Source organism: Platalea leucorodia, assembly GCF_965183815.1.
Source record: "Platalea leucorodia genome assembly, chromosome: 3".
In the NCBI taxonomy this organism is placed as follows: Eukaryota; Metazoa; Chordata; class Aves; order Pelecaniformes; family Threskiornithidae; genus Platalea; species Platalea leucorodia.
In genome coordinates this window covers 118,074,362-118,146,450 of record NC_138825.1, presented here as the reverse complement: position 1 = coordinate 118,146,450, position 72,089 = coordinate 118,074,362, and the positions used below count along the sequence as shown (strand labels likewise).

General features: G+C 38.7%; 1 protein-coding gene across 1 annotated transcript; it reads left to right on the top strand.

The window, feature by feature from the left end:
- Window positions 1–12,990: 12,990 nt before the first annotated feature.
- Window positions 12,991–49,018, top strand: APOB (apolipoprotein B; the record flags this gene model as incomplete). Its single annotated transcript, XM_082305567.1, has 29 exons — window positions 12,991–13,048; window positions 14,793–14,831; window positions 17,487–17,602; window positions 18,471–18,616; window positions 19,660–19,813; window positions 19,998–20,153; window positions 21,143–21,267; window positions 21,455–21,540; window positions 22,307–22,526; window positions 23,550–23,777; window positions 23,966–24,083; window positions 24,206–24,352; window positions 25,426–25,637; window positions 25,989–26,226; window positions 26,773–26,949; window positions 27,251–27,442; window positions 28,191–28,358; window positions 29,560–29,771; window positions 30,319–30,501; window positions 30,729–30,850; window positions 31,480–31,690; window positions 32,970–33,145; window positions 33,280–33,467; window positions 33,733–33,878; window positions 35,287–35,663; window positions 36,596–44,176; window positions 44,984–45,098; window positions 45,904–46,087; window positions 47,192–49,018. 29 exons carry the CDS (start codon window positions 12,991–12,993, stop codon window positions 49,016–49,018), a joined length of 13,902 nt encoding a protein of 4,633 aa, XP_082161693.1.
- Window positions 49,019–72,089: the final 23,071 nt, after the last annotated feature.

Genomic DNA, 72,089 nt, shown 5'->3' with positions numbered 1-72,089 from the left:
CTGTAGTAAGGAGTGTCTTAATTTCTCTTCATGACAGTTACTATCTGCATTTCTGGGCATCTTTAGGTGTGTGAATATTTGAGCAGCCTGTTCACTCTCCTAACTTCTCTGTTCCGTCCCAATTTAAACACCACGTTTCCACATTTCCTCAGACTTTTTTCCCCTTGTATTGTATTTTTTAAAATACATAGCTTCACTCAGGTCCCCATCCAAAGACAATATACATTCTAGCTTTCTGGACCTACTCTCTTGTAACCATCATCATCTTCTCTCTCTGGACCCTAACTTTAAAGAAACAGGGAAAAATTCCCATCCGAAGTAGTCTGTGGTCTATTTGACTGCTGACCATTTGGTGTTTGAGTCTAATCCTACTTCTGTGCTGTGGCTGAGTTAGGTGTCCATCAGCAGTGATTAAAGGCAGAAAGCTTCCAGGACAGACTCAGCTAAGAGCTGAGATGGAAATGTTAAGCCCATGTGTAATTTCATTTCAGAATAATTTTTTACCGAAGTGTAAAGTCATGGGAAAATTTCAAACACTTTCCCAACATAAATCTCAGATAACTGAAATTCAACATTAAGCTTGATATTAATCGCATGAAACTGAATAATAAAAATGTTAACGTCTGAATTTCTAAGCACAACTGCCATTTCAAAGAATTGGACAAGGTTTACATTCTCAGCTTTACCTGTTTCAAACTCTACCATCCATCACCAAGGAACCTGATTCTACACTCTACATTCTTCCTTAATCTACATTCTATACTCTTACTTGGGTGCATTGGGAACTATTTCACTTAAGATACAGGAAAAAAAAAGTCTGTCGATGTAGGTCTGTTGAGAGCAAATTTTATGTGAGAACATAATTGAATCTTTGAAATTTATTTTCTAGCCCCTCTAGAATCATGCCTTATGAATTAGTATTCAGACTAAATGATCGATTCTTGTAGAATATAAAGTAGACATACAGAAACAGCTACACTGTTTCCCCAGCAACGTCAGGTGATTCACAGAGAAATGCTAGAAGCTATCAGGAGGAGTTATAAAATTACCTTCATCTGAAGGAAAATTCTTAGCTCACATGCTTAAGCATGAAAATTTAGATGATTTCAAAACTATGTTGTCTGTGACGTAGGTGTCTGCAGGTAATCTAAATGTCTAAGTTTCCGTTACAGTCAGTGGAGATCTACATGTTTAATCACATGCCTAATCATGGATGTCTTGTGCTATTTGAGATTCTTTATGTTACTGAAGTAATTGCAGTTATGATACAGTATCTGCAAGAGGTTCTTACCCTTTTGGCAAATACATAAATTACATCCTTTCTGTATCGTTGTATTATTGTATCTGCCTGTTTCAGTCTCTTTTGTTTGTATTTAGGTCACCAGCTCAGTCAAGGAAAGAAGTATTCTTTTTTGTCTTTGTAAAACACTACTGTGATAAGGTCCCCGTCCAGCTAGAATAGGACGTCCAGGAGATAAGCTAAACCAAGAGGTACATAAATGTAAAAAACTTAAAACAGAGGTCTCCAAAGCTACCTGTGGATCGTGTTTAATACTTGTTTTTATTTAGTTGGGTTAAGTTTTACATTCAGATTTATTGCCAACTTTCAAATTCACTGAAATCAAGATTAAATAGACTTGGGCATCTAGTATCATTTTTTACTCAGTGGTTTATCTTCTCTGACCTTCAGTTGCTAACTGAGAAGGGTGCAAATCTCCTGTAAGATCCGTGTCTTATCTCCAGCCACCATACAGATGTCCTTGATACCCAAAGAGTTGAAAATAAAATTGGATGGCTATCTTTCAGGAACTGTTTCCACAAGCACCCCTCAAATGTCTTCTTGTACTGCAAGAACAGGAGACTCTCAGTGCTTTTCATCTTTCTCTGTATTTGTAATTAGTTTGTGTGCCTTTATCTTATCTCTTCTTATCTCCTCTTCAAAGCAAACAATTACAGTCTCTTCAGTCTCTCTCAGATTGGAATATTTTCAATGGCTCTGACCTGCCTGTATCTGATCCTTCTCAGTTTCCACTATAGGTTTTTTGAACTGGAACCACAGGAACTGAGTAATAGCTGTTTGCTTCTATTATTATTATTGTTACTGTTGAGAACGTACCATTGTTTGCATTACTATAATACTGTTGCAATATTTTGACACTGTTCTCCATTCCCTTCCTTCGTTGTTACTGCTTTGCTTTTTTGCCCACCTCTACACATTGACTACAGTTCTGAATTGCTGACATCTATGTGTACATTCTCTGCCCACCAAATCCTTGCCATTACAGTGGAATACATCTTCTCTAAACTTACCATCTGAACACTGTAGGCCTGAAGTCTACATTAGACTAGGAAGCAGTGCACAGGCATTGAATCCTGAGCTTAGGAAATGGACAGAGGGTTATTTCAGGAAGCCACATAGTAAAGCACTCTGAGGTTATGCATGGTTTAATGCAACAGAAGTGGCCATTTTAAGGAGCTGAAGTAGTGTAAGAATCTGCTAGGTTGTTCTTGCAGAGGAATTCTTCATGGGATAGTGGATTACAAGGGCTTAGGCAACAGGAAGATAAAGAGAAGATTTCAGCAGTCTAACACCAAAGCAAGACTTAGCAAAATGCTAACTATGAGGAGGAAGAAGTAAAGGTAACATTGGGATAGTGAGGGGTATAGGTGATGTGCTGAAACAGAGAAAATAATAGGAAGAAGAAATTAAAGAATAACACTAGAAAATAAAATTCTTTAAGTGCAGTTGTGGCAATGAAAAATCAAACAGAGATACCGGATACAAGGGGAAAGATGGTGAAAGGTTAAGGAATAGAAAGGCAAATGGTGGAGCAGTCAGCAGAGAAGTAGCTGCTGAGAGCATCAAATAAGAATAGAGAGGCAGCTTCAGACTTGAGCGAAATCCTCATATCAGGTAGATAGAGTAACATAACTCCATCATTGTCAACCAGTTCATTCCTGCAGATAAAGTGACTCTTAGTGTTGTTACATTTCTCTAAGAAACTTGTCCTTTTTCATTAAACTATGTCATAATTGACATGTTGATATGTTGGGTTTTTACGCCAAAAAGTGTAATTCAGAAATCTTCATTCTTGACAACTAAATAAATATTTAGATGTTTTATTTAACTTGATTAAGGATGTTTTCAAAGAACTTAAAAAAAATAACTTCTGGAAGTTTTCCTTCTGTTACTAAATAACATTTGAACTAAATAACATCTGAACAACAGGATGTTCCCTTTTCTTTTCTGAGCCCCAGCTGCTATTGGAAGATGAACTTTAACCTATTTTTGCAGTTTATACCTTATCTTAGTGTTAAATGAGGTTTGGTTTCATTTGAGTGAACAGCATAATGAATCACTACGTTGTTGATAGCAGAGACAATTGGACAGTCATACACGAACATAAAACAAAATGCTCCATCTTCACTGAACCCTTTATGTAAAGGAGTTTTAGCTTAAGTGGCAACTGTTTGCAACCCATTATTATCCAGAGACACGTTTTTCAAAGATGACATGGATTGATTTTCAAACCCTCAGACCCCAAAACAGAAGCTGTGTACAGAAGGAATTCAATGCCCAATGTGAGAATCTGACCACATAATTTGATACTTAAAATTGGAATCATGATACGTGTCACTCTAGGCCCTGGGACATCATCAAATGTGGAGGCAATGCCAATAAGGGGTAGCGTGCTTATTTCTAACACCATTCATTCTGACTGTATAGTGGAGTTAACAAAAATAACATGATTTTACTAATAAAAACGTACTAATATTGGAAATAAGTTTTAACCAAAACTTCAGATTGGGAAACCCCTTGATTTTGGCAGAAATCCATATTAATCAATACATGGAAGTGTGTATCTATAGACAAGTGAGGAAATAACCATACCACATGCAAGATGTTCGCAGTAGAACTCCTATTTACTGTATGAAATAATAGGGACAAGTTAGTATTCTGAATACACTTCTCTCATGCTGATTTATATTCCATCAAGGTCATATTCCATCAAAACTGAATTTCAGTTGCAAACATATAACTCTTACTAATGTGGATTTTAGGAGACACATTTCCTCTTCCGCAATACAATAACAAAAAAAAGTCTCATCCTAGTTAGAAGAGTGCTACTTTTTTCTTTTTTAATCCAAACTGATAACATCCATATACCCAGTGCAAGCTGCTGAATTAATTCTGCTGAGAACAATTAATTTATTTTTTATTATGGCCACGTGCAGGGGTGGATTTAAGTATACATACTTCACTGACCCACCACACACCCACAACAGAAAGTATAGATGCAAAAATAGCCTTCCCCCTTTCCTGCCTTCCTCCCTCCCTCCTTCCTTCCTTCTTTCCTTGTTTTCTTCCTCCATCCTTACCTCATTTTTTCTCTCTTTCCCTCCCATTTGCTTATTAATACTGTATTTTTACCATTATCTATTAGTGGCTTATCAAGTACAGAGGTATCTAGTATTGAAAAGTTGCATTCTTAACTGAATGAAAGAAGTGAAAGAGCACTCAGAAAGAAAGAAGAGCTCATAGATAAGCTTGAATTACGCTATAGGGATAGAAAGTCCTTAAAAAGATAATACAGTAGAACTGAAATAAGGTGACTTCAAACAGGGGTTTCTGGAATAAAAGTAATATGTGAAGAGGATAATATTTGTCACTGCAATTTTTGCTGGACAGAAAAGGAATAATAAGAATTAACGAAGAACAGGAAACAGGATACTTACCAGTAAACTGAAAAATGCATGAAGTACAGACAAATGCTTTACTTAAAAAAAAATACATTAAAAATGTTTAACATTTGACAGCACGTTTTAGATGAGTTGTACTTGCGAAGAGAAATTATGTAGTATTTTTCGGCACCACAACGTTGCCTCAAATAAGTAAGGATATAAGTATTTAATGGAATAATTAAACATAACCGTCTTTAAAAAATGAATTTGATTCCTGTCAGTTGTATGTTAATCTAGGCTGCTATATTGAGTTTAGAAAGGAACCCAGACAGAGGGTAAAAAGACCTTTCTTCTCAGAGGACTTTTCTAAAAATCAAGAATTTTGGTTATCAATCACCAGCAGAATTGTGCTGTTTAATCAGCAAAATACTCAGGCGTATGAGTAAGCTGTATTATTTCAATAATGCAATGCAAAGCCTCTTCAGGGATAAAAGGCAGGTTTTCTTCTCAAATCTCTGTGACTCTTGGCCTGTCCTAGAATTTAAAATCACAACCACTACAATAATGTTTCTAATTTTGAAAACATTTTTACCCTGGGAAGGAAACTGAACCCACTGCTCATTAAGGCTATGTTTATGAAGGTGACCAGAAAGTGAAAAGCCTTTGATGTCAGTACCAATAAGCTGAACTACATGTCCCCTTCCTTTCTAAGTTTTCAGACCCTCAGGTCTAACAGGTGCAGTTCATCATCCAGTCATTAAATTTATAACCTGGTCCATATATCGATTCAAGTTCAGTCCCCGCCTGACAGCCATATCTGCTATCACGCTTGTGGCTTCATACGTTTCATTATCATTTCTGGTAATGTCATGCAAAAAGTACTGACTCATTTGTTTTTTTCTTCCTTGCATAACATCAGCACCTTAGTAAAATGAAAAAAAAAAAATCTCTTTCTCCTCCTCAGATGAGACATTAGGTAAACCTAACTATTTCCTTAACTATCATCATGTGTGGGATTAGTTCACAGAGCCTTCCTTGTGGCCTTCGAGCAGCTAGTGTGTCACAGGGGACATCTTCTGCAGTATTAATTATCTAACATTAGGAGAAAGCTAGTAGTGAGGGCTTCCTATGCTCTGTAAGGCAAGTTAGTCCGTTCATGGTTCTATTCCCTGTTGCTAATGTGAAGACAAAATTTTTTTCCCTAAGGAGAACAGTACTGGAAAAGGCTCATGAATGATCTAGTAAAATTCCATGTAATATTGTGTAGAAATTTGTGTTGCGCAATACCAATCAGTTAAAACTATCAAACTGATGGATCAGCTCAGACACTGAGTGAAGGCAACCTGTCAGACTCTTTGACTTTGAGTGATTATTGAACAGCTCTCAAAAGCAGAAAGAAAAATTAACTGCTCAGAGTGGTGGAAAAATGAGCTCCCAAAACAACTGGAAAAGATTTAAACATTACTCCTCAGTGTATTTGTGAGCAGCAGAAGCCAGCAAAAAGGAAAACAGCAAGGCAGTAGTTCTATAAATGATAATTCTTACATTCAAAGCTTCCATTTAATTGCAGTGCAGAAGGCTAAGTAACTGTAGTGTGTCTATTTGAGGAACATGGTATTCTGTAGAAAATTAACATGTAACAGATAAATATTTGAAAAGAAAGAACAAAAAAAGGAATGAAACTGTTTCTATGTTGATGAACTCAACTTGTAAGTCTGGAAAACAAATTGAGTCTCTGAGAAGTGGCCAGATGCAGAGATGAGGAAAAGCATCATAGAAAGCACAGTGGTGGTGTGAATTAATTTTGGGAAAGCATTTGGAATTTTGCAGGCAGAGATGGCATCCTGTGTACATGGAAGCCTGTGGAGACAGCATGAGCTCTGGCAGTATGAAGATGATGGAGGGTTGAAACCATGGGAGACATGAAGCAAAAAGGTGCACAGGTTTTCAAGTTGGAGTTCTCAAAAACCATGGTTCACTGAACCACTTATGTCATGACACTCCACTGGAATACGATATTTTGGCAGGGCTGGCAATATTGGAACATTACAGCCTGGACAAAAAGGATGAAAAAAATGCCACTGTTTCAATGGAAGTTACTAGAACAGCAGCATGTAATTTTTCTACAGGAAATCCCTGGATTGTCATTGTGAAAGTAAATGGATTATTTCTTAAGTCTTACCGTTTTCACAGATGCACTGAACATCTGTACCAGAAACAGTGTTATTAGTACTAAAAGAGACAGTAGAAGATCAGTCTTCCACTGGTGAGCATAGAAGGGAGCATTTGAATGGAAAGTACGGATAAATAAGAAAGTGGAAGAAAAGAAAAAAACATGGAAAAAATGCTGTTTTAGAAATACATTGAGCACTTCACCATGTCACCTTGTTGGTGAGGGAGAATAATGTAGAGGTTTGCAACATCTTTGTAGGAATCTCTCGGCAGAATTCAAAACTGAATTTAGAGATCCCAACCTACCACAGTTCAAAAGTACATTTCTTTGCCTAGAGACAAAGCAAAATGAAGGAACTGGGAAAGTTTAATACTTTGAAAGCAGAGTGTGAATAAAAGGTTCAACAGAATCAGTACATTTTCTTGTTAGTGCAAAAAGAAGACAGACCATTTGCCCAGGAATATACTCAAAAGAACTAAATAAATATGTAAAAAGGAAACATTTTCCACTACCTACAAGCAGAGAAATTCTGGAGGAGATGGCTTATGCCAAATATTTTTCTACTCTTGATGCCTCAGCAGGCTTCTGGCAGCGATTCTTAGACAAACAGAGTGTATGTTTATGCACCTCCAACACCTCCTTTGGGAGACACAGTTTCCTCCAATTGCCATTGGGTTATAGTTAGCACCATAGGTGTTTCGCCAGAAAATACAACCATTTTTCTCTGATGAGGGACATGCTAAGACCTAAACAGATGACACTGTGATCTGGGAAACACAGTAGAAGACTAAGACCAATGTTTCCAAGGAGCTCCCAAAGAACCAGACGTTCTGGGCCTTGACCTGAATGAGTAATAACAAAAAAAATGTGAACACCATGTAGTGAGTATATTTCTTAGAAAAGAAGAAAGAAGGAAGAAAAAGGGGAGAAAGGAAGGCAAAAGGAAGGAAGGAAGGAAAGAAGAAAGTAAAAGAGAAGGGAGAGAGGAATGGAAGGGAAGATACACAAGGATTCTTTGGAATATAAGCAACTTAGTACCAAGCGTAATTGCTTCCATAAACTGTCTGTATTGTTGTCTTGCAAAAGTCATTGAGTGAAAATGAGATGCAAAACATAATAAAGTATCTAAATGAGTTAATTGAAGAGGGCCTTAACCTAAGACAATGCAACAACAAGCACAAGATAAAATTTCTGGTAGATGTGTCCAGTGAAGATGTCACCATGTCCTTCTCTTAACAGTACTGTCGAAACATTTGAACAGTCTCCAGTGATAGAAAAAGGAAATGTCAGTATCATCAAGCAGAATAAAAGACCATGGTCTATAATATATAATGTATAATATACAATATAATATATACATAATAAGATATATAATAACTATAGAATATATAAAGGTTAATGGATTTTCTGTATTTATATAAGTATTAGCAAAGCCATTGTTGGCATTGCCAAAACAGGCATAGCAAAACCAGTTCCTTACTGGAAAAGACAAGTGTAGCAAGGAGGGGGTTCGGTTTTAGATGAGTGATTCAATGAAGCTTCCTCTGTGCAGCTGTGGAAAGAAACATAGTGAAGTGAAGTCTGAAGACAAAATTTGAGAAAATAAATTGTTCTTTCTAGAATGAAATCTAGACTCTGAATGTCAGGAGAACACCTACAACTAAGACTTTGCAAAAAATAAAGTGTTAATGCACAGTATGGCTAAGAAATAAATTCAAAGCCCAAATCCTATCAGTTTAAGAGGCTCAGTTAAAGTTTGAGTGTTAGATGGGTCTTCTGTTTAATGGTATTCATATGACAATCCCTAAACACAACAAGAAATATTACAAAGATGCACACATTTATACTGAAAAGAAAGGGATCACTGAATGTACCTCTACAGTACTGTGGAGGCCATCAAGACATGCCATATGTACCATAAATACCGGACACCATAGCACGTGTTATGGAATAGGAGCAATTAAAAATTCTTCTCCCTGCTGACTCCCAGCTATGCGCTGGCATTAATTTACTGTGCTCAGTTTCCTTAGCTTTTCTGGATTCTACAGGTGACTGTGACCATCAAATCTATTTTCATTATAGGTGATATACTCATGCGTATGATGTACCATGGCTTACGAGTGACAGTTTAAGCAGCTTGAAAGTAAGCAATACCTGTACTCAGTCCTGAGCCCTGGTCCCTGCTACATGTATTATGTTTGCATTTAATCCCCATGTGCAATACATACATAGCTGAAGCTAGGACTTTGTACTCCCAGATAAATATTCCAACATGCATAGGAGTTGTTTTATTATTTACTTGTTCAATTTTCTGGCTCTACATACTTCAAATCGTGGCTACATAGTAGTCCAGGTTCATCAGAAAGGCTGCTCCCAGCCAGAATTACATGTAGCCTTATACATAGGACACTCAGATGTAGGATCAAACCCTCTCTCATGATGGCAAAGCAGGAAACCTGGTCATCCACTTTTCAAGAAAGTGCTCTACTTCCAATGGAAATGCAGCTGTTCCAGTCATTTAGAGTACAGTAATGCACCCCAATGCATAACTTCTTCATGTAGGTGCAAGGAGGCAGTAGGCTGTTAAAACTGCAGCTAGACTGCAGTCCATGAAGGACAGAATATCAAATGATCATGCCTTCATCGTTCGATTGGACTCCACAGTATAAGGCCCAGAGCATCCTGATCTAGTAAGATCTATTTTGAGTGTGGGGCTGGACTAGATAACTTTTAGAGGTCCCTTCCAAACCAAGTTTATTCTATGATTGCTAAGGCTTCCACATTATGTCAGAGATTTTCTATATCCGTAACACCCATGCACAGATTATCTCTCCATACAAAATTACTTCAGCATATCAGAAGTATTGTCATACTTCCTATATTTCATAAGACCATTGATTCAGTCCGTACACAGTGTGTCTGATGAATGCATGAAGTACTGGCCTTTGTGAACACCCAGTCTGTGCATGTACGTGTGACAACTTCAGTTTATTAGTCGTTCTTTACATATATGAACTGCACTTAGGCTGTGTTCTACAAAGAATCTGTGCGTGTTCTATGTTTTTCATTTTTAGGTAGTACCGACGTATGAACATGAAGAATATCCTAAACCAATGGCAAGATTTTTAGGAAAGACATAACTGGCAAAATTCATGAAATGTATGACAGCTCCAGCCAGCTTATTTCATCAGCGTTAATAAATGCCCTGCATTTCCTCAATAAACCATGAAACTTCATTTCAGTAATTGTTAGTTACCAGATTCTGATGACATTTTTATCTCTTTTAGGGAATTTTCCCCTTACTAGGTTCTCCTAAGAAAAAAACAGTTCCTTTCTAAATATAACAGTTCCTTTCTAAATATAATTTCATCATTGTTTTTTAATAATTTTTAATATTGCTATTTACGTTTTTTGAAGGGAATGGTGAACAAACTTAATGGTCTCTGGCAGTACCCAGTGCTTCAACAATGGTACCTTACCATGGTGAGCACCAAGGCCCAAACTGTCCCTATTTCTGAGTAATGTGGACTAAAGGAAAAAAAAATTCTTAAGGGAAAAGAAACATGGAACACAGCACTCGCCTCAGATGGCTTGATCCAAAGAGAGTTGGAGAACTTCCATTTAGGTGTTTGGTTTTTAGATCAGGACCAAATCTGTGCAGATTAGAGATATACAGCATATACCAAAGATTGGAGCTACTTCCAGTGTAGAACATCAGGGAGTGAAGTTTGATGTTTCTGTCGTCCTTTCTCTTTTCAAATCTGCACCAATGCCCTCTGCCTGTCTTTGTCATATAGAGTGCAAAAGATGCAAAGATGTAAGACCTGTGATGCAGTCTCAGAATGATTCCATCCCAGAATTCTGGGTCTCAGAATGATTCCATCTCCAAAGTCTTCATTTCACATCCAAGAGATGCACTCATAGGAGAGTGGGACTTAGCCAAAAGTAATTGAGAAACACAAAGAATGAAATGAGATAATACAGTTTAAAACAGATTGGTCTGGAAGATAAACTGTGTTCTGATGTCAAAGCCTACAATTTCACAGAAATAGCTGAAACAAGAACTTTGTCTAACTCCATCTGAATTTTGACTTCTTCCAATGAGCTGAAAGCATAGGGATTCCTTGATGATTGAATAGATAAAAGTGGTGTATGGCATTTTGTGGCACCTGTTGTGAAAAAAATGCTGTCCCTTGACTAGGTAATACAGCAATATAAACCTGTCACAGTAGAGTGGTGCACCCTGCATGCTTATGGACTGAGTCATAACTTCTGGAATCTGTTTATGTCCATATAACGTCATATTAATACAATCAGTCAGCCTCAGCTTGAGCCCAAATAACCCCCTGAAGGCAGTGGGGAGACACAGGCAAAATAGGGAAATAGCTAACAAATCTCTGAATGCTGGGCACTGCAGAGCTTTATTTATCTGCAGTGCTAAAGTGAACAAATAAATAGATTTTAAGTAGCGGTCAAAACCTCTAGGTGTTTGAATGGAGAAAGGGATCAAATGCTATGGGCAAAATTATGATATTTTTGTACAGTCTCTTTGGTAGAATCATACTGCGAAGTAAAATCATTGTTAGATATCATGACACATACTGAGGCAGCTGTGGACACAAAAAAGTAAACAAAAACCTATGTTACTTTTTGGAAGTAAAAAATAATAATCTTCAATTGGTCGTTTTATTGTATCTGTGATTGGTATTAGCTAAGGACAGAAACTGAAATGGAAAAATCTAAGAAATGCCTTCTTTGTGATGCCTCCAATACTGATGAATCCACAAACGAAATTTCTGCAAGAAATCTCTCTGAAATGGCATGCTCTTGTTAATGTCATCAGACAAAATCCTAATTACAAGGAATATGTCTCCCTTATGGGAAAGTATGCCCCATCGTACATCAATGCTTACCATTTGTTTGAACTGATGTTAGGAGTTACAGGATCATAGTGCATCCTGGGAAATGTAACCCAACTATGAAGTTCAAGAGAGAAAGGGTATGAAGAAATAAGAGACTTTAAAGATAACTACCGTGATGCATGGTAACATGGTAACATTTCAAGGGAAAAGAAATTACCGCTTAGCCAAGCCAAAATTTGATTTTTGATTCAACAAGCTAAGAGGAAATATTTTGATTTGGGAATGTCAAAACATTTCCATTTGATCAGATATATGAAAATTAAATTTACTGAACAAAATGTTCTTAACTATTTCCATAGTCAATTTTTTTACTGCAGTTAGCTTTGATAGATATGAGAAGAGACAGAAGTCAAACTACTAGAATTTCTCATGGTATAAAACCAGTCTTTTTTACCAATATACATATTCATAAAAAGGTTTTTTGTTTGTATTTTAATCAGGTTTATCTTCTTCATAGGTATATCTTCTTCATTCAGATAACTTTTATGATCTTATTTTCATATTTTTGCTATTATTAGCAAACCAAAGAAATTGAATCTAAAATAAGGAAGCAAAAGAATTATATAGAGCTTACTTTCAACATGAACATGACCTGATTTACCAGAATATTGCAAGTAAATATAGAATTATTTTTAGAAAAGTATGTAACAAATTTTGGTACAACAAAGGAAAAAACTCTTGAACTTTCATTCTCCTGCCTGTAAAGGGAAGATGTCTAAATTGCACAATACTCTCATTTTCTCAAGTACTCATACCCTTAAGCCTCTCAGCATCTATACTGAAAGCATGCTGCAGTAATCATTTCTTCCAGCTATAATTTATGCATTGTAATTGTTCCTACGTAGACATGGGAAATTTATTTTAATACATTGTTAGAGTTTGTAGCTGAGGGATTTTGCTTTTAAAACTCTGTTAAAGAAAAAAAACAATGAACTCCAGTACATGCTCAGTCTTCTGCCTTCAGGGACTCCCAGCAACCAAAGCAGAGCATTGTCTGGAGCACAGGGAGGATCTGGGACTCTCACCTTTGGACCTTTGGCAATTTGCTCTGAGCTTTCTAAACCGTTTGCCTCAGCTGCTTGCTACAGACTATATAAATGGAGGTCCAAGTCAGAAGGTTCATTCTCCCTCTGAGGCGGTAGGGAAGAGGTGAAGAGGGGAGGGAAGGAAAAACAAGAAAAGAAAGAGCAGCGAGAGGCTTCAGGGCTCACCATGGGCCCTGTGCAGCTCTTGCTGCTCTTGCTGCTGCTCAGCAGTGGTGTTCTCACACGTAAGTACTGCCTTTTATGTTAGCGCTTTTTGCTGCTTTATTTATGAAACTGTTAAAATAACAATAATGCAAAAATCAAGAGGACAGTGGCTTATAGAGTTAGAGACGGTAACTGTGGCAAAGATATCATCTCTTCCTTTTGTAGGACTGGGCAATCATAAGAGGATCCCAACGCAGAAAAAGTCACAATGTCTCCTGGTGTCTTTTGATCAGATTTAATGTATTTTGCAACTTGTAAGGAATTCACATAACTTATTTTGGCTTAATTGTTTTTCTGTAATGCTGTCCTTTCAAACCTCCATGGAGATACTGTAGCTTGGAGATACCATACAGACTTATCCCAGCTGTTGCTAACCTGTTTTGCGGCAGATGTGGAGATGGAGACCAATAAAACAAAATGTATTTGACAGGCAATACTGACATTTGAAATACGATTTTTGTTAAAGGGACATAGTCATCAGTAGTAGTAGTAAAAGAAGTAGGCCAGTAGAGTTGTTTTTCCTAAGATCAGAAAAGACAGCCTAGATCAATATGGTGCTGTGGATTGTGAGCTATCCTTGCTTCCCAAGAAGTGGCTTTTTAGAATATGACACTGTAGTGTTACTTAAGATTTCAGGAATGTTAAGGAGGAAAGTGAGTCTGGGGCCAATTATGCAGGTCTGGTTTTATATGCAGATTGAATTCATCATAAATACACCTTTGTTGAACTAATATTTTGTCATTGACTGATGTTATACAATTTTAAAGGATGCACTTGTTTCTAATGGTTATTAATAACATTATTACTTTTACTATTGTAATATTAATAATAGTATTACTGTTGCTATTGGTGTTACTGTAACTAATGTTACACTCTATTTCTATAGAGTAGTCAACCTTACAATTCCCAGAATGAAAACTTGGAAAGTGTGCAGAGAATATTGTGAAAAGTGCTAGCATTCAGGTGTGATATCCCAAAGAATGACATAGCATCAAATGAATGCAGCAAATTTACTAGTTTTTATTTTATTTTATTTTATTTTATTTTATTTTATTTTATGGTTTCATTTGGTTTGGTTTGTTTTTTTTTTTTTTGTTTTAATTAAATAGAGTCATATGGGACATACCTAAGACAGATTGGAGCCAATGATTCTTCTTAACTTGAATAGACTTCCAATCAGCGTTCTTTTCCTCCAGTGAATGAACTCTCAATATTCAGAAAAGATTTGATAGCAGGCAATTGTAGTATTAATCATCAAAGTTGTCCTTTTTTAAATGTACAAAAAGCAAAATATAGCCATTCTTCCATTATGCAGTATTTTTGTGTGCTCAAATAGACTAAAATTTTAAAGTAAACTGTGTTATATGGTACATTTCATCTGTCCACCTCTACATTTTGTGCCCATCATTTATAAACTTTGTTTCACATAACATAAGGCTTTTAAAAATACTTGTTAACCTAGAAGCTGATCCTTCTCAGTTTAAATCAAAATAATTTAATTCAGTGACTGAAAGATCCCATTCTGTGGTCTTAGTTCACAATATCAAGGCAACTACTGTAAGTCCCTTTAGATTTGACTCTGTACTGTCCATGTTAATAGTAGCTTTGTTATTTACATAGTGTGCCAAACAACATTGAAAGTTGGTATGAATTAAAAAGGTCTTAAAATGAAAATGTAGTATTTCCATTTATATTTCCGTAGCCCTTGTTTTATAGCTTTAAACTGCTTTTCCAGCTTTTAATTCTCATTTTTATTTTTTACAGAAGAAGAAACGCCTGAAAGTGGAAATCCAGGATGTTCAAGTAATTGATTTCTTGCATCTGCTTTTGTTATCTTATGTCACTATATTAACCAAATACATCTTTCAAAGCTTGACTTTTCCTATTCCATAAATATCTTCCTCTGAAATAACTGAAACAAAAGTGATGGCAATATGCCGAAATCTTTATTGCCATTTAATTTAGGTATTTAATTATCTGTAAGGCTTGACGCAAAGAATTTCAAAAGTTTCCTAAGATCAGGGAAGCTGAGAATGAGTTTTTAAACTTTTAAAAAGCTCCCATTAAGAAACTACTTTCCGTTGTTTTGTTGATTTCTTAATTGTCAGGTGCAAATTCCTTAATCTAGAAACCCCTGTTTATCAGATGTGAAGCTTTAGCAGTGAGCTTATGTACATTACACTTTACCATGGGCTGAATCTTACTTCTCATTTACCCTTCATAGTAGCTGCTAAACCCACAGAATTGCACTTGGATATCTAACTAAATACAGGTAGAATAAATCATCAACTCTGTCAGCAAGGACAGCAATTTCTTTAAACAAGTCAAGACTCAGGAAATGCTGACTTTATGCCCTATCTTTATAATGAACTCTGACTGGCCCTGACTGCTTGGTTAGATACATAATGTTCCACCATAGGGTCAAAGTACTGAATAAGTTGTTTTGTTCTTTGTCGCTTTGGATCTTCTTTTTTTTTTTTTTTTTTTTCCCGTGTTGGACGCTTTAGCACCATCTCCAGGCAATTGGGTTTATTTCAGCTGCCTGAATCAACTCGAAGACTTCTGGGCTTCATTGCCAATTTCTTGTGTATTTTTGATACAATAAATTATTTGGTATTTGCATTTCTAATCTTATCATTTCCCTATTCCTTTTCCATTTACTTCTGTTTATAAGCAGGAAATTAAGCAATAATTAGCCTTTGGGCTTTAGCATAGTAGATACTGGTGTTGCGAAAATTTCTGAGAATGTACAGTTAGGCAATGTTATAGTCCAGGATAGCGAAAAGTAACAGGGATAGTGTTGATTTTTTTTTATAGCAGCTAATTTTAAGGTTAATTAGATAATTCAGTTTTCAAATGTTTGTAAGATGCTGATTACTGTATGATTCTGTTTAGCAATTACATGAAAGTATTCTCAGTTAAAACACTATTAAAGTATGTAAAGCTTATAAAAGTGGTAGTCCAAGGAGAAAATATGAGATTTACACTATGATTCTGTTCTCCTCTCTAAGTATGCAATTCTGTGATATAAAGAGCAAGATAATATTGCCGTTTGCCTCTGACATGACAAATATTTTATAAAAGAGGAGGAGTAAGCTACATTCATGGCAGATATAGGCAGGCAAAATCACAGAGATTTGATGGCGGGCATGTGGGTTTACACTGAGATGACTTTACTTTTTTTTTTTTTTTTTCCTATGAAAGTAGATCAGGATTCTAATATGTTCAAACAGTCACAAATAACCAGAGGAGCAATTTAGGAATTTAATTTTCCCTCAGTGTCACAACAGCATCACAATCCCAGTGAGCTGCTCAGTCTAAATAGAGGGAACAGTAATTTCTGGTTCAGATAGACCTAAACTGCTCTAACACAGTCACTTAAAATGCCTGATCATCATGTGTTTGGTTTAAAATGATGCCTGCAGTTATAATGGGAGTGAATTTTAATTGAGGACATTGTTTGGCCTACATTATGCGTTCCAGACACCAAAAGAAGATCTTATATCTCTGTATTTGACACTGAGACAAAATATTTTTTTCTTTATGTCTCTATTACCAGGTTCATTCCTGCTTGTAGGGTTTAAAATTACAGATGAATTGCCTCTGAAAGCAACAGGCATAGATTAAACACAGGTGGCATTCATCCCTTTGAGGAAACCCATTAGGTTTTGGGGCTTCCTTTGACAAAAGAACAAACACCTCTGCAAAGACTTCCTGCTGCCTTATTCTTACTCATAACTTTTAGCGCTTTTGCCTTGTTCTGGATGCTCTTCTTATAACTAAAGTTTATCTATGTCCATTAAAAAGAATCTAGTAAAATTTGCTGATCTAATAAGTGAATTAGAGCAGATCATGTTTTCAGGAGAGTCTGGGGCAGAAAGATACTCTGTAGATTTAGGTGCAATTCTATTGAGGAATGCTAGTTTTGGTGTTCTGTCTCGTTCTATGTTTATTTGCTTTCAGTCTCAGTCATGTGACTTTGATAAAGCAGCTCCTTGCATTTGAATTATGATGGAAAAATCTGAGCTGAAATGAATCATTTTATTACCATTTTGAAAACTACCATTTAATTGGTTTAATTTAGAAGCAATAGGGTCATTTATAAAACAGTTCCACATCTTAAGTTTTCTCCCATTTTTGTCATTAACTTTAATGGAGCATGAATTGAAGTCCAGATGGGGTCATATTGTCAGATGTCATCAGACAGAGCAGTGGACCTCAAAACTTATGTTTCCCCCACAAGTTTTGTCTTATGCTTCAGAAAGTATCCAGCTGACATGAAGGCATTACTTCTTTGTCTGAAAGCTATTCTGTAAAAGGAAATAGTGGGAGGGTCCTCATGCTTCCTTTATATGTGGAATTCATTTTGGTTACACAACACTAAGCATGTATTGTAAGGACCTACATATGCATATCCTACCCAAGTCGTAAAAAACACTCTTGTTTTCCCAATTGCAGAAGATGCAACCAGATTTAAACACCTCAGAAAATATGTTTACTTATATGAAGCAGAAACATCAAATGGGATCACGGGAACAGCAGATTCTCGAAGCGGTTCAAAGATCACTTGCAAGGTAGGGAAAGAGGAGTAAATACAAGCAATTGGGAGTGTATACTGAATAACATGGGAGCTGGCAGCTGAGGAGCATCCTTCAATGTTTTTCCAAACAAGATCATTCTTTTGAAAGGCCCATGTTGAGAGTCATGAAGACTAATCCCTCCCTGTTCTAGACAGAAGGCACTGAGGATGGCTGAAGTTCTTCATACCACTGTGCCAGCGCATTTCAATCCTGATCTAGCTGTACTTTTACACAAGAAAGGGAGAAGACCTGGTAGTTCAGTTTTCCTTAGCTCCCAGGCTAAGTCTACCAATGTCCATCAAACAATTCTAGAAGTTGAACTAAAACAGCTCATTGATGCCATGAAGACCACTGGATAGCCTGTTAATGGTAACAGTCAAGCCAGGATCAGGGCTGTAGGTGTAAAAGGTCCTGTAGGCCATTAAACTAACCAATGTCCCTCCATCTTGCCCAAAATTTTCTCATCATGGAGTTTTTTTCTGAAATGGAGTAACTGGGTAAAATATTTTTTATTTAACACACACTGTTCTGACAGAGTCTAAACATTGATCAGTGTAATGACTCAAGTTTTCATACAGTTCTTCTAGTACTATGAATTTTCAGAACCTAAGTTGCTTGTTTACTGTTCATATAGTATACTCCATGCCATCAGCCAAGTAAATAATACCTGCTTTCATGTCTTCTCCCACAAGTTACCTTAAGCTATTTAGAGTACTTCGGAATCTTTCCCAACAGCTGCTAGCAGGGTGATTCTGACACTTTACATAACCCAAGAAATACCATATTTTCAAAACTGTAACTGGATAATCCTGGAAACATGATAATGAAAAAAAGGATAAACACATCATATTTGTGTTTTCAGGTTGAACTGGAGGTACCACAGCTGTGCCACTTCATCCTGAGGACAATGCATTGCTCCCTGAGGGAGACATTTGGTGTTGACACCGAGGGAAGGGCCATGCTGAAAAAGTCAAAGAACTCTGAGGACTTTGCAAATGCCATGTCCAAGTAAGCAATATCAATTATCATCAGTACTTGTAGACTTAACATGGAACAGGCTGAAATGTTACAGTCCACCCTGACTGTGTTTTTCCAGGCATAGAACATATTCCATGATAACATGGTAGATTTATAAGCTGGTTCCACAGCAAAACTCTCCCTGATATAATTTTGGGCTAACTTGGCACAGTTCTCAATTGCTAGTAGGGAAGGTTTTTTTCAATCCAGAATTTTCACCTGGAATGTTTTTGTCATTTATATCATCTACATCAGGAAACTTGTTGGGTAGTCTCCTAAAAGATTATTGCAAGTGGAATGTTCCTTCTTGTAAGCAAATTCTCAAATGGCTGTGTGCAGCTATTTTAAGATGATTTTCCTTTGCTGACATGGTACAAAGACTGTGCAACAGAAAGGCATTTGAGACTGAAGTCCAGATTTCCTATCACAATCTTTAATGACCTGTGCAACTTATCTTTTCCTTACTTATCTGCTTTTGTAACTTATTGCTACTACTCCCTCTGCCCGACTAGTCTTTAGTGCTTGTCAGTGCATGTTTTACTCATGCACCTTCATGCTTGTTTCAATGTCTCAGTACCCACTCCATCTTGTTTCACAAGCCATAGGTCTCAAAACAACTTGAGACAGTGCTAAACTATGTTTTTCAGAAAAAAATCAAGGTTTTATTTAAAGACTGCAACTGGTAGAGAATCCTTCCCATCATTTTGTGCCCTATTGCAGTAGTTAATAATTACCTCATTCTAAAAATTTACTTATCTCCTCTCTGAATTTGTGCAATTCCAACTTTCAGCCATTGCTCTTGATATTTGCTTGCCCTTAGATGACGTAGTCTGGTGATACCAGAATGTCCTTGGTTAGAATTTTGCTGCTTTAATAGTAATACTCTCTAATAGTAACAACAGTGAATAAAAAATAATGATAGACCAAGATAAACCTGATACTTATAGCTATAGCCCAGCAGTTTATTGATAATATGTTCTTCACTGGGTGGCTTTAATATGATTTCGTACTAATGTTGGGGTTTTTTGGGGCAGGCACGAGCTCAAATTCAGCATTCAGGATGGAACAAAAGTCAAACTGTATCCAGAGAAGGATGAACCTCTGAATGTACTGAATCTCAAGAGAGGGATCATCTCAGCGCTACTTGTGCCAACAGAAACAGTAGAAAACATAAAAACAATTTCAATGGTAGGTGTTTTGAAAGCATTCACTTTATTTCCTTAACAAATGGAAGAAACCTCACCTAGTAGAGTTACTCCTGAACATCATTTTCAAAAGACCTGGAAATTCAGATGAGAAAGAGTGCCTTTCAGCTAGATCAGAAAATGTCTGACAGCATGAACAAAGACACTGATTTCTTTCTTCTTTCCAGGATACTGTATATGGAAAGTGTGACAGTGAAGTTGAATTCAAATCTAGAAAAGGAAATGTTGCAGAAGATATTTCAATTAACAGGGACCTGAAAGCCTGTGACAACTTCAGTCCCATCAGAGATTATGTCAGCCCTATTGCCATTGTAAAGGGACTAGTAAGTATACCATTAAAAATTATATGATATAACATTCTTCACTACGTCACTTAAAATGAAAAACAACTACTACAACTAAATTTTGTATTTATCTTCTAAAAGCTTAAATAGGTTTTCTGCACCCTTGCATGAGATCAGACTGTGGTTTTGTTGGCAGTCAGTAGAGAAAAACAGATGCAGAGAAAGAGTGTAATTACCTTCTTTCATGTTCTTCTCATTATTTTTTAACGGAGAGCTTTTCATAGATGGAGTTAGTGCTATTGATTACATGATAATCTATCAGATCATATAAAAATTTTTAGTTTTGTGGGTCAAAATTTTCAACATTCCAATTTCACATAAAACATGTAGTCCACCAAAGCCCTGATGTGTATATGATGTGCAGGAGGAGAGGGCGGTAAATGCCCCGAAGTAAATGGTTTGACATGCTGTTAATCCACAATGATCAAATGCAGTTGCTTGTATGAATATTGGCAGATTTCTTCCTGGTACCATGGCGTCTGTGCTTTTGAGTGTTTTCCCTAAAAAAAAAAAAAATTAGGATTTCATATCATGCTAAAAACATATTTTATAATTTCTGCCACTTCTACAGTTTATTGTAGAAAACTTTAAAATTTGTATAATAAGAGTGAAATTAAAAAGAGCATCAGCTGTTACGAGGGGCCTGAACTACTCTAAAACTTACAGACTGGTTTCTATGAAGGAGTCCTTTGTTGTAGGCAGCAGGGGATCAATCGTGAAGTAACTACTAAGCTAAACACCTCAATAAGGCCTTAGGGAAAATTTCAGTGGGATTTTTGCCTGTGAAGAGGCTTAAGACTAAAGATTGATACTGGCACAATTTTGTCTTTGTGTGAGAATGATTCCAGTTATGCACCTTTTTTCCAATATGCTGTAGATGTTAATATTACAGTAAAACTGTGACACCCTTTAAAACTATGTTTGTTTCCTATACTATTCAGTAAAATGACTGCCAAACTATTTTACAGAACATCCCATTATCTACCCTTCTAAGGAGCACTCAATTCTGTCATTACAATATTGATGCAAAGAAAAGACATATAAGAGATGCAGTCTGCAGTGAAAAACACCTGTTTCTGCCTTCCTCATACAAGTAGGTTGCTCACTATTTATCATTACCCTTTATTTATAAATATTCATTTTAAATGGTGATATATCACATTCTGCCCTGACTTCATCCCCAAATATGCATTTTGTTCTCAAGAAGGCAGGAGGCATGACAAAACCCCTCAAAGGTACTTAGACCCAACTAAAGCACTGAATTTTTCTTTGTTTGCTAGAAATCGCTATGGTGTGATGACGGAAGTCAACCAAACTCTGAAGCTCGAAGATACCCCAAAGATCAATAACAGAAATTTTGATGGAGGTATAGCTGCAATTCTCAATAATATCAATACAGGGACAAAATATAAATACAGGTTAAATACAGGGACATTTTTTTTTTAACTGTGAATTAATGAAAGATGCAGTTGAGGGGACCAAAACAGTTCATAATTTTTAATGAAATTTGATCAATTTAGTCAGGAAAAAGGTTGGGGTATAAAATGGGAAAACCTGAAAAGTTTGAAAACACTGTAATTTTAAATAATCTTTGTATTTTCATTTTATTTTTGAAATTATTCTTTATAACTAAAATTGAATAATTTGCTTGGAAAGTAATGTTAATCTTATTGGAAACTAGTTTAATAGACCCTTTTTAGCTAACCATAATTTCTTATGCAACTTTTAGCTTCAGCTGCCAAATGTAAACTGTCCATGATTACTATATATTTGGTTGTAAAACACACTTTTTTGACATGCAGTTGTTATTCCTAGTCATAACATATTTCTCCTAAGATTTATTTATTAAAAGTTGAAAAAACAAACTATGCTAATATAAAAGGTGTTAAGGAATCATCTTCATGAAAATTTAAAAGAATTTATGCAAATAGGTATTATTCAACTTTGGGGAGAATTACATTTAAATTCCACTCCATTATTTTTAGAAACTATTCAGCTGTTAAACTTCAACAGTTATCACATAAAATTATATATAGAGAGAGTTTATATTTATACTGAATGTATGACAGAAGATAAGAATGAACATAGCTCCTCGATAAAGACATAAAGAATGCAATTTTTTTAATTACTAGATGAACTAGAAGAGAAGGGACTTGCACTGGAAAGTACAGATGCCAAATTTCCCAGGCAGGGCGATGCTGTTCTGAAAATCCTTCAGGAACTGCAGAAACTTACAGCCTCCCAGCAGAACCAGCAGAGAGCAAGACTCTTTTATAAATTTGTTTCTGGACTTAGAAGTTTACATAACACCACTCTTGGCTCTCTTGTACCAAAGATGATGGAAACTTCAAGGTATGTTACAACAGTTCATTGTGCAAGTACACCACACGTCAATGCCATAGCAAATCCATTCTAAAGTTGATTATTTGCTGCAAGTGTTTTAAATTAGAGGTTAATTAGATGTAAAGAATGTCTTTCAGAAAGATAAGTATCATCAGATTTATCTAGAGAGAGAAATAAGGAAGAGAGAGTAAAACCTGTGGGTTTCACTTTTTTCCTATCAGAAATGCTCAGTTGTTAAATGGAACTTGAACATTAAATATATGAGAACAGTATAAGAATTCAAATAGATCTGAAAGCTCTAGCCTTCTATGAAGAATTAATATTGTTTTGATCATTTCCCCATCAAATCTTCCAAACTTATTGGAGAAGCTGAACTATAAATTAGAATATAACACAGCCCAGTACAGGTTTTTTCTTCCCAACACCATCTCAAGCATGTATGCCAGATGCAATCCTGTGGGTATGCTATTATAGCCAAATATCTTTCATGCAGTTTTGCTCAAGGACAATGACTGTAATTCCAAAATCCCAAGTCTGACTTATAGCAAAGAATACGGTTTTGAAAGTGAGATTTTTGGAGTCATGGAAGGGCACAATTCTTTGGTCTGACCCTGCCCTCCACTCCCCACCCTTACTCTTCTGTCCTAGCTGGACTTAAGTCAATTTACACATACCTTATGTCCTCAGTCTGTAGAGGGACTAGAGCCTCAGTCTGGTTCAATATATTATATTATAACACTTAAAGTTGTGGGAAAGTCTGTTGTGGAGAATAAAAAAGATATGTCTGTGTAATGATAGTATTGTTAACACTTTCTTGTTCATAGCTAATCATGTTATTAGTATAACTTGTAAAACTAGGAAGCTTCTTTTTGATAAGCAATTTTGTGATTTGCTTCCGGTCGTGCATAAACATATGTCATTCATATTAAAACACCTTAATAAACCTGTCAAATGTTTATTTCAAACATGCAACATGCAGCAATAACTGCAAACAGGGAATTAATTAATCGAAGTCATCTCTTTTCCTTTCAGTGCCATCACTGTTCAGGCCCTGACACAGTGCGGGACTCCAGAGTGCTATGGTGCAGTCCTTCAAATGCTGAGAACTGGAAACGTGAATCCACTTGTGGTAGACCTGGTCACATACACCCTGGGACTATTGCCTTCTCCAACTCCAAAAAGAATACGGGAAATTCTTAACATGGCCCAGTATCAGCCAAGTAGAGCTTCTTTTTATGGCTTGAGTCATTCTGTTACTAAGTAAGTAATGATAGCATGTAACTGTATAAAATAACCTCAAGAAAACATTACAATGTTTAGAGTAAACCCTAAGAGTAGTCACTTTTTGAGGATTTTTTGTTATTCTCATGAATTTGCTCTGTGGGAATAAAAAATAAATAGTCATTTCTCATTTTCTCCTTTTGTTTCTAATGTGTTTATTTCTTTAGGTTCTACAATGAGAAGATGATTGTGACAGAGGAAATAACAGATGTTGCAGACTTCATGGTATCACTGCTTGGCACTGATTGTTCTGGAGAAGATGAACTCACATACCTCACACTTCGGGTATTTTTATTTCCTTCTTTCCTGATGCAGGCTATTATTTTAAATTGTAGTGCATATATTACTTTGCTTCTCTTGATGGAGAAAAAATGTTTATCGTCTTTCTGTGTTTTCATTACTGACAGGCTATTGGAAACATGGGTGCAGTAATGGAGAAAGCTAAACCCAACCTGAAATCTTTTCTTAAGACATGTATCAGAAATGAAGCTGCATCACTTTCAGTTCAGAAAGCAGCCATCCAGGCATTCAGGAAAATGACTATTACTGAAGAGGTAAATTGGGTCACAAGAACTAACATACAGTCTTCAGTTCACCTTGACTGTTCACAGAAGTTGTTGAATATGCAAAAACATTCCCATTATTTCATAGTTTTGCTATCTCCCTTTTAGCTGTCTCCAGCTTTGTTAGAACTCCTTTAGTTAGTTTAGTTACCACATACATGTCTGAGAAGTTATGCAGACTTCTGACTTAGTGGGTGTTTCTCCTTTGAGATACAGTTGCTTTGTATAGATAGTCTCAGTTTAAATGGGAAGTTTGGATCTGTTCCTGTTAGAATGTCTTAAACGGAGTTCTACGTATTTAAAGGTGGTTTTAACTAATTAATTCTCCAGATTTAAATGGATTTAACTAGTTAAAAATCAGGTCCCTATCTAATACTGGCATTTTGTTGTCCTTGTTATTAATAGTACTTGTTAGATTTATGTTTACATTACAGTGACATTAAAGCACCTCCTACAGAATGGGTGTCATACAGAGCACTTCAGCTTAGTATAGTGAAATAGTTTCAATGTCAACAAGTTTCTACTCTTAAGATACATGCTCTTGTTTCCAGACAAGGCTTAACGAGTCTGGGAGCCTGGAAACACCTGGAGCTCACATCCTCAGATTCAGTTTAATTTAAAGCATTTAATTTTTTTTATTACTATTTATTTTCAAACTATGTTTTTAATTTTCCTGCAGCAGAAGATTTTTATCACCTTCTTTTCCTAAATTGAATGATCTTTTTTCCAAAATTTGAGAATTTGTCTGCAGACCAGAACACTTCTGATTCCCAACAGTCAAAACTCAGTATTCTAAACAAAAAAGTAACCTGCCAGATATAGGATAAGAAAATCAGTTTTAATAAAACCATAATTTCTATGACATTTTCTATCAAAAGAAACTTTATCAAAATAGCTTCAATGAAATATTTTTGGTCAGTCATAGAAATCAGGTATAGAAATAGTTATGCAGGCCTGAAAAAATTGCATCCTGGAAATTACTTGACCCTATATATTCCCAAAAGAGTTTAGCAATATCATCTACTAGCCAGCTCATCAGTGCAAACCTTTCTCTATTTATATAGGACCGTTCAGCACTTCTGAAAGCATTTCAAGAAGGGGATGCACCTACAGACAAACGTCTAGCAGCCTATCTCATACTGATGAAAAATCCTTCCCCAAGTGATCTCACAAAGATTTTGAGAGTCCTCACAAAGGAAAAGAATGAGCAAGTGAAAAGTTTTATTGCCTCACACATTGCCAACATCCTAGACTCTGAAGAAGTAGGCATTGAAGAGTAAGTAAAGTTTAGTTATGTACTGGTCTCCTAGGAAGAGCAAAGTTCTGACCGTAATTGCAGTGGTAGTTATGTAGCAGTGCTTTTTTTGCTTGGTTTTTTGTTTGCTTGTTTGTTTTCCTTGAACAAGCACATTAGCTGAGTAAATCTATGTCTTTGTCAGAGCAGTGCCAGCTTACAGTCTTTCCCTTAAGTCTTATTTTTACTGTTAACATGCGCAGAGACGTAGCGATTTACAATCACCTTGGTTTTATGAATGTCTGCAAGTGACACAAGAAATCCCTCAACTAAGACTAAATGAGTTTTTGGAATTTATACTAATCATATTTGCATCGCTATCCTCTTTCCTAGTCTAAAAAGCCAAGTTGAAGAGGCTCTGAAAGGAAACCAGGTTCCAACAGCCCAAGATTTCAGAAAATTCTCACAAAATTATCAGATTTCCAAAAGAGTTTCTGTACCTGGAGTTGATCCCATCTCTGCCAAAGTAGAGGGAAATGTGGTGTTTGATCCAAACAGCTATGTTCCTAAAGAGACTATGCTAAAAACCACCCTGAATGTGTATGGATTTGGCCCAAGCGATATCTTTGAGGTACAAGAATTATCAAAAACTTTTGCTAGTATTCAGCTGTTTTCTTTCTCATTTCTGTTTTCTTATAACAACTTTCTCTGAATAATGTATTGTTTTTACGAGCTTTGGGAGAAATCTAAAGATCACTATGCTTACAAGGGGACTTTCATTTGATCTCAATGGGCTTTAGAGCAAGCCATCCGTTATGTGATGTCACTTGCCACTGACTGGATGGACGACCCTGTTGGAGTTATTAAAGGCCTCAGCTAGGGTAAAATGAACCCATCTGTAACAAATTGACTTCATGCTAATGAATCATTACTGGCACATGAAGTGCTCATAGTAGATTTTAAGTGAGATACAGCCTATGTGTAGGTTTTTTGTTGGACCTCACCACAAAGATAAAATTAATTGTAAGACCTAGTATTCCGTATCTTCCCCTAAGAATCATAGACTTGTAGGATACACTTTAAATGCATTGTTTGTTCCTCAGAAAGTCTGTTTGTTGTAAAGCTCCAAAGAAGTGGGGAAACTGTCTCAGTTATTGCATTGTCCTGTTCATTTCAGCTTGGCTTGGATGGAAAGGGGTTTGAACCAACACTGGAAGCTTTGTTTGGAGAGAAGGGACTTTTCCCAGACACTGCAAGCAAGGCCTTGTACTGGGTTGAGGGCAGAGTGCCAGAGCAGGTTTCCAAGGCGCTTTCTGACTATTTTGGTTACTCCCAGGATGGCAAGCAGGATCAGGTACAGCTTGAAAACATTCTCTGCACAGCACGGCATTCCTATCTTTATACAATAATTACAACGCTTCCCTCTTTATTGTATATGAGCCTTCTCCTCTTCTGGTAAGCTAAAATAGAAATCCTTAATGCTGTTTAACAATGGTGTTTTCTCTAATTGTATGTGGGAGGGGCCTTTGTCTGGAGTCAAATCTGTAAGAAGTGAATGTGCAGATTAGCTGACATTCACTAACTAACTGTTCTAGATATATGATCTTATAGATTTCTCATAAATCTGTTTTACTACTTTCTGACTGAATTTTCAGGATATCATGAAAGGAATAATGCTTAACCTTGAAAAACTGTTAAAAGAATTAGGCAACAAGGAAGCTCCTGAAGGAAAAGCATATCTGAGAATCCTGGGAGAAGAACTTGGGTACATGAAACTCAATGATTTCAAATTGCTGGGAAGCATGATTTTAAAGAGTGTTAAAACTCTTCAGACTATTCCCGAAATGGTATGTTTCTGATGCACCAACATTTATTATTAATTTGGGTTTTTTCTGCAAGTTGTTTTTAAGTTTTAGGTTATGTTTACCTATTATGTAAAGAATGGATATTTGATACCAGCATGAAAATAAAATTATTTAAAATAAAATATCCAGGTTTAGTCTGAAGAACTCTGAGAAACCCATGAAGACTCCTCAATAACCAAGAGGAGTCCTTGTGGAAGATGGGTGAGAGGAAGGAAAAAGGGAAGGTTCAGATCTTATTGTATGATTGAGCTATCTACTGGAACAATGCCCACAATCTTAGTGTTGGCCATTATGTTATACTACTAAATTTCTAATTATGAAAATGTGTATTAATATTAAGCAATAATTTGTCATGTTAAAAAGAAAAGAAAATGTAGTTCAGTTTAGGAATATTTGGTAGAACCCTTCTTTCATTGAAGTAAAAAAATGCTTTGCCATTGACGTTAGGGAAGCCAGAATGTTACATGTTATCTAAACCAATTCACCTTTGTATGTGCATGTCAAGGTAGATGATCTGTGTGTATCAAGGCAGGTGATAAAATCTAGTATTAGTTTAAAGCTGAGATTTTGATAAATAGTCTTTAGTACATTTTTTGAGGCAAGGAATCTGTAGAAATTAGATTCTGTACTCTATATAAAATTAATTTTTTGATTATACAGTTACAATCACGAAATGTATGTATTCCAAAGTGTAGATTTGTTAGTGTTCATTTCCTTGTTTGATTTATAGATTGCACAAGCCATCTCAAAAGGTGTTGACAGGGATTTATTTGTCCACTACATGTTCATGGACAATGAGTTTGAGCTCCCAACTGGAGCAGGTTTGCAACTGAAGTTTGCCTTGTCTGGAATAGCGACACCTGGGGCCAAAGTAGCTGTGAAGCTTCATCAAAAAAGCGTAAGTCTCAACAGCTGTCTATATTTTGTCTCCTCATGATAATCTACAATCTCATTTAGGCATAAAACTGTAACACCAGAAGAATTTTAAAGATTACAAAATACTCTTGAAATGAGAAAAACAACTTACTTATTAGATGTCTCCAGATAATTTGTGGATGACATTTACATTAAAGTAAGAAGTAATACATATAATAAATTAAGTATGAGACATAATAAAATTTATAAATTAAAAGTATTTTAATCACTCTTTCAAAAACAATCCTGTTAATCTCTGTTTATTTCTCTCTCCCTGCTCTCAAATGAGAACAGTACAAAAGCTACAGCATGTGAATTTGCTGTTCAAACCAAAGAGTTAATAAAAAATCTTGATGTGGCCAATTCAAAGTGAAAATTTTTATTTTCAGTTAAAAGAAATATTAAAAATTGAGTTAAATGAAACATTTTTTTATCAGAAAGGAAACATTTTAAAACTGTAACAATTAAAGAGCATGATAACACAAAATTAATTACCCAGTTAAAAAAAAAAAAATTAAAGATTTCTGTTCTTTTCATACAGTTTTAATAACTACTTTGCTCTAATTTAGTTAATATTTTATATAAATTTCTCAAGAGTTTCAGTTCATCTAAACTTTTAATTTTCCACCATATACACAATTTAAGTAAAAATAAAAAAAAGTAAGTCCTCAAATTTAGTGCCAGTTGCCTTTTAGTTACCTTTGGGATCTTTTCCAGAATTTTGCATTCTGTCACTTCTTTCTGTAATGGCCAAACCAAATCCTTGAAAATAAGCTGTTTTCTGTTTAGAGAAATTCAAATCTTGGATCCATTTCTTTTTTGTCAAATAATTTGCTCATTTTTTGTGAAAATTGCTATTTTTTTACAATGGAAAACTGGCTTTTGTCTTCAGATTTAAAAATACATGCAAGTAGTTCCAAGTACAAAATCTTTCTGAAGCATGAGTATTTTTACATTAAAGTAGGTAAGATTCCTTGGTGTTATCTTCTTGCTGTATTTGTTATATTACAGTTGCCACTTAGGTGGTCCCTCTCCTTATGTGACTTGGGAATCAAGTTTTTTGAATAACAAAATCAATTATATAAAACCTACTTCTAGATTATCAAGAATATTACATTTGTTTTATAAAACCAGTAAGAAGTGTATTGGGCAAATAAATACACCATTTTGTTTTTATTAAATAGATGCAAGCAGAACTCATTGCTAAACCTTCAGTAGCAATTGAGTTTGTAACACACCTGGGAATAAACATGCCTGAATTTGCTAGAAGTGGCGTGGAGATGAATTCTAATATATTCCATGAGTCTGGAATTGAAGCACATGTTAGTATGAAAGCTGGACAGCTGAAATTCAGCATTCCTGCTCCGAAGACTCCAACAAAGCTCCTCAGTATCAGGTAATGAGAACTGAATGAGAACTTTGAAGGCTATGTTCTTCCCTTCTCTTCTTGGTTTTTATTGTGATGGAATTGAGAGGCTAGGGCAGGCATGGAGAAATTATCAGTTCAGAAAAATCCCAGACATTGTAAAACTGAGATAACTACTTTTGTAAGAAAGATAAGCAAATAGCCCAGATAAGTGGTGACTGGGAGTCATAGCTTACAGATTCTTTAATTTGTCACTATTTTCTGAAATTTTCAACAAGACTCTTAGCATTTCTATTATTTTGTTTTCTTTCCCATAAAATTATTATAATAGCAATGCCTATTTTTAAATTGAATTTAAATGAACTACTTGCATTAATTTTAGAGAGGGTAAATGGCTCAATACACAGAATTATAATTGTCTATAATAATACTTATAATAATAAATGACTTAACCACCAAATGTTATTTCATTAAGCCCCTACCTTAATAAGTGATTTTTATTCAGAAAATAACGTTGTTAATAGGACAATGTCTGAACACCTGTCCTAGGAATAAATGGCTCACTTTTGTGTTCCAGCAATACGCTACATTTGGTGTCTCCAGCCAAAACTGAAGAGATTCCACCTCTGATTGAGAACCGAGAAACCTGGACTTCTTGCAAGCCTTTCATTGCTGGTCTAAATTTCTGCACCAAATTATTGTACTCTAATGCTAGTGCCACAGAGGCAGCTCCATATTATCCCTTGACTGGAGAATCCAGGTAAGTCATATCAGCTTTAACTATGTTTATTTTGTATCAACTAACCTTCCCTCTTAGGGCTTAGTGTCTACAGTACCGTCTCACACAAAGCTTACCTTTAAAAATCTTTAAAAACAGACTAGCAGGAGCAGCACAGAAAGACAGCTGTTGAGAACTGTATGATTTCTTCTGTCTGTGGTCATGGACAAAATAGTAATTTACAAGACATTTGTTTACTCCTCCTTTAGATTTGAAGTTGAAATAGTGTCCACAGGCGAAGTGCAGGAATATTCTGCAAGTGCAAACTATGACCTGCAGAGAGAGGGAAATGACCTGATAGACACCTTAAAATTTGCTGTCCAGGCAGAAGGTAAGAGTCTGAAAAAGCGATATGGTTTAGCTCAGTTTTGAACTGTGTCATTTAAGGGGAAAAAGATTTGTATGAATAAATCATAATGGAATTCTTTACAGTATAAAATAGAATACTATTTTCACACCCAAACAGGCCAACACTTTAACTTGCATTTCATTTCATGTATGCAATCCCAGTGCAAGATTTTCATGATCAGAGGCTGATTTTGTATCCCAAAAATGCTTCCCTATGATTTAAATAAAAGTGTCATGTTGATACATGGAAGCAAGGAAGAGAAGTTAATGGGTTCTATACAAACAACAGAAAAATACCATTTCTGATGAAATATGGAAGTAAAGCATACAAATTGAGAAGAACGGCATAAACAGCAAATTTTTCAAAGAGAGAATCTATGGGATGGCAAGTTTACGTAACAAAAGTAGTGACAGGATTAGTGGATCAGCCCACGGTGTGTTTAGAAGATGAGGAGAAAAAAGATGACCCAGTTTCTGATTCAGACACATCAAATGTTGCATTAGATCTTCAGGATGATATAATTTCCAGTTGATCCTTTTCTATTCCCCTTTTAAGAAAAGTCCAAACAGATTCCATAGTTGCGAATAACCAAAGTACCTTATATTTTCCAGGTGAAAAGCAGCATGAGGCCACATTGACCTTCAGGTACAACAGAGAAAGAAAGATTTTGACCAGTGATGTCCACATTCCCGATGTTGATGTTGACTTTGGTGCAAACTTCAGAATTACTGATGAATCCCTTCCTGGGAAGAAAGCATATACCTTTGTCTTAGACTTTAACAAGAAGAAGATTTCTGAAGTTACTCTTACTGGACAGATAAGGTAACTCAGAAAACCACGTAGACTTTTAAAGATATCTTTGAATAATATAGCTGAAGGTTTTATTGAAGGTAGAACATTTTGGGAAATTTTATCCCATTTTGGAGAAATTTCTTATAGAGAGAGACATAAACTTGTCATTCAAACCTTCTTTGAAAACCCTTGAAGTATTTAATTGTAATCCATCATGTATACATCAAATAAATACGTCTAATACACCAGCTGATCTTTCCTACTATATGTATATATATAATTTGTATTACAAGTTCCTTGAGCTAGTTCTTCCATATTTGCACACACATGACTACAATGACATTGTACTAGTGTTATTGCAGGTGTGATAATCCAAGGATATAAACAAGGCAAGGTTTGTTCAGAGAGGTATTATCTTTTACTAGATATGTTCAGCTCTAAAAAAAGTTATTACATCTCCCCATGAAGAAATCTAATGGCACTCAATAAGCAACAAAACCAAAAATAACTGAGAGCTTCCTGTAAAAATTCCCACGCTTCACGATGAGAATATTTCCGGGAACATCTACAGGGGAGCTAATAAAAATGTTCAGCCTGCCAGGGTTTCTAAAATTGTCTGCCTCACAAGCCCATAGTGAAATGAGCTGATCACATTCTTTAATAAACCTCAATCTTCCATGGAATTCTGTGATCTTGATGGTGCCCTGGGGAGTCTTTGTCTTTGCTGTTCATGCAGAATTGCCTCTGATATCAGTGGGAGCTTTGGACAGATGTCAGGGACCTCAATTCCCTTTCATTTGCACTAACATAATATTAGAAGTTTGCTCAAGTCAACAAAGTTACAGAGATATAAAATAAATGTGAATAAAGGAAAATGAAGCCCAGTGGCATAATATATTTTGTCAAGTGTTTTGTTTCTATGATGTGATTCATGGCCACAGCCATGAACCTCTTCCTTAGTAGAGAATTCAGCTTGAGTAAGGAGTTCAGAATTTGGTTCAGGTACAACTTTACCAAGATAGGTACATATTTCCCTCCATTTCAGTATTATGAAATTAATACAAAATTATTATTGTGTGTATCTGCACAGTAGCATTATAATAATTTAGCATAGATTTCCCAAAGTAACTGGCAGAAGCTGAAAACATTCATTGAATCGGAACAGAGTTTACAAGTTTGATTTAATCTATTTTTTTGTAACACCTGTTATGTTTTTACTATAGATTTAAATGCTGAAATTGCTCCTGAAACATAAGTGAAAAAGTAAAGTGAAATGTTTTATATTCACATTTACTTTTTGCTTTCACAGATATGCTGGAATGGAAGAGGCAATGTTAAGAGGCACCATTTCTATTCCTCGCCTGCAAACCGAACTCAGAACTGAAGCATTGGTTAATTACTCACCAACCAAAGGATACCTTCAGATGAGCTCAGCTGCAACAACTCATGGAAATTCAATTTCAGAAAGAATTCTTCTCAGATATGGTACAGGCAAAAACAGGATCCACGTGTACAACCAATAGATTTAAACATCGTGTTACATTAGTTTATAGTATATCCCTAAATAGAATAAGAATATTACTAATTTTACCCTTTTCTTTTAAATTCATTATTTTCAGATTCCGAGAAAGTTGAGCTAGAGTGGAATTCAGGTGCCAGTGCTGCTGTGAAAAAAATGTCTTCTGGCTTCCCAGTTGACTTTTCAGACTACCCAAAAACTTTAGAGAAGCATGCCAATGAACTGCTGGATCGGAAAGTGGCTCATACAGATATGACACTGCGACATATTGTGTCACAATTTATCGTGGTATGTTTCAACCTACAGCAGATATTACAGCTTGACCACATAGCCCTGGTGAATTCTTGCCACCCCCATGGACGCCAAAATGGGAACTACTTGTAAAAGCACTCATCAGATTGAATAAGATGTATATTTCTAACTTTGATCAAACCCGTCACTTTATCAGATGCCTAGGGCTCAGTATATGGATAGTTAAAATGTCTTTCAGATAACTTACTGGAAAGTCCTAAAACTTGTTCTTTAGTTTGAAAAACTTGTCTTCTCATTGCAGGCAACCAATACCTGGCTGCAAAAGGCATCAAAAGATGTCCCCTATGCCCAGACTCTGCAAGATAAACTAAGTGGACTGCAGGAACTGAACATTCAGAAAATTAACCTGCCTGTTATCACCATTCCTGAAGAACTTTTCCTGAAAAGGTAAGGAGAGAAATTAGGATAGTCACACAGGAAACTGAAAATAGATATTGGTTCATATTTGTGTGTTATTTTATTTTACTTTGTTTTCTAAACTAGCATGGAATTGCTGTAAACATTAGCATAAGACTGGAATCATAATAAACAACTTTAAAACCAGAGAGATGAAATTATATGGAGGAAATGATGCATGTCTTTAATACAGATTTGATTTTACAGCAGTCACTCCTGCAGTATATGAATATATCCTGAAGTATTGTGTTATATAGTAATGAGAACTGAACAAAATAATAATAATAATAATAATAATAATAATAATAATAATAATAATAGGAATTTATACTGCTCTGTGATGTTGCTTTTTTAACCATTTCATGTAAAGGAACAAATTTCAAAAATGTTTCCTTAATTTTCATCTTAGGATGTAGCTCTAAGTATAAATAAGATTTTGCAATATAAAAGACCAGTTAGGGAAACAAGAAAAGCATCTTTGCCAGCTTATTGTTCATGCACAAGTTAAAGCCGAGTTTCCTCCTGTTTTGCCTTTTCATAATGACACTTTTTCCCCACAAGCTTTTTAGCTGATGATCCATTTTTTCCAGTCCTAGCTCCTGGTCAAATGGTTAGATTTTTATTTAATTTTATTCAGAATAAAATAAATGCTGAATATTTGGATGAATCTTTTGAAATGCTTATCATCAGAAAGATAAATTCTTTATGATTTAGGTTCTTACAACTTCTAATGCTAATAAGACTTTTCATGCATTTCTATAAGAATATATCACTTTTTTTAAGAAGAATATAATCACCTCTTTCTGGTACTCAGCATGCCACATTGCACAAGTGCGGCAGTGTTTTTGGAGGATTTTTTTTTCCTATATGTCAGCTATTTTCATTCAAATTCCCTCATTTTGAGGATCATTTTCATGCCAATACATCTTTTCATTAATGTTCATAAAGCAGATTTGGATTCTCAGAGTAGAAAATCAAATGCAAGATTCTTAACACTTGTGTATTTAGCCCCTTGAATGATATTGTCCACCTGTGAGCTAAAGTTAGTTAAGCTCTGAACAAAGAATCAGGAACCTGTGAATTCTAATGCAAGGTCTTACAGAAAGAATGTGTTTCTGGACTACTTGACCTATGGGTCTCCCTGATTATGAAATAAGGAGAAAAAACATTGACAGAATTCACTGATATCGAAAGGACTTTCAGTAAATTCTGATAGATGAGTGATTAAAAAATCCTGATAATAATAGATGATCATTACATTTCTCTGTAAACCTAAAGTCAGGACATTGATATAAGCATGTAAGTAAGCTCGGTATCATGGGAATAGTAGGAATCCTTAAGATTTCTGTATATGCTTCATGAACTTACAGTTTCTAACAGAGTCACTTTTATTTTCTAGTGAAGGCCGGATCAGATACAGCTTAAATAAAAACAGTTTTCTAATTAATATCCCATTGCCATTTGGTGGAAGATCATCCCATGACATAAGGGTGCCACAGACTGTTAAAACACCTCCTCTGGTAATGGAGTCAATGGGAATAAGTGTGCCGTCTCAGGAATACAGAATCCCGACATTTACTGTTCCAGAATCCTATCCTCTTCGTGTGCCTCTCCTTGGCACTTTAGAGGTCTCTGCTAATGTGTACAGCAACTATTACAACTGGACGGCAGCATACACTTTGGCTAATAGCACCACAGAGAAAGCATCCAGCATAAGAACTACTTATACCACGAATGCTGATTCAGTTTTTGAGCTACTTTCCTACAGTGTGAAAGGTAAGAATGTGTGCTAATACTGCAATGTTGGCAAAACTATTTTAATTTTCTTTATTTTCCATGTATCAGGTACAGCACATTCATTTTCCTGTCGCTTATTTAAAGAAAGGTGTTGTATAATCTCAAATCACTTTCTCTTTGTTTTTAAAGATATTATGTGAGTCTGTTTATTCAGGCACTAAACGTGAAGTCAGTTTAATTCAATAAAGTCTTTCAGGGTCCATATTTTTCTAGATATTCCCCACTGAAGAAAAAGTCCTTCAAAACTGAAGGCATGATTCTACGAACACTTGTGTATCTTAGAAGTCAAGTGTTTTCAAAATCAGGTGTGCAGGTGTATGTATAGGTAGCCCACAGTTTATTTCTCGCTCTATTTTTATATATATATATAATTTTTTTTTTTATCATTTATATATGTCCATATACTGCCATAACTACATAGCAGTTATCCTGGACTCAGACTGGATAGGTCTTAAGACTGGTATTTTTAAGTTAGTTCCTCTAAAATTGCAGTTTGAGTTCTCAAATTGCAAAAGGACAAGCTAACTTCAGTCTTTTCTAAACTCCCCACCATAAATGAAGCATGATAAAGAAAACATTAAAAACCAGGAATGTTAGATATGGGTTATTCTTGAGAGTCCATCTTCTTAATTTAAGTTTAAATAACGACATAAGTTCATGTCATTTCACGTAATTGTACTTAGTAGAGTAGTGTAGAGATTTAATTTTTCATAGCTCAAAACTTTAGCCCCAAATATCAAAATAATAACAATTTGTACAGAAATATTCAGGATTTACCAAAACATTTTGGCATTTAAAGCAAAATGGTATAATAACAGTAATTGCAATTCAAGCAGTAACATAAAAGCTTAGTGGCATCAGACAAAATCTTAAAGACACTGTTATCTTTTGTTTCCTTTTTCCTATTTCAGGTTCTGGAGAAGCATCATATAATAGAAATGGATTCACCTGTGCATATGAAAATCACCTGAAGCACAGACTCTTAACCTCAGTTTTTAAGTTGGCCAGGACAAAGAGTTATGAACCTAGTCCAGTTGCAAACTACACCATATCACTTATGGCATCCAGTACTCTGGGTCCTCAGCTTTCATTTTCCGGTGATATTGTTTCTGAAAAGACAAATAACGTGAATATCAATAACATCAAGATGGAAGGGCAGCTGGAAGTGGCTTCTGTCATTGCAAGAAGCATCTACACTCTGTCAAGCTCATACAATGAAAAGAGGCGGATTTTAGAAGGAAAATCAAATCTGAAGTTGGATTCTTCTTACCTTCAGGCTACCAATCAGATATCCGGCAGATACAGTGAAGATTTGTTTTCCATTACTTCAGTTTCTGATGTACAAAGCGGACTATTAAAGAACACAGCTTCACTGAAGTATGAAAACAGCCAGCTGAAAATGACATCTGAAACAAATGGGAGGTATCGACATATTGCAGGTGTCAATAAGCTTGAATTAATTTTGTCAAAGAAGATGGCAGCACTTCGATCTGAGTACCAAGCCACTTACAAGCAAACACAGTATTACGCCTTGTTTGCAGGTTCTCTCAATTCCCAGAATCTTGTTTTCAACACGGATATCTCTATGACTGATCAAAGGAATCGAGCTGCACATAAGTCATCACTCAATGTAAATCAGTACGGTCTAGCCAGCAGTGCAACCACAAATGTGCAGTTTAGTCCATTGACAATGCAGAGTGAAATGAATGCCAAACTTGATACTGCTGGAGGCTCCATGTCACTATCCTCTTCTGGGCGCTATGGTAAAAACAATGCAAAATTCAATCTAGGTGGAAGAGTGAGCCTGGCGGAAATAACTCTGGGAAGTGAATATCAGAGTACAGTTCTGGGTATGGACAACAAACATGTTTTAAACTTCAGAGTTAATAGAGAAGGACTCAAGTTTTCAAATAATTTGCAAGGATCATTCAAAGAGATTAAGTTGGAGTACACAAATGACTTGAATATTCCTGGCTTATCCTTAACATTTGCTTCGAAGTTAGACAACAGCTTCAGCTTTGACAAATTCCACAAGCATGTTTTTGACCTACAACTGCAGCCTAGCTCACTTACAGCTAAACTGAGTAATAATATTAAATACACTAAAACAGAACTTTCCAACAAAGCAGAACTGCTTCTCGAGCCTCTGAAGCTGAACTTGGGTGGCAATGTCAGAGGAGCCTATGGAGCAGATGAAATAAGGCATACCTACACCATTACATATGCTGATCTAGCTGCAAACTTTAAAACAGATACAGTCGCAAATGTTCAAGGTGCAGCAGTGAGTCACAGAGTTAATCTGAATGTGGCAGGACTTGCTTCCTCAGTTACTGTGAACACAAACTGTGATTCCAAATCTCTCCGTTTCAGCAATGTTCTGCGTTCCACTATGGCCCCATTTGCTATCACTGCTGACATCCATACCAATGGTAATGGAAAGCTGATTGCTATGGGTGAACACACAGGAGACCTTTACAGCAAATTTCTGTTTAAAGCAGAGCCTCTTGCTTTCACTTTCTCCCATGATTACAGAGGATCTACCAGTCATAACTTGAAGTCTAGAGGAAGATACACTACTCTGCTTGATAACAAAGTTCATGTGCTTTTTACTCCATCAGAGCAGTCAGGTGCTTGGAAATTGAAAAGTCAGCTAAACAATAATGTATATTTACAAGATCTCAGTGCTTACAATGATGCAGAAAAGACTGGTGTGGAACTTAGCGGAAGAGCTTTAGCAGATCTCTCTGTAATGGATACACCGGTCATACTACCATTCACATCTGAAGAAGTTAATTTAATTGATCTGTTGGACCTCAGGAGCAGTGTTTCAGAGCCTCAAGAATTCAGCATCTCTGGCTCTGTGAAGTATGACAAAAATAAAGATATGCATGTTATTAACCTACCATTCTTGGAACATTTGCCAGTTTACTTTGAACAAATCAGAGGCACCATTCTATCCACACTGCAGGCCATACAAAGTTACCTGAAGAACATTAGCATAGAACAACATATGAGAAAATACAAGGCAGCTTTGGATAAACTCCCACAGCACATTAATGATTACATGGACAAATTAGATATGAAAGGCAGAGTTAGCAGCATGAAAAATAATTTGGTTGCTTTCACAAAGGACTACAGAATAACATCTGATGATCTCCAAATTATGCTGGAAAAAGCCATGGACAATCTTCAAGAAATACTGTCTCAGCTGCAGGTCTATCTGATACAAATTGAGCAATACATCAAAGATCATTATGAGCAGTATGACATTAAAGCACTTATTGCACAGCTTCTTGACCAAATAGTTGAAACAATAACAGCTCTGGATAACAAATATAAGATAAGAATGACTGTAGTTGACACTATTCAAAAATTGCAATTTTTTTTTTACCAGTATTATCCTAGCAAAATTGGAAGCAGCACTTTGGCTTGGATTAAAAATGTAGATGATGAATACAAGATTACAGCTAGGATACAGGAAAACCTAGAAAAACTCAAAATTCAGATTCAGAGTATTGATGTCAGACGCATTGCAGAAAATTTGAAACAGCAGATTAAAATGTTTGATGCTAAAGAAGTTTTAGAAAAATTGAAGCGTTCATTACCAATTGAAAAAATTAATGAAGTTCTTGAACAAATCAAAGACTTTATTCTAAATTGGATGGAGGAGTATGAAGTGTCTGAGAAGATCAGTGCTTTCCGAGGTCATATGCACAAACTGATTGTAAAATATGAAATTGATAAGCAGGTATATTTTTTAATGGACAGAATGACAGAACTGCTTAACCAGTACAGAATAAAAGAAACTGTCCAGAAACTGACTGTCTACCTGAAAAATATTGATGTGAAGTCATGCTTTGATAAAGTTGTTGCTTTTATTGATGATACTGTGAAGAAAGTTCAAACCTTTGATTATGAAATGATGATAGAGGAAGGCAACAAGTTCCTTGACATGATTATTAAAAAGCTCAAGTCTTTTGACTATAACCAGTTTGTTGATGACACAAATAACAAAATCCGAGAAATGACCCAGAAAATAAATAAGGAACTCAGAAATCTAGAACTTCCACAGAAAGCAGAAGCGCTGAAACAGTACATAAGAGATTTTAGAGCTGTGATTTCAAAATACATGGAACAACTAAGGGACACCAAGCTTGCTGCAATAATTAACTGGTTCAGGGAGCTCATAAACTCAACAACATTTGCTAATCTGAAAGCCAAGGTAAATGAACATTTGGAAGACCTGCGAGAGAGGATTTCTGAAATGGATATTTCCCAGGAATTCCAGTGGTATCTTCAGAAGATAAGCCAATTCTATAACTCTGCTGTCGTATACATTTCTGACCAGTGGAACACAGCTTTTAAGAAAATCATTGCTTTGGCTGAAGAGTATGATCTAAAAAATTGGGCTGAAAATTTAAACCAGTTTGTTGAAACAGGATTTAAAGTCCCTGAAATCAGAACTGTTATAGTCACTATACCTGCCTTTGAGGTTAGTCTCCGAAGCCTTCGGGAAGCCACATTTCGAACACCAGACTTCATTGTTCCACTGACTGATCTGCATATCCCCTCCTATGAGATAAATATTAAGAGACTAAAGGACTTGAAAATCCCAATGAAATTTACTACCCCAGAATTTACAGTTCTAAATACCTTTAAAGTTCCTTCCTATACAATTGACTTGAAAGAGATTAAACTTCAGATTGTGAGAACAATAGACAAACTCATGTCTGGTGAATTTCAGTTGCCAGCAGTTGATTTATATTTTAAAAATCTGAAGATGAGAGATATGCCTTTTTCTGACATCTCTTTCCCAGAAATACAAATGCCTCAGTTTCAAATACCAGAATTATTGATTCCAAAGCTAAATCTAAATGAGCTCCAGATTCCTAACATGAAGATACCAGAGTTCCAGCTTCCACGAATCCCACATACTGTGACTGTCCCTACATTTGGCAAATTGTCTGGTGCTTTCAGAGTCACATCTCCATTCTTCACACTGACTACAAAAGCTGAGGTTCATAATACTACAACATCTGCAAACAGTCCAGAATTTGTGACCTCCCTTTCAGCTCAAACAACGTCCAAATTAGACTTCCTAGTTTTTAGTGTTATTGCAGATTCACGTCTCTTGGCCCCTGAGATGAAGCAGCTGAACCTTAAAAATTCCATGAAGGTCAACCACAGGTTCCTTAAAGTTGATCACACCAATGAAGTGGTATTTTTAGGGACTTCAGTAGAAGGTGAAGCTGAAACTAGAGCAAACTTTTATACAACAAAAAATTCAATAGAACTACAGAATAATTTAATGGTCAAGCTGCAAAGAAAAATTTGGATGCAGAGTGGAATGGCATATTCCCACAGACTGAATATTCCACAAGCTGATTTCTCCAGCCAGGCTGATCTCGTCAATAACATGACAACAGAGGTAGAAGCAGGACACGTATCATTTACCTCCACTGGTAAAGGAAACTGGAAATGGGCTTCTCCTAATTTCTCCGATGAAGGCACTCATGATTCACATGCCACTTTCAGGGTTGAGGGCCCCATTATTACATTTTCAGCCAACAACAGAATAAATGATAAGTACCTGAAAGTCAACCAAGCTATGAGATATGAATGTGGTTTCCTAAATTATGTGACAGTTCAGATTCAGTCTGAAATTGAGTCACAGCGTGTGGGACGTAGCGTTCTGAATGTAAAAGGCACAGGTCAGCTTGGAGGAATGAAAGTAGAATTAATAGGCTCTCACAATGCTCGGCTCAATGGACGGATTACTGGAACTGTAAATAATGAGGTTTCCTTCTTGGCACAGCCTTTTGAAATTCGTCTGTTGACAAACAATGATGGAAATGTGAAAATCAGCTTCCCAATGAAACTGACTGGCAAAATTGACTTCCTGAATAACTATGGTTTTGCACTCAGTTCCTCTGTTCAGCAGGTCAGCTGGCAAGCTACTGGCAGGTTCAATCAGTACAGATATTCCCATAATATGTCTGCTGGCAACAATGATGACAGAATTGAAGCTCATGTCGAAATGAATGGAGATGCCAACTTGGACTTCCTAAATATTCCTCTAACCATTCCTCAACTTGAGGTTCCCTACACTGGAATCAAAACTCCTCAGGTAAAAGATTATTCACTGTGGGAACAGGTAGGCCTGAAGGATTTATTGAAGACAACAAGACAATCCTTTGATTTAAATTTGAATGCTCGGTATGACAAAAACAAAGACATGCATGTAATCCCACTTCCTTTAGCAACAGTGCATGAAGCACTTAATAAATACATCATTTTCTTCAACAAGCATTTTGAGAGAGGAAGAAACACTGCTTTAGATTTTCTCACAAAGTCATATAATGAAGCCAAAACAAAATTTGACAAATACAGAATACAGACATCACTGAACAAACTACCGCGGACCTTCAGGATTCCAGGCTACACAATTCCAATTGTGAATATTGAGGTTTCTCCTTTTACTGCTGAGATGCCAGCCTTTGGTTATATGCTGCCAAAAGAAATAAGTACAACAGGATTCACAGTCCCATTTATTGGCTTTTCAGTACCATCTTACACACTAGTCTTACCTTCTCTGGAGCTTCCAGTCCTTCATGTCCCACAGGATCTACGCACTCTAAAGCTGCCTAGATTCAGAATCAACAGCCCATCAAACCACATCTTAATTCCTGCCATGGGAAACATTACTTACGACTTCTCATTTAAATCCAGTGTGATCACTTTAACTGCAAATGCTGGGCTGTTCAATCAGTCAGATATTGCTGGGCAACTCAGTGTCTCATCCTCTTCTGTCATTGATGCACTGCAATTTAAGCTGGATGGTTCAACAAGTTTGACAAGAAAAAGGGGTTTGAAGCTGGCCACAGCGTTGTCCCTGAGTAATAACAAATTTCTAGGAGGAAATCATGACAGCACTATTAGTCTCACAAAGAGGAACATGGAAGCTTCAGTGGCAACAAATGCAGAAATCAACACACCAGTTTTAAAAATGAATTTCAGCCAAGAACTTTCTGGAAATACTAAGTCTAAACCCACTCTTTCCTCAGGGCTAAAATTAATGTATGATTTTAATGCTCCTAAATATGGCACCAGTGCTAAGGGAGGAGTTACTCACAAACTTGCTTTGGAGAGCCTTACATCTTACATATCAGTAGAAACTTCTACAAATGGGGATATTGATGGAGTATTTTACACTGGAAATGCATTTTCTGGAAGTCTAGACCATGAGGCAAATGCCTATCTGAATGCTAATGGAGCTCGGTCATCTGTCAAGCTTGAGGCCCACTCCAAAGCAGATGGACTCTGGAACGGTGAAATGAAAGAAATACTTGCAGTTGAAGCATCTACCCGTCGTGTTTATGCAGTCTGGGAGCACAATGGGAATAACTATGCACGATATACACCTCTTTTCACGACAACAGGGTCTCAGAGATGCAAAGCAACCTTAGAGCTGGCTCCCTGGGGTATATCAGCAGCTCTCCAGATTCAAGCCACTCAGCCAAATTCCTTCCTGGACACAGCTTCAGTTAATCAAGTTGTCACAGTGAAAATCAGTACTGCAAACCAGAAAGTTGGCTGGAAGGGTGAAGGCCAAATTCAGTCATTATCTCTCAGTCATGATATGGAGTTATCAAATGAAAAATCAAAGGCAAAGTTTGATATTTCTGGATCTTTGGAAGGATACATGGACTTCCTCAAAAACATAAAGTGTCCCATTGCTGAGAAGAGCTTATGGGATATCTTGAAGTTGGACGTCACTACCAGTGCTGACAGAAAACAGTACTTAAATGGTTCAGCATCCCTTGTGTACACAAAGAGTGACGATGGTTACTTTTTCCCCATACCTGTGAATAAGCTGACTGATGGCTTCACTTTCAGTATTCCTGAGTTACACCTAAAGGCTCCAAGCCCTGTTTTCAGCACTCCAGAGTTCAGAGTTCCTTTCACCACTCTCCAGGTCCCAGCATACACCGTTGACTTGCGCAACATAAAAATTCCACAGACACTGAACACAATGCCATTTGATGTCAGTTTACCCACACTGCCAAAACTAGGATTCCCTAAAGTGGATGTAGGAGCCAATTATATTACATTAGAAGAATATAAAATACCATATTTTGAGGTGACAATACCTGAATACCAAATAACTGTGTCTCAATTCACTCTTCCAAAGAGTATTTCTCTTGGCAGTTTCCATGTAGATCTGGATGAAGTAGCTAATAAGATTGCAGATTTTGATCTGCCTACAATTACAATTCCTGAACAGAAAATTGAGATCCCACCTCTCAAATTGTCCTTGCCTGCTGGAATTTACATCCCATCATTTGGTGCCTTGACTGGATCTTTCAAAGTTGCTTCCCCTTTGTACAATGTCACCTGGAGAACAGACTTAACAAACAAAAAGGACTCTTTCGAACAGTCCATTGACTCTACCTGCAGCTCAACATTGCAGTTCCTAGAATATGACTTGAATGGTAAGACACTAAAATTCTATATGCCACAATTTTGGGGGAAATACTTTATACTGGTTTTTTTTCAGATTTTTTTTTTCCAGAACTTTGCTTGTGAAGGTGTTGCTGTCTATTTATCATTGACATTAGATTATACTTCTTTCATTATCAGCAGCATTTTTTCATAAATTATTGTCAGAATCTCAGTCAGTCGCCCTGGAGGATAATGACTAGACATATGTAAAACTAATGGCATACTGTGAAAAAAAAAAAATGGAAAAAATCTCTTTTCTGTGTAGCAGTTTCTTACTTTAAATTGTGAACAACATAACATTCCCCCAGTACTTATGATAGCACATGTAAAGGAGAGAAGGCAGGATGACTTTTTATCTGATTCAGTTCAGATAAAGAAACACCCATCCTTTTCCCTAGGAACTAAGCATATTTGATTTCAAAAATTATTTCAACTCAGAAAACTCTGGAGTCCCATATAGCATTGAGTTCTAGACTTTATAATAATACTAAAAATATACATCAGAATAAAATTCTAAATTCTCAAGAAATTAGAATCCCCATTTATGATCTGCATGAATGCAAAATGTTATATTCATGTTGTTCTAAACATAGAGAAAAATTGAATTTTAAAATACTCCAGTTGAACAAATATTTTCATATCTTTTTATTTGGGGCATTATGGGCATTCAGTTTCCTGATGCATAATTTTACATACTACTGAAACACTACTGGTCGTCTAACATACAGCTGGGTATGTATTTTGTATTGCTTGCTGCTAAGTTCTGGAAATACACACATTTGAAATCTTTTCCACAGTTGTTTCAAACTACAAATATGAAGAAGGCATGTTTGTTATGAAGACAACTGGCAGCTTTTCACATCGTGACATGAGTGCAAACTACAAGGAAGATCTTACTGTTTCAGGAATTAGGTGAAGATTTACTCTAATACTATAATTTATAATAGACAAAATTGCCAATGATGTATTGTTGCTTTGATCTCTAATGTCCTAGAATGCTTTGCTGTAATTAATAGCTACCTATGTAGCTACCCTGCCATTATCGGTTGTGCCTTTTTCCCTCTTGAGATAGCTGGAAAGCTGTTCCCACTCAGCATTTCTAGAACAGCTTTTCTCAGCAGCCCCATTTTATAAAACTGCCGAGATACAAACACAGTATTTTATAATCAGAGCAGTTCTAGATCTAACCATCAACATAAGGGTTTTTTTTTCACTGGTTCCCTCTTCACCATAAGCCATTAAAGAGTAATTTTTATTCACAAGTAGCAGTACTAACTGCCTGTTTTGCTCTGCAAGTCTTGTGTTGAAATATATCCAAGGAACGGAGTCTGTGAAGGCAAGTACAAATGCAGATAAAAACTACTGCCTATACCTGTGTTGGTGGAAAAAATTGCAGTCAGCTTGTAGAAGTCTGTAAAAAGCTGACAGTGGTACAGCTACAAGTTTTGTTTTGCTGCCCTAATTTAATGAAAATTCTCAACAGAGCTCAATATAGTTTTATCTAAAACAGGAAAATTGGAGTGACATGAAGTTTTGAATGCGTTAGTCTAAATCCTAAGAAATGTGCATAGTAAGACCCTACATTTTCTTTTCATGACAAAGGCATTTTTTACATACATATATATATAAAATAATAGGTGGTATTGTATTTAGACATACTGCGTTGAGCTTGTGCTTTGTGCATTCCTTCATAGCTGTGTATTCACTGTTGTTGTAGAGTCATGGACAACACTGCATCACTAGACATCATCAGCCCAACTTTTACAGATGTTCATATGCGTTATCAAAACACTGACAGGAGCTTCTCCGGCTCAGTCTCTTCACCCTCTGCTGGGACCTTGGGCTATGTCATTGAAATGGACACTGACATTCTCACGGGAAAAGTTTACTACCGAACTCGGGTAAGCTTGATATGAGCAATAAAAAGCAAAAAGGTTGGGTGTGGTCAGAGGAAAAGTTCCCTTTTAAAGTTTGTGTATGTTTATGTTAAGACATAAATTAACCACCCTTTGTCCAAAGAAAAAATATATTATCAGCAATTAAAGTTTTTGTTTCCTACACTGGCCTTTCCAATACTAAAAGTAGCATCTGTGTGAAGAGGCTGTTTCAGCTCCTCCACACAGTTAATTTTGCCCTCTCCTATGATCAAGAAGACAGGCCCACTGAAAGTGAAGAAAGTACAAAGCCAGTTTTAGATAAGCCACCCATCACGTTTAATGTATACCCATCAGGCTACTTATAATTACTACAGAAGTAACCATTATAGGAATTAGGCCACTGGACGAGGTCACACCATCTGTAGTGTGTCTTTTTTAATCTGTTAATATATCACAATACATTATGAGAATTAAAAACCATACTAGATTTGCTAACAAAACATTCTATTATTATTGGCATACTACAATTTCAAACTTAAAATCTTACCTTCCAAAATGATATACTAGTTTAGGAATTACAAGCAACTCATAATTCACTATTTACTACTGAAAACTGGAAAATGTGTTTATGTAAATAGATTCTTATTTGAGGATCTTTAATTACTCTAGATAACTCTCTAAATTGTCTCATTGATTTAAATGATTGCAAAATGAAATCCTCTAATATTTTCATATGAAGAAAATGCTTTTTGAATTAACTTTAAATGATTTCAAGAATGAGTAGAAGGCTCATTTTCCCAAGTAATTCACATGCTTTATGAGACATGATAGGCATTTAATACAAAGGAAGGAAAAATCTTATTTTCAGTCAAATTTAAAAAAAGACCAGACTAAGTTATGTTCTGGTCCTGCTGTTTGAAGAGGCACAAAGTAGCTTGATACAATATAATTTCTTCCAAAATGATCTTTCAAGATGAGAGCAAAGTAGACAAAAAATTGTAGTGTATTTGTCCTGATATATAATAAATTTAAAGATACAAAATGAGAATGTTGAAATACACTCATAAATAATATCGGATTTGTTTTATATACAAGCTACCGTTTTCTTATCCTGTTCTATATTTTCAGTCTGCTCCTCAGAAGGACATTGACATATTAAAAAGTGAGATATCCTTCAAGAAGCCTGACCTGATTCAAATGAAGTTCAACTGGAAAGAGGATGCTGCCAAAGACTTGCTGTTGGGTCTAAAAGAAAAAGTACCTAAAATGACAAATGCAGCCTATAGGTATGTTAATCGGTATCATAAAGAGCATATGGGACTTGAAATTAGTGCTGCCACCTTAAAGATGAAGAATGCCATGCAGAATAATGCTGACAAAGCATACTCATTTGCTGTAAAACAAATAGATCAAATAGATGCTCAGCTTCGCACAGCTGCCAATGAGGCCTCTGGCAAATATCAGGAGATGAAGGTCAAAGCTAAACAACTGTATCAAGAAGCAGCAGATCAAGCTGAACAGTTTGACTATCAAAGAATAAAAGCAAAGCTTTTGGATGCTACAATTGACATAATAGAAGAGTACCACAAGAGAATAAAACACCTAATTGACTCAGCCATTGAATTCCTGAAGACCACAAAATTCCAGGTCCCTGGGCTGTCTGAAAAGTACACTGGTGAAGAAATATACCTTATGACTACAGAGAAGGTAGCAAAAAGTGCTGATTTATGCCTTTCAAAGCTTCAGGAGTACTTTGATGCTTTGATTGCAGCTATCAATGAGCTGGAAGTCAAAGTTCCTGCTTCTGAAACAATTCTTAGAGGTCGTAATGTACTTGATCAAATTAAAGAAATGCTGAAACATCTGCAGAAGAAAATCAGGCAGACATTTGCTACTCTCCAGGAAGCTGACTTCACAGGAAGGCTTAAACAACTGAAACAAGTAGTGCAACAAGTTTTTCAGAAGGTACAAGAAATGGTTAGAAGCTTGCAGTCCAAAAATTTTGAAGACATCAAAGTCCAAACGCAACAGCTCTACAGAGATGCAATGGCTTCAGACTATGCAGAGAAACTGAGATCCTTGGCAGAAGATGTTAAAAAATACATTTCTCAGTTGAAAGATTTTAGCCAGAAAACATTCCAGGACCTTTCAGAAAAGCTGCGCCAGCTGCTCCTCTATGTAAAGGCATTGCGGGAGGAATATTTTGATCCAACTACACTTGGATGGTCAGTGAAATACTATGAGGTGGAAGACAAGGTACTAGGATGGCTGAAGAATCTAATAGATACACTAGTGGATTGGCACAACAAGTATGTTGGAGATCTTGCTGACTCAGTTACACGCCTGACAGACCAAGTAAGGGAATTGGTGGAAAACTACAGCCAGGAATATTATGACCTTATAACTGATGCTGAAGGAAAAGGAAAACAGAAGGTCATGGAGCTCTCATCTGCTGCTCAGGAAAAAATCCGATATTGGTCTACAGCTGCTAAGAGGAAAATCGATGAACATAACAAGCAAGTCAAAGAAAAACTCCAGGAGATATATGGGCAGCTTAGTCATTCCCAAGAAAAGCTAATCAGTGAGGCCAAGAGGTTAATTGATCTAACTATAGAAAACTACTCTGCATTCCTGCAATATATTTCAGAACTTCTTCGTTGGTTTGAGCAAATAACAGCTGAGAGCATAAAGCCATATATAGCTGTTCGTCAAGGAGAGCTTAGAATAGATGTGCCCAAGCCTTTTGACCTGCAGTCCATTTACCAAATGCCCCAAAAAAGCAGAGAGGCACTCAGAAAAAAAGTGGAACTAACACGCACACTGATTCAGCAAGGCATTGAGCAAGGCTCCAGGAAATGGGAAGAAATGCAAAGATTCATTGATGAACAACTTGCCACTGAGCAACTGAGTCTTCAGCAGATTATGGAAAATATACAGCAGCGCATGAAGACCTGAATGGACACGCAGAAGAGGAGAAGTACTAAGTTTGTACCACAATGTATTTAAAAATAACAGCAATTAGCATATTGGAGCTTCAGGTAGATACTGTTTGAATCTGAATTTGTAAATGAAAACTGAATAATCTACACTAGGTTATTTTGATAAGCTTAATAAGCCAATAAATGAGTTCTTTATTACATTTTTGTGTCATTCATTACAGCTACTTTTACTTGGACCATAGAGCTCAATCCAACAATTGTCAAGGTCAATGGGAAGTCTTTGCTTTGATTTCACTGTGTGTTGGATCAAGCCAGTAATGTGCAATAGATATTGTAAATAGTCACAAAAGCTATGGAATACAAAGAATAAACAGGTGTTAAGATATAGGTCACATTCCTAAGCCAGTTGAAGAAGAACTTGGAAACACATCTATTTCCCAGCATAGAAATACCTTCACAGATAATTTTGGGAGAAAAAGAAGAAGAAAAGAGCATGTACAAAAATGTGAAGAAAAAAACAATGAATTCTGGAAATAACATCAAAAAGTGAAAAAGAACATAGAAATATAAACATACATAGAAATCTGACTCCTGGAAAACCACAGATAATAATACCAATGTTCTGTTAAGAAAAATAAATTTATGCATGTATCAGTTTTCAGAAAACTATGCCAAGAATTTTAGATGGGTTTTCTTTCTACTGGCTAATTTATGATTCAGAAATACAGGGTTTTTTTTACCTGTTTCCCCATGATATTTCTGATTTCACATCAAATTGTCTAACTTTTACTTATCGTGAGTTTAGTTAACTGTCAAAGCTTCACTGACATCACTGTATATGATGGGAGTCAAAAACTTTCCCCCTCAGTCTCCTAGGCTGAAGCCTAGACCTCATTTAAATGAATTCTCAATTTAAAGATGAATTTAAATAATGTTAAAGACTTCACTCACAAAATAGGACTACTTTTGAGTGGAAAATGTGTGGGCCTGTTATGGTTTATTTTCAGCTGTTGGAATACTATAGAGATGGTCCTTGAGAAAGGCGTGCTCAGGCTGAAATAATGTTGCCTCTTTGAGAATAAACTCTTTAACAAACGACACTAGCAATTTTGTGTACATGTCTGTTTTGATACAATCAGTTCACTCTGTAATATGGTTGTTGCTTGTTCATTAATGGGAAAACAGTCTGGTTTCATCCCATGGTGTGATTGGTTACATACACGAAGCAATGGAGAACCAGTTTACAAATACCCAAATAAGCTTTGTGGCAGCAGGTACATATATACGGCACAGAGCAGCACCACACAAAGATGCTAGCTCAGGTCCTGGAAATGGGAGAGCCCGGTGCCCGTGTTGAGTTTATGCAGCAATTACACTCCCACCTCCAGAGGTGGTCCACACCAATCTAGCCGGGTCTCAGAGCAAGTTGGGCTATACGACTTTCATATCCCTATTACCAGCTAATATTATTACCTGAGTAAGTCTGCCAGTAATGATTTTTATCAGATGAGCTACATTAACCCCCAAATCAGAATCTGACAAGCACAGTAGTATACACAGGCACATCTGGCTGTCAGCAGAGAGTGGGCATCTCTTAGAACGTAAGGTAAATCCGTTTTCTCTTTAGAGCTTTCAGCCATCACAAATATAGCAATAATTCTCAGATAAAGAGATGGATTAGTCCCCTGTGAACTGTAAAATAAGGAGTTTTCATTCTGAATAGAACTAATCTGCATATGTCACCCTGCCCGGGAGAACCAGAGGTATAAAAATCTCTGTTTACATGTCCTATTGAGTATCCCAGTAAATAAAAATGTTGGCTGCAGAGCCCTTTCACCTTCATTTACAAGGAAACTGAAGCCTGTGGGTCATCTGATCTTTATTTGATGTAAGATTGCACAATTCATTTCCCTGAATTTCACAAATGTTTAAGCACAACCAGATTTCTCAGACACTGTCTGATTCTTGCTTCCCTTCATCATGACAAATAGTCCTGTGAAACAAAAGACAATAGAAGAAATTATAAAAGTTATGGGAGAAGAGAGATTTAAAGTTTTGTTTTCTTTTGTTTTCCCCCTCATGGCTATTTATTTCTGTCCATCACCCGTACTTCTGGGGGGGGTTATAAATTCTAAAAAAAGGATTGACTTATAAGGAATGGGTTAACTGAATAATAAATATGCCAAATAGCATAAATACTGGCTCTCTTTGGCAAGAGTGAAGCTTCCCAAGAGCAAACACAATAGTTTGCACACTAAACTGCGGTTAGAGGTTAGAGGCGATTTCCCAGTCTCATAGCAGCGTTGCCGCCAATTGGATTAAAGCTCTCAGTCCTGTAATCGATGTGACAGCCATCTTGCAGTCATCCCACAGTTAGTTTTGGGAGGGCCTGGAAGCAGAACTTTGCTCTCAAAAATGAGATCTTGCTGGAACTTAGCTGTTGTTAAATCCCCACAGCAGAGAAGTCATCTCAAACACCCCTTTGTAGCTCTGGCAATGTTTTGACACAGGAAGGGGTGTGTATCTTTGCGTGTGTGCATAGGTATGTCCCACAAGCACGTAAAATCAGGTGTAACTCGAATTTCCACGGCTTTTCCTGTTGTTTGTTGGTTTGTTTTTCTTTCAGGTTCCAGCAAATTTTAGCCTTATTTTCCATGTAATATGTTACGGAACTGTAGACAAACCCACAATTATTCAAATTATGCTGTAATTCACTCCGTTTAGGAAACGTTTGCAATATAATCATCTGAAATATTATTAGTTCTATTTTCACCTCTTTTTCAGTCTAGGTTATATAATAAGAAATATTTCATTAAATTGAATTGTGTGGGAGATAACTGGGAATCAGCAACTATCTGGGGCTCATTGACACTGTTTCTTTTTTTTTTTCCTATACTCTTCATCGTCTGAATTCTCATAAATGCCAGAGGAGCTTTTCTTTATAATTTACAGCAAGTATCAGACATAGAGCAGAACTGGTTGTAAAAGTTTAATTAAGTGAAACATTTTAACAAGAAATTCAGAGAACAATATGCCCTGCTCTAACTAAGCGATCGTAGAAATAACATTGACAAGAAACGTGTGTGTTCCTAAATGAAAAACTTTTGCAGACGTAGGACAGCAAAAATGTTCCAGAATTTTAGATTATGCAACTAACTAGAGCTGATCTTTTATTAAGTGATTTAGAAAATACATGTATAATTTGCTGCGTATACAGAGATTCTGCACACGTGTCCACATCCACACACACCATACAGTGCATCATCCACCTCTGGCTCTAAATTATGCTATTGATACTTTTAGAGCAACTGTCATTATGGCCCACTGATACCTTACAAAGTTTATATTGAAAGATTTAGTTGTTCAGTAAGTGACACCAAATTTCGTACTACTCTTCTGCTGGCAGATTTATTGCTCAGGTGGGAAACCAAAATTTATTAAAGGCCATACGAACATACAGAATTGTTTGTATTCCATTTCTACACAGCCAAATCCTGGCCCAAATGAAATCGATGGCAAAATGTCTATTGGCCTCAGCAGGAGTAGGCTTTGGCCCGTTAGGTGTATAACTTGAGAAGCACTTTGGGATCCTGTAGGACAAAGGCTATATTATTGTCTATAAAAATCTACACAAAAATATCTTTGAAAAACCATGCAGACAGGAAAATTAACCACTAACAAATTCAAGACAGGCCAGAACGAAGGTTGCCTGTGCAACACTAACCAGAACCTCTTTATATATTTTTACCCAGTTTTACCTAGCATCCCAGAGAAAGCCTGACAGGGCCAAGAATCCTGGGTTCTGGTCCCATGCCTTAAACTTGGAAATATCCATATACCTCTCATCACCCTTTCCCTTATTTCATTACCCATCCAAGGCATTAAAGCAAACTGGGACCTTGTAGAACAAAAGCGTATGTTGGAGGTTTGCAAGACCTGACTGGGCAAAGACTTGAGCAATGCAGTCTGAGTTGAAGGTTGCCCCTGCTTTGGGCAGGAGGTTGCACTAGAGACCTCCCAAGGTCTCTTCCAACCTGAGTTACTCTATGATTCTCCGTGACTAAACTGATATGACTTTAGGTTACCATACTTAACACCATACTTACCCTTTGGTAAATGGTTTATGAGCAACTGGCTTCATCAGCATTCTAATATATCATTGTACAAAGACAGAGAAGTCTTATGGTATCCCTGCATGCAAATGCATTATCATTCTGATTGCAACCGTGAGGCCTAGGCCGCAATGCCAAACTCAGATGCAACCACCAATCTGAATACTTTCTGTACTAGCCTACCGCTATTCTGGCTGCATCGAACACCACACGTGTACATACCAGTGTATATCTGATAAAACCTTTATATCCACCATTCAACAGTCCAGTTAGAGGACTGCCAGAAGTTTTGAATGCTATTGAACTGGTATGATGAAGGCACATTTCAATAACAGGAAATTGAAATAGTGTGGTCAAAGCAGACTAGATCGTGTCCATCCATCTTTTATCTCCAGTTCAAGCAACCTGATAACCAGTCATGGCTGAACTAAGGGGAAGTAGGTGTCAGGGCAACTTTGCTAGGAGGCTTGAAATTCTGTCTTTAGATTGACAGTAAGATGTTACAACAGCTCTTCCACCATGTTTCTATTCCAGCTGTCTTCTCTCCAGCAAATAGCTTCATCCTTAACTGTACATAAAACACAAAACCCCCCTAGCAAACTGCACAGTTCCCAGGGTATTACCTGCCAGCTATCTGATATTATTCTTCAGTATAATACATAATTTCCTTTGACCCCCAGTGCCTGTGATACGTGTATGAGCCTGGACTATCTCCTGAAGAAATCTTCCTTAATTTCTCTTTAATATTTCTGGGTTCCAGGCCCACCAGAACTTGTGAGTCCAGGGGATTTCAAACCTGCTTTAACCTATAGCCTGCTTCAAACCTGCTTTAACCTACCTAGCACCAGGCCTGCTGGAGACATATGGGGTTCGCCTGTCTCAAAGGGGGAAAAGGATTCTTGCTCAGGAGCTAGCAGGCCTCATTGAGAGAGCTTTAAACTACATTTGAAGGGGGAAGGGGATAAAACCAGGCTTGCTAGGGATGAGCCTAGGGGTGGCATGTCTGTGTTGGAGAAGAGATCAATAGGCCAGCTGGAGTGCATTACACCAATGCACACAGCATGGGCAATAAACAGGAGGAGCTGGAAGCCATTGCACAGGAGGAAAGCTATGACGTAGTCGCCATCATGGAAACATGGTGGGATGACTCGCACAACTGGAGTGCTGCAATGGATGGCTACAAGGTCTTTAGAAGGGACAGGCAAGGAAGGAGAGGTGGTGGGGTAGCCCTGTATGTTAGAGAGTTTTGATTGTCTAGAGCTCAACGAAGGTAATGATAAGGTTGAGTGCTTACGGGTAAAGATCAGAGGGAAGGCTAATAAGGCAGATGATACGCTGGTGGGAGTCTGTTACAGACCACCCAACCAGGATGAAGAAACAGATGAAGCATTCTACAGGGGCTGGCTGAAGTCTCACAATCCCTAGCCCTTGTTCTCGTGGGAGACTTCAACTTACCAGATATCTGCTGGAAATACAACACAGCAGAGAGGAAGCAGTCTCGGAGGTTCCTGGAGTGTGTGGGAGAGAACTTCCTGACGCAGCTGGTAAGCGAGCCAACTGGGAGAGGTGCCCCGCTGGACCTGCTGTTCACGAACAGAGAGGGCCTGGTGGGCGATGTGGTGGTCGGAGGCTGTCTTGGGCTCAGCGACCACAACATGATAGAGTTTTCAATTCTTGGAGAAGTAAGGAGGGGGGTCAGCAAGACCGCTACCCTGAACTTTAGAAGGGCAGACTTTGGGCTGTTCAGGAGTCTGGTTGACAGAGTCCCTTGGGAAGCAGTCCTGAAGGGCAAAGGAGTCCAGGAAGGCTGGATGTTCTTCAAGATGGAAGTCTTAAAGGTGCAGGAACAGGCCACCCCCATGTGCCGAAAGACGAGCAGGTGGGGGAGAAGACCGGCCTGGCTGAACAGAGAGCTTTGGCTAGAACTCAGGAAAAAAAGAGAGTTTACCATCTTTGGAAGAAGGGGCAGGCAACTCAGGAAGACCACAAGGATATTGTTAGGTTATGCAGGGAGAAAATTAGAAAGACAAAAGCCAGCTAGAACTTAAAGTGGCCACTACAGTGAAGGATAACAAAAAATGTTTTTACAAATATATCAGTGACAAAAGGAGGGCCAAGGAGAATCTCCATCCCTTGTTGGATGCAGAGGGAAACATTGCCACAAAGCATGAGGAGAAGGCTGAGGTACCTAATGCCTTCTTTTCCTCAGTCTTTAATAGTCAAGCTAGTCATCCTCGGGTTTTTCAGGCCCCTGAGCTGGGACACGGAGATAGGAAGCAGAATGAAGCCCCAGTTGTTGAAGAGGTGGCAATCACTGACCTGCTCCTCCACCTGGATGTGCACAAGTCCATGGGGCCAGACGGGATCCACCCGAGGATACTGAGGGAGCTGGCAGAGGAGCTGGCCAAGCCACTTTCCATCATTTACCAGCAGTTCTGGTCAACTGGGGAAGTCCCAGTCGACTGGAAGTTAGCTAATGTGACACCCATCTACGAGAAGGATCGGAAGGAGGATCCGGGGAACTACAGGCCTGTCAGCCTGACCTTGGTGCCGGGGAAGGTCATGGAGCAGATCATCTTGAGTGCCATTATGTGGCACATGCGGGACAACCGAGGGATCAGGCCCAGCCAGCATGGGTTTATGAAGGGGAGATCCTGCTTGACCAACCTGATCTCCTTCTATGACAAGGTGTCCTGCTTAGTGGATGAGGGGAAGGCTGTGGATGTTGTCTACCTGGACTTTAGTAAGGCCTTTGACACAGTCTCCCATAGCATTCTCCTGGAGAAGCTGGCTGCTCACGGCTTGGATGGGTGCACTCTCCGCTGGGTAAAAAACTGGCTGAATGGCCGAGCCCAGAGAGTGGTGGTAAATGGAGTCAAACCCAGTTGGCAACTGGGCACAAGTGCTGTTCCCCAGGGCTCAGTGTTGGGGCCGGTCCTGTTCAATATCTTCATTGATGATCAGGGCTCAGTGCCGGGTCCTGCACTTGGGTCACAACAGCCCCCTGCAATGCTACAGGCTGGGGGAGGAGTGGCTGCAGAGCTGCCTGGCAGAAAAGGACCTGGGGGTGTTGGTTGACAGCCAGCTGAATATGAGCCAGCAGTGTGCTCAGGTGGCCAAGAGGGCCAATGGCATCCTGGCCTGTATCAGGAATAGTGTGGCCAGCAGGACCAGGGAGGTGATAGTGCCCCTGTACACGGCACTGGTGAGGCTGCACCTCGAGTCCTGTGTTCAGTTTTGGGCCCCTGACTACAAGAAGGACATGGAGGTGCTGGAGTGTGTCCGAAGAAGGGCAATGAAGCTGGTAAAGAGTCTGGAGCACAAGTCTTGTGAGGAGCGGCTGAAGGAGCTGGGGTTGTTTAGTTTGGAGAAAAGGAGGCTGAGGGGTGACCTTATTGCTCTCTACAACTACCTGAAAGGAGGTTGTAGCGAGGTGGGGGTTGGTCTCTTCTCCAAAGTAACAAGTGATAGGATGAGAGGAAACGGCCTCAGTTTGTACCAGGGGAGATTTAGATTAAATATTAGGAAAAATCCATTCACAGAGAGAGTGGTCAAGCATTGGAACAGGCTGCCCAGGGAAGTGGTGCAATCACAGTCCTCGGAAGTATTCAAAAAATGTGTGGATGTGGTGCTTAGGGACGTGGTTTAGAGGTGGATCAGGCAGTTAGGTTAACAGATTGGACTCGATGATCTCAGAGGTCCTTTCCAACCTTCTATGGTTCTGCAGTGTTGGAAAACTTTTCTTTTACCTACTTTTGCACAAGAAGGAAGACCTCACTGTTTCTCTTACTGATGAGAATGTCTCTGCAGTGGGCATGGGCCAAGGTTTGCCCTTGCCTTTGCCTTCCTTACAGTATTTTTTTCTCTGTGAGCTTGCCATGCATTTGGATATGTAATTGTGTTCACAGCCAGCCAGTCAGTCTTATAACACTGGGTACATACCTACATGAATATAAGTTTGCAAAATCAAGTGGGTAGTATAGGTAACAATGTAGGACAATTTTTTCCATGGCTAATGCTATCATTCCCCACAACCACATCTTGTATTCTTTATCTGGTCCATACTTACTTTGCAAGCATCCTAAATTCCCCTGAAGCATTCCAGCAATTGAAATCTTCTCAGCCAGTCCTGTGTCTTTCCTCTTCTGTTGTATTCACGTCAGTTTAGACAGAATTACCCCTCTGCCTTACCCAACCATGGCCGCTTTCCCAGCATGTGGGAACTGACCACAAACTCATGCTATGATTCTTACCATTTATATTCTGACAGTGTGATTTTGGTAGCTGTTAGGAGAATAAACAGCAACATTAGATCTCAGAATGGCTGGAGAAGGGTCATCTGCTAGTCTGGGTATTGGCAGAGTGCGAGGATCAAGCACACTGAGCAGCAGTACCACCACCAACTTACAGAAGTAACAAAGGTCATGCAAGATGCTTGCATCACGCTTCTGTTGTGAAGAATTTGCCAGGTGTTTGCTCTAAGCAGAGACCCACCACAAGTTTTAACCTCAGTTTGATTTCCCAGCAAATGATTTCAAGAGGACATGCTAGAAACAATCTTGAATTCATGAATAAATCTATACTGCCTTTGGGACTCAAGGAGTAAGTTCTTGTCTCTGAACAAGTGATATGAACTAGCTCAAAGGTTATATAGCCTGTAGGAAACAGGACTTGGAAAAAGTCTCTATTCAGTGTCCAAGTTTCCTTAAAGAAGGAACTTTTGGTTGTTTCTGATTGGAGCCAAAAGCCATATGCAGTATGGATGTCTGGGCTACCTGAGGCTTAGTCTGAAGCAAGGAGTGAACCAAATGGACAGCAGAGAGAGCATACAGAATGAAAATGCTCATACATCTGCCCTACAAATGACATAGTTAGATACTTAGAGGAAGCCACTGGGATGAGTAAAGATGGTCTTGATCAACGACATGCATGGGGAAAAGTAACAGACCTGCAACTCTTTGAGTGCTGCCTGCCACTTCTATAATTACTCTATGGAAGTTATTCTGAAAGAGACTGCCCTGGGTTTCTGGGCAACCTGGTTATTCTTACAGAGGTAATATTCTGCTCTGGTTTGTGTACAGCTTTGCCTAGGGATGGAAAGCAAATAGTTAGCCTCCATGACGTACTTTTCTTTCCCCACACATTTCCCCTGCTAGCACTACCTCTGCCACAGTTAAGATGTAGTCCAATATTGTTGCCAAGTAGAGGAAAAAAGTGAATGTACACCTACTCATTATTTTGCAGTAATACCTTTTCTGGTATTTTCTATGATTACAGGACTTTATTTCTAAAAAGCTTGATAGTGTTTTTATTCAGAACTGTTTTCTGTAGAAAGTGTTTTATGGATGCCCTTGTATTCAACTGTACCACAGCTCTGAAAGCCCTGGTAATTATAGCTCTATTGGTAGGTCTGATGTATGGAAGGTTTTTGTGCTGCAACCCCCAGAAATCACTCCATCTATTAATATACTGTTTTGTCACCCGTCTCTTAAACATCCCCACATGGCACCCACCAGTGACTCTGAAATGCCATTTGTTTCTTTTGCTTCTAAAGCCTTTAATATTCATAAGTTTTAAATCAGTGGCTAGCCTGAGAGGCAGTTAAGATCCAAAGCCAGTAACAAGATCCTATTAGACCCCTATGCTAAGGCAATCGCATCAAGCTTCTGCATTTAGCCAGAAAATCTCCACTTCCCGGGTACATGCTCACTCCCTCACACTTCACGCTCCCACCGAGTCTGCATCACATTGTGCCGCAGAAGAGGAAGTGCAGAGGTGGTGTCACTGGCTATGAAGTTCAGCATAGGTGTTAATTTAATTTATTTCAAGAGTGCTACCTTTGAATGTTCTCAAAGAGACACTAATTAAAAAAAAAATCTCACAAATACTCACTACCTTTGTGTTGTGTGACACTGCAGACAGATATTTCACATTGTTAGCAGGCTGTTTGTCTCTCTGTAATGCTCTTTCTCAGTTGTTGTTATATTTAGAATAGAATAGAATAGAATAGAATAGAATAGAATAGAATAGAATAGAATAGAATCGCTTCTTTAATAAGCGTTTGTTTTTCTCTATGGTAATGACTGGCTTACAACTACTTGCAAACAATACGGAAAGTTATGCAAAAGTATTTCATTTTAAAGTTGCAGAACAGAAAACCAGCCAAATTTGAAGGAACACATATCCCTCACACATAGCCCATATACGCAAAGCTATGAAGTCAAATGCATTACAGCAGTACAAACGCCACCTCATCTCTCTCTCAGACACATCTGTCTATATGTGCACACATCCATGCAAACACACACACACACACACACACACGTACAATGTACATTACTGTCAAGTTAAAAGCCTAAAGCTAATCCTTAATCCTTAGGTCATCCCCTTCATTTCAGCACATCGAGCCGGCCAAGTCTTCCCAACATGCCTGTCAGCAGTTAGCTGACGTAACTCTTCCCACTCAGGTCCCATTAATTCAGCAGCTTCACCAATGGTGTTCCACCAAGTTCATCATCTCAAGCTTCAATTTTTGTTTAAACACAAAATCAGAAAGTTATATGTTGCAGTGAGGCAGTCTGACTTAATTTTGTTCTCCTTTCAGCTGAAATGTCCTGATGAATTTGATGTACAATTTTGTGAAGTGATATGGTTGATCTTACTAAACATTGGCCAGTTCCTCCTCCAAAAGATTTGACCTGAAATTTTCCAGTCCATTTAGAAACACACTTTTGTTTTAAAAAAGCTTGTTGATATTTTGTTAGCCCAGTAACGACCTGGTGACTTCTTTGTGGCCATGTGTGTATGTGTGTCATCTGGACTTCTATGTCTTCCCTTTTAAGGTTTCCACTGAATGTCACTATCTTTCTGCTTTTTACAAATCTTCTTAATATATACCCCATGTCTGATTACCCTTACAACATATTACCCATTACAGAGACAGGAGCTAGTTTTAATATCTCACATTCTGAATTGGGCTTCAGTTCCTAAGCCAGTTTTGGATCCACTGCATGATTCGGTCACCTCATTTTCTGATATATTAGTTTTCCAGCAGTAAAATGGAAATTATACTTCTCTACTTTTCAATGGAGTTGTCAGAATAAAACTAATTCATGACCTGGAGATAATCTAATAACTCTAATGGTGCTGAAGACCATGAAGTAGATAGACACACTGTAATCATAGAATCAAGGAATAGTTTGGGTTGGAAGGGACCTTTAAAAATCATGTACTCCAAACCCCCCGCAATGAGCAGGGACATCTTCAACCAGATCAGGTTGCTCAGAGCCCTGTCCAACCTGACTTTGAATGTTGCCAGGGATGGGGCATCTACCACCTCTCTGGGCAACCTGTTCCACTGTTTCACCACCCTCATTATAAAAAATGTCTTTCTTATATCTAGTCTGAATCTACCCTCTTTTAGTTTAAAACCATTACCCCTTGTCCTATCACTACAGGCCCTGATAAAAAGATTATCCCTATCTTTCTTGAAGGCCCCCTTTAAGTATTGAAAGGCTGCAATAAGGTCACCCCGCAGCCTTCTCTTCTCCAGGCTGAACAACCCCAACTCTCTCAGCCTTTCCTCATAGCACAGGTGTTGCAGCCCTCTGATTATTGTTGTGGCCCTCCTCTGGACCCTCTCCAACAGGTCCATGCCTTTCCTGTGCTGAGGACCCCAGAGCTGGACGCAGCACTCCAGGTGGGGTCTCACCAGGGCAGAGTAGAGGGGCAGAATCACCTCCCTCGACCTGCTGGCCACGCTTCTTTGGATGCACCCCAGGATACGGTTGGCTTTCTGGGCTGCCACATTGCTGGCTTATGTCCAGCTATTCATCCACCAGTACTCCCAAGTCCTTCTCAGCAGGGCTGCTCTCAATCCCTTCATCCCCCAGCCTGTATTGATATGAGGGGTTGCCCTGAACCAGGTGCACAACCTTGCACTTGTCCTTGTTGAACCTCATGAGGTTCACACAGGCCCATATCTCCAGCCTGTCCAGATCCCTCTGGATGGCATCCTGTCCCTCAGGCATGTCAACCACACCACTCAGCTTGGTGTCATCTGCAAACTTGCTGAGGGTGCACTCGATCCCACTGTCTATGTCATTGATGGAGATATTGAATAGCACTGGCCCCAATATGGACCCCTGAGGGACACACCACTCGTCACTGTTCTCCATCTGGACACCGAGCCATTGACCATTACCCTCTGGATGCGACCATCCAGCGAATTCCTTATCCAACAAACAGTCCACCCATCAAATCCGTATCCTTCCAATTTAGAGAGGAGGATATTGTGGGGGACCGTGTCAAAGGCCTTACAGAAGTCCAGATAGATGACATCCGTAGCTCTTCCCTCATCCACTGATGCAGTCACTCCATCATAGAAGGCCATTAGGTTGGTCAGGCAGGGCTTGCCCTTATTGAAGCCATTCTGGCTGTCCCGAATCTCCTGCCTGTCCTCCATGTGCCTTAGCTTCTAGGAGGATCTGTTCCATGATCTTCCCAGGCAAAAAGGTGAGGCTGACAGGGCAGCAGTTCCTAGGGTCCTCCTTTTTAAAGATGGCTGCAATATTTCCCTTTTTCCAGTCACCAGGGACTTCACATGACTGCTATGACTTTTCAAATATCATGGAGAGTGGCTTGGCAACTACATCAGCCAATTCCCACAGGACTCTGAGATGCATCTCATCAGGTCCCATAGACTTATGTATGTTCAGGTTCCTCAGGTGGCCACGAACCTGATCTTCTCTTATAGTGGGAGGGACTTTGCTCCCCCAGTCCCCATCTTACAGCTGATCCACTTGAGAGGTGTGGGAAGAGAGACTGCCAGTGAAGACTGAGGCAAAAAAGTTGTTGAGAACCTCGGTCCTCTCCTTGTCTGTTGTTACCAGTTTCCCAGTCTTGCTCATCAGGGAGGTACGCTTTCTTTGACCTTCCTTTTCTGGCTGACATACTTGTAGAAGCCCTTATTATTCTTTGCATCCCTTGCCAAGTTCAGCTTCTCTGCACCTTGGCCTTCCTGACCCCATCCCTACACAACCGGGCAGTGTCCCTATACTCTTCCCAGGATACCTGTCCCTGCTTCCACTGCCTGTGCATTTCCTTCTTGCCCTTTAGTTTGACCAGCAGGTCTTGACTCAGTCATGCCAGTCTCTTGCCTTCCTTGCCTGATTTCTTGCACCTGGGCATCAAGAGCTCTTGTGCTCTATGGAAAGCGTCCTTTAAGATCTGCCAGCTCTGTTCTACTCCCTTGTCCCTGAGGGCAGTTTCCCAGGGGGTCCTATTGACTAATTCCTTGAAGAGCTGGAAGTTTGCTTTCCTAACATTCAGGGTCCTGACTTTGTTCTTCACCTAACCCATATCCCTCAGAACTGCAAACCACCAATGCATGATCACTGCAGCTGAGGATGCCTCCAGTCTTGATGTCACGGATTATCTCACTTGCGTTGGTGGCCAACAGGTGCAGTATCACATCCCCTCTGGTAGAGCTTTCTATTGCCTGGCCTAAGTTATCCTCAATGCATTCCAGGAGTCTCCTGGATTGTCTATAGCTCGCTGTGCTACTATTCCAGCAGATGTTGGGGTGGTTGAAGTCCCCAAGCAGGATGAGAGCCTGAAAGCATGATGCCTTCTGTAGCCGGAGTAAGAAGTCTTCGTCAATAGGCTCCCCTTGATCAGGCATCCTGTAGTAGACACCAAACACAAGGTTCCCTTTGTCGCCTCAGTCTCTGATTCTTACCCATAAGCTTTCAACCTGCTTGTGGCCATTCTTCAGAGATAGCTCTTCACACTCTATCCATTTCTAGATGTAGAGGGCAATGCCTCCGCCCCTCCTTCCTCGCCTGTCACTTCTGAACAGCCTGTAGCCTTCAATAGCCACACTCCAGTCATGGGATTCATCCCACCAGGTTTCAGTGATGGCAACTAGGTCATAGCTTTCTAGTAGCACAGTGGTTTCCAGCTCCTCCTGTTTGTTGCCCATGCTGCGTGCGTTGGTAGAGAGGCACTTCAGCTGGGCTGTCGGCTGGGTCACCTTCTTAGAGGAACAAGAAATCAAGATACATGTATTGACTTCTCTCTCCCATCACCATGTTTATTGTTCTAGAAACTTGGAGTTGATTTCATGTGCTAAATCACTCAGAAACACTCTAGTCCACCCCAAAACCATCATACATACCAGGCATCAAACATATAACACTCTCATACAGATAAATGATCCGAGGAATCGACTCAACGGCTGCTAGCAGTTAATTTATATCGTGGTTTCGCCATAAAATTTAACTTTGGAAATAATCTGCCACCCGTTTCAATTTTTGGCTGCCACATAATGCACCTTTGTGAAGTCACTTTTCTGTCTAATAGAGATGTTTCTTTTTATGGGTGAACATTTTTTTAAAAATAACAAATAGTTATCTCATTTACCATTCACAAAAAGCATGCCACTTAACCGTATGTAACCAAGCCCCATTTCATCTGGTTTAATGTTTAGCAAGGCATGCAAACTAGTCGATATTACAGGGAGAAGATGATTTATTTAATAAAATTACATTACTTTTTTTCCATTTAAAAAAACAAATAATTGCAACAAAAAAAGTGTTTAAAGTAGAAAAGCATAGCCTGCAAAGATTGATACCGAAAAGTCAGCACATACTGGAAAGTCTGATGCTAAGCTCAGCTGCCTCTTCACCCTGCCTCCACTTCGGCTCTGTATCTGGTGTGCAGCCAGTCTCTGTTCCTGAAGTCGAGTACTCCCAGAGTGATTACAGATATCCACCATAATGTAGTTAGCAGATAGCCCATTTGTTCCGCTGTGGATAAGGTTGCAATAGAACTTTTTTAAGCACACTTTTTTCCATTGGGGAGGATAAAGTTTAGGATATATATAGATATAATATGTAGTATGCAATGTATAATATATACATTTACATGTTATATCTACCTATCTGTTTTCTCCTTGTGGACAAGAAGTTGAACAGGAGTCAGCAGTATGGTCTTTTGCCCAAGAAGGCTAACTGCATGCTAGGCAGTTGTAGCTACCATGTCAGGGAAGAGATCCTTCTCCTCTGTTTGGCATTTGTGAGACCACATCTGGATTGCTGTGTCTGGTTTGGGGATCCCCAGTGAAAGAGAGCCATGGACATACCAGAGTGAGTTCAGAAGTGGCCAGCAACCTAGTCAGGGGGCTGGAGAACACAGCGTGTGAACAAGATGGGGATAGATTAGTTTGTTGAGTCTTAAGAGGAAAAGGCTAAGGGGAGATATTATTGCTGTCTTCCATGACCTGTTGCATTGTTATAGAGAAGACAGAGTCAAGCTCTTCTCAGAGCAAAAAGACAAAAAGCAATAGATAAAAGTCATATGAAGGGAAAAAAAGTCACCCTGTGAGTGATCAAACACCAGCACAGATCCCAGAGAGGTTGTGGAATCTCCTTCTTTGGAGATGTTCAGAAGTCAGATGGGCACAGGCCCAAGCAACTTCGTCTGACTTCAAAGTTCAATATAACTTCAAAGTTAGCCCTGCTTTGTGTAGGGTGTTGGATCAGAAGATCTCCAGAGGTACCTTCCACCCTGAATTACTCAATTTCACGGTAAGACCTAAGCCCTGTAAGCACCCAAAAAAAGTGACAGGCTGTGAGTTCACACCTGTTTGATGGCAGAGACTCCTCAAAGGAAAGCTTAGTTATGAATGCCCCAGCCACAGGAAAAATCTTCCAGTGGAACTCACGATCAACCATGCAACACAAATGTGTATTAAATCACTTCTTGTGCTCCCAAAACTATTTAGTGTAATCTAAGTGGAGGAAGTTCACGTTTCCCACTCACATTGGAAGTCACAGAAAATTGCCCTAGATGACATTTTGTGGTCATAGACTTCCTGCTTTGCTGCTGTTGTTTACCTTCAACACATGTAGAAACTGTTTTTGGGAAAAGATAAGCCAATAAATGTGATCTTTTGTTTTGACGTAATGCATTCCTCTTACTCATTAGATGCCTTTCTGAGATTAACCTAAGAATGTTGCTCTTGCAGTCAACCAGATAAGGCTTCTTTTTTCTTTTGAGGAAGGGAGAGGTGGGATGTCTACAATTTTTTTGGCTAGAGCAACACTGATACTTTATGCAATTGGGCCTTTGTTCTTAAAATAAACACATAAACTTGGCTTAAAATAAGAAGTAGTAGAATTTGTTTGTTATTAGAAGGCACTTGTGATTAGGAGAACCATTAACCAGCAGCTGTCTTTCTGCACTGTGTGAGACGACCACACTTTCCCCGCATATTTTGGAGGACAAGAATGGCATGTGCTATGATGCTAAGGATGTCCGAAATGTTGAGGATGCCTTTTAAATTACATTTACTGCTCTGTGTTTCTCCCACCAAAGAGGCACTGTAAGAAAGCAAGGAGACTCTGAGCAAGACAAGCAGCTTATGCCCAATTAATTTTATCTCTGAGCTTGTCTTCTAATACCAAGTTGTGAAGCATAGGTTTTTTGGGATAGTGCCCTCTGGGAAAAAAGCACACAGAAAAGACCATTCATGTATACATGCACATTTTTCTAGGAGTGTCTAGCACTGCAATATGTACACCAACTGCAATATGCACACCAGAGTCTGGGAACCTTTTTCGGAGGGCTGTGATTGCTTCTATCCCTTGTATTCAAAATTGTTTATGTCCTTTTCATGTTCCTTCAGATACTGCCCTAGAAATGTCTGGTAGAAAGCTGTGGGGGATTTCTCCATATTCTACCCTTTGTTTAAGCCACTGATCTGGCTGCGAAGGTCACAGTGAGTGACTGTCAGACCATGCCCCTGTTTGTTAAATACTTTCACAGAATCACAATCACAGAATGGTTGAGGTTGGAAGGGACCACTGGAGGTTGTCTTGTCCAACCCCCTTGCTCAACCAGGGCCACCGAGAGCCAGTTGCCCAGCACCATGTTCAAATGGCTTTTGAGTATCTCCAAGGAGGGAGACTCCACAACCTCCCTGGACAACCTGTGCCAGTGCCCAGTCACCCCTACAATAAAAAAGTGTTTCCTGATGTTCAGAGGAAACCTCCTGTGTTTCAGTCTTGCCCATTGCCTCTGTCCTGTCAGTTAAAGAGCATGCAACACTTTTGCAGTGAACCAAGGAGATGGAAGCTAATTTCTGTATTTTGTTCCAGTGTCCAACTGAAGCGCATAGCACAAGCCAGTCCCTGGCAAAATCATGTCAGGGAGGAAAAGATGTGAGTCTTGCGGTTCACATTGCAACATCCTCAGTGCCATCAGTAACTCGTGGATGCCGGGTTCGAAAGTAGACGTGTCTTTAATTCCAAAGGTATGAAATATTACCTTCAGTCAACTTGACAAACATTTTTCTTCCTGAATTTAACCGTCAAACCCACAAATCTCAACAGCAAGCAGCAGCACAAGGCCTTAAAATTGGGCAGTGGATAGGACCTTCTGCTTTTAATTCTCTTTTAACCTATGCTGAGCTGCTGTTCTTTAAATTGCTGCTACAGCTACTTAATTTCCCTCCCCAGCATTATAAGTTGGTGTTTATTATTATTATTTGATTGTTTCTTCTCGCTGGAGTGGTAGAAGATAATAGCCATGTCACAGTGATGCACCAGCCCTGGTGCTGTCACGGCCATGTCACAGCAGGCAGCCACCAGCTCCTGGCACCACCCTGGTGATGCAGCAGCAATGTCCCAGAAGGCAGAACATTGGTGGTGGCCATGTCACAGGTGGGTTGGTGCCACGGCCGGCTCCAGTGTGTATAAAAAGGGCTGTGCCAGCTCAGGCTGGCCAACAAGTTGGCAGGCTGGCCAGGTGAGCAAGGGCAGAGGGGAGGGCAGGGCAGAGCCAGGTGCTGCTCCACCTTTGTTGCTTTTCCTATGCATTACAGCTGGACACACAGACAGGGATTCAACCAGACCACAGTGTGCTCCTGTCCTCTCCTTCTGGAGAGCTGTCAAAGCTCTACACCTGTATCCCATCACTGTCTTGCAGGGAGCTGGAAGCTTTCCAGAGCCATGGGCAGAGGGAGCTTGCCACCCTTTTACCCTGAGTAGCCAAGGGTTGGCTGGGCCCCGCATGATCTCCTGGCACCATCCCTGGTGACGAAATGGCCTTGTCACAGCGGGCAGAACACTGGGCGTGGCCCATGTCACAGTGGGGTGAGTGGCATGGGTGACCCGGGAGGGGTGTCTCCTGGCTATCAGGGAGTTGTGGGATAGACAGCCTAAGATGTAAGGAAACACACAGAGCCCCAGGCAGAACCACATCATAGTTTTACTGGCAGCTGGAGGTTCCTCACAGCCATGGACAAGGGACCACTGCACCACCTACCATCTCCATACCCCACCATAGTTCTACAGGCAGCTGGAAGCTCTATTCATAATAACTCTGGCTGGCACAACTGAACAGACATTAAACCATTTAAAGCTAATTTGTCTCTAAAAGCAAGTGCGATTGCAATTGGGGAAAATATTACTGCTCTATAGATTTTAGGGTGCAAAACTCTTGCGCAACACCAGTCACAAAAGCACAGGTTCAGGAAAAGCAGTGCAGCCCATGGAAGCCAAATAGTAGCTTTAAGAAAGGGGTATTATCCAAAAGGTCACTCATGATTAAGGGCATCCTGTGCTGGAGTGAGACAGCGACAGCTCCAGTGAGAGCTCTAGCCTTAGCTAAGGCCTTATAAATACATGGATGTAATTGGAGGAGGAAGGCTTTTCTTAAACCAGTCTTTTCCCCATATTCAGACCTCACATCGTGGCTTGACCTTCACTGGTCTAAAACACTTGAAGTACATTACTTTTGGCAGCTCTACAGTGGGGTCAGCAACCTCCAGCAAGAGCCAGTAACAAAGAGCTCAGGTGCAATAACATCTTAAATCACCACAGCTGCTTGTTTGGCGTACGTGAGTCACAGATCCAAGTGAATGAGTGTAAAAACCTAAAGGTTACATCTATATTAGTAAACTAAACAGTGTCAGGGCCATCAAGCCATCTGGAACAATCTGATCGCATCCATAATATTAAACTCAACCTCTAGAACAGGACAGCCGCCGGCATGTTGCCTATTGGCAGTGGTCCCTGGCCTGTACTAACTTACAAACCATACCTAGGAATGGTTTGGGAGATATTGTTAGTTGATATGGGCCAAAACCACACCAAAGACTGTTCTAACAATTGAATAGCGTGGATGAGTAACTTCCAGTGCCTGTGCCCATGCCTTGACATTGTTTAATTTACCAGAATACATGTACCCATAGTTTTCTGAATGTGTCACTAATCCATCTGCTGTCCCTACGTATTTCGGTCTCTGAATTTAGATATTTAAAACATATGCAGCCTGACAGTACCTCTTTACTCTACACACTCATAATTAGGGTGTTGGCATGCTGCATCCAAACTTTCCTCCATAAATATACATTTTTTGATGACTGCAAATGAATACATCTCTATTTGGAATAAACACCCCCATGTTTGGTCAAGCCAAGCATACGTTCAGAAGTGGAGCAGTCTGGAATGCACATCTGGAATGTGCAATGGCGTTAAGGGATCCTGAATACCAGAAGAGCAACAAGTTGGGTTTCTGAAGCACAGCACTCACTATATTTGTTGCACAGGCTTTGATTTTCTCTGGTCATCAGACCTCTATGGTCAGTGTTGTGGTGTGAAGTGTCTTGGTGCTTTTTAACCCATCAAGTTTTGGAAGAATTCAGCAAGGTCTCTGGTTCTAGTCCCACAAACGTATGCCAAAGGTAGACTTCTTATACAACCCCTTTCATGGAAATGTGAGGTCTTTTCTGCAGCCATCCTAAATGCAAAACCATTCTTAGAAACCTCTGAAAATGTACGCCCAAGCAGGCTGCATATGCACAGACCTACTCAGACACCAGTCAGACATTTCAGCCTCCTACCATAGCTCTTTAAAAGTACACAAGGTCATATACACCACGGTCCCTCCTGTAACTGCAGCTGTTGCCCAAGCAAAAAAAGGCAATGGATCTCCACATCTCCACATCCTCCCCACCCCCAGCATGTGTCTCATGCTCCCTGCCTCAGCTTGGAGAGTGGGGAGAGTTTGGCTTGCGGGCCAGGAAGGGTCCTGAGCACAGAAAATGTTGCGATTATCAAAATTCCTCCTTCTCCACCTCAACACCAGAAGTACTGAGAGAGGGTATACCATCAGCATTAAGCCTTTTCAGGACTCAAGGGGGCTCTTGGTGGCCCTGAAAATCATATATGATAATGGAAAAAAAAAGTCATCCTCAAACCCTCAAAGTTTTCCAGATAATCAAAATAACACATAATTGTTTTGCCCAAAGATTTTTGCGTTTATTACCAAAAACACCACTGTTTTGAGCACTGCCTGTTCTACCCCTCACTGCTTCTACCTTTCCCCTGGAGAAGAGCATGGGGGTTATAACTTAGGGGCAGTAAACACAGAAACCTGAGAATCTTCAAAACAAGCCCAAAACATAACTTTTCCCCTTTAAGTTGTTGGCTTCTTCTTTGCTTTAACCTGCTTTCCTTCCAAATGCAACTTTTTTTTTTTTTTTAACATTAACATACAACATGCTTTGTTATCATTTAGTTAGTTCATTCTTATTATAGATCCCTAAGCATATCTCAGTTCTTTATATATGAAAAAAATCACCATCCGCAGAAAAGCCATGAGCCACAGATCACTCCCCACCTCCCTGCAAGAAAGTTTCAGGAGCAGGAAGATTCTACCATTTTAAAAAGTTTTTTCGCAGTTGTTTTGACAATGATTATTTTTAATGTGGTGTCAATAAATCCATTCAGATTTGGAGCAATGTTGGCTTGAATAAACAAGAAAAAATTCAAAAATAACCTTTCTCGTGTATATGTTCCAATAAACAGGGTCATGTTATACTCAATAGTAATTATGAGGTGACCGTATAAATTATTGTCCAGTGATTCATGTTATTCTATAGACTTTAGGTCATACACTTCATTTCAAGCTGAAAGTGCTGCAAAGGATATATTAGGCTCTGGAGGAAACAGGGAAAGAATATAGTGTACACTCCATATTGGTATCATGGGAGACCTGGCTGTGAGAAAGCAGTTTCCAGCAAAACATACTGAAATTACTGCAATGAACCTGAGCTGAAGAAGCAACTGGAGTGCATGTTTCCCTGCTGACTTGAGAGAGGGAGGTTCTCAGCTTGTCGGCAGAAGCAGTGAGTAGAATTAAATCTCCATAACTTCTTTGTCTGTTCAGCGCTAGACAGAAGATTAATCATAATAACATTAACATGGTTTTGCTTCACAACACAATTTTTGATGATGTGACACTGTATAGTAAGAGTCAACATACTTCATTCTCTCATAAAGTTTTCTTCCATCTTCTTCTTCAAACACTTTCGAACACTTTTCAAACACAAGGCAAACAGACCTTAATTTTAGAGGTGGGAAACAGGCATGAGCAACTAAAAGTGAACTAAGTGTCCCACAACCACTTAGAAGTCCAGAAATCCAACTGGGAGTGTGTGGGCACATACTATATCCTTTTGATTTCCTGAGCCATTTTTTTCTGTATCCAACCTGTACCTCTTAGAGGAATCAGTGCTCCTGAAGGAACCTAGACAATCTCTCTCTCCTCAGTTGACTCTGACAAAAAAACGAGAATCAGTCAAAGCTGGCAGGAGCAGGAAGTGTCAGTCCCATCTGGCCCATCCCGTCTGTCGGCTGCCCAGACACTGAGGCAAGGAATTGGCTATGAATCAAGTCAATGGCTCTGGCAGGATCAGTTCATCTCAGTTGGTATCTTTCTGGCTATCTCACACCTCGTATCACATCACCAATGTGCTGGTGTCCAATATATGGCAGGGAAAGGGCTGAGAAGTCCCCCTGAGGATGGCAGCTGAAGTGGGCTGCCCCAGACAGAGCAGTTCCTCAAGCCTAACCCTGCTTCCCACCCCACAGCTTGCAGAGCTCAGGAGAGGTGAGCTGTACGATCTTCCCTGCAACAGCATCCTGCTCTCGGGGATTTCCCAGACGCTGCCAGAGATTTATACAGCAGGAAGGTGCATGTGCTTTACAGTGCATATGCATGAAGGATGATATATCCCCTTTAGGTTGGGTTAAGGGCACAAGCTCAGATCAGCTTTACTGCGCACATGCCCACATTGCTCACTGCACAGTGATGGAGGAACGGAAACAGTTCATCTCCAAGTACTTCCAGGGGAGTCACTCAGCCACCAGAACAAGATGTTTGGGCACCAGTGCCCTGCAGCATGGAAGCAATTCTGCAGTGTCTGGAGGGCTGTCCTTTTCCCTCTGGTTCTTTCAATGGCATTTTCTACCAATCCACTTATTGGACTATCTGAGGTTTCTTTCGTGTGCTTGTCTCCATGCAGCAGGCAATGAACAGAGGGGTTTTGCCTGTGTGTTGGCAGAGCTCTCAGTAGGCTGCAGGATGCATCATGGTTAGTGGTTGCTCTCCAGAAACAAGTTTCTATGCTACTGTAATATTATTGCTTATCTCCTAGTGTTATAGTGTGGAATACAAGGTGAGGAGAAACATGAAGTAACAACTTAATAATAAGGACCGTCCTTTGCTGTGTAAAATTCACTTCCATCACTTCTAGATACATCAATTGCAGACAGATTTACTTTTCCCTCTTCAAAAGGTCAAGGAGTTTAGGGCAGGTGTGAGAGCCGCTGCACAAAACAGCCAAAGGGTTATATAGTGCATCTTTTAGTGGGTGGTCCCACCAAATATTTTTGCATGAGGCCTTCAAGTTGGCCCTAACGTGGTTTCCAAAACAAGGTCAAGCGAATGCAGTGGAAACTACTGCTGCCATCATTCAAGGAGCAAACAGCATCAAAACATTAAAACTGTGGAGTAAAATGTACCATATGTTACTGCCGTAACCACATCCAGCTTTACCTCAGCGGCTTTATTAGCCCAAAAGATCCAGGCAGCACGCGAAACATTTTGGCCGAAATGCGCCGGTCA